At 34.0% G+C, this 65,570-nt stretch overlaps 4 protein-coding genes across 5 annotated transcripts in view; 3 read left to right on the forward strand and 1 right to left on the reverse strand.

Annotated features, from left to right (window-relative positions):
* LOC134249126 (uncharacterized) overlaps window positions 1-11,411 on the reverse strand; it is a 17,459-nt gene extending 6,048 nt beyond the window's left edge. Inside the window, exons 1-6 of the mRNA XM_062731477.1 lie at window positions 11,339-11,411; window positions 10,950-11,057; window positions 6,255-6,435; window positions 6,033-6,137; window positions 3,766-3,835; window positions 2,889-3,133 (exon numbers count right to left, since the gene is read on the reverse strand). Coding sequence (XP_062587461.1) covers window positions 2,889-3,133; window positions 3,766-3,835; window positions 6,033-6,137; window positions 6,255-6,435; window positions 10,950-11,030 — 682 coding nt within the window. The 5' untranslated portion in view covers window positions 11,031-11,057; window positions 11,339-11,411. The remainder of the gene's footprint in view (window positions 1-2,888; window positions 3,134-3,765; window positions 3,836-6,032; window positions 6,138-6,254; window positions 6,436-10,949; window positions 11,058-11,338) is intronic.
* A 4,230-nt stretch (window positions 11,412-15,641) lies between these two features.
* LOC134249125 (acanthoscurrin-2-like) lies at window positions 15,642-16,126 on the forward strand. The gene has a single exon (XM_062731476.1). It carries the CDS (start codon window positions 15,645-15,647, stop codon window positions 16,122-16,124), a length of 480 nt encoding a protein of 159 aa, XP_062587460.1. The 5' UTR covers window positions 15,642-15,644; the 3' UTR covers window positions 16,125-16,126.
* An 18,856-nt stretch (window positions 16,127-34,982) lies between these two features.
* LOC134249123 (uncharacterized) lies at window positions 34,983-45,421 on the forward strand. Of its 2 annotated transcripts, none has more exons than XM_062731473.1 (8): window positions 34,983-35,240; window positions 35,386-35,841; window positions 36,531-36,628; window positions 40,678-41,874; window positions 42,302-42,365; window positions 42,572-42,769; window positions 44,528-44,766; window positions 45,031-45,421. In XM_062731473.1, the coding sequence occupies exons 1-8, from the start codon at window positions 35,045-35,047 to the stop codon at window positions 45,094-45,096; spliced, it is 2,514 nt and encodes an 837-aa protein (XP_062587457.1). In that variant the 5' UTR covers window positions 34,983-35,044; the 3' UTR covers window positions 45,097-45,421. The 2 variants fall into 2 exon arrangements, with proteins under 2 accessions (XP_062587457.1, XP_062587458.1); XM_062731474.1 differs by having other exon boundaries at window positions 40,684-41,874.
* A 3,950-nt stretch (window positions 45,422-49,371) lies between these two features.
* Window positions 49,372-56,420, forward strand: LOC134249124 (uncharacterized). The gene is made up of 2 exons (XM_062731475.1): window positions 49,372-49,423; window positions 51,577-56,420. The coding sequence occupies exons 1-2, from the start codon at window positions 49,372-49,374 to the stop codon at window positions 56,139-56,141; spliced, it is 4,617 nt and encodes a 1,538-aa protein (XP_062587459.1). The 3' UTR covers window positions 56,142-56,420.
* Window positions 56,421-65,570: the final 9,150 nt, after the last annotated feature.

The following is a 65,570-nucleotide window of genomic DNA, read 5'->3' on the forward strand; positions in this document are numbered from 1 at the left end:
GTATCCGAAGAGATAGAATATGATGAAAAACATGTCGACGGCTGGGAAATATGAAGTTTTATGGCTCGATCAAGTGATAACTTAGACCCAATCAAATTACACGTGGTTTAGAATATTTATAATGAGGTTTAATAATATTTACTATCATACCCGTCTTATTCACATTAGAAAACATAATTAAGTATTTCATTGTTAATCAAAGTGTCACATTGTTTATTAAAATGCATAAGTCTATACGCGTAATCTTTCCAATATTGTTCTTCAAATCATTTTTTTTGTGAAAATAAGTAATTGATTATAAAGATTCTGCATCTGAAATTTCTGAAAATAAATTAAAGACCTATCTGCTAAAAGATAGACACAATTTTGAAAGCTCAAAGAAAGTGAGAATATATATTTTAAGCTTCATTAATACTTTCAATATAAATTAGAAAATAAATATAACGCTTTAGAGCCAAAGACTAAATTGTCGCCAGACTTATACATTATTTTCTAACCATGACAAAGAGCACGCAATGGGTTTGACCAGGGGATGTTCACTCCTCCATGATAGCTGATCCCATCTCAGATGTTTTAGAGGTCCGTGTTTGTTCTGCTAGTTTGTGTTGTTTAATGGACTTTGAGTTTGAATTCTGTTCATTATCTCAGTTTATTTTATTATTAGTTTGTTTTGGATGAACGATGAAGGGAAATATGAAAATAACAAACAGTAATTAAATTCAATAGTTCATTTCAATTCATATTTGTAGCAGAGCCAATAGAGACCTCTAAAACACCGTAGAAGATAGAATAGAAGAATAAGAAGCTCAGCACTGAGGCTAGAAAAATATATTGAAAAGCTTAAATGCATATTTAGTAGTCCTGAAGTATCCCTAAAAAGAGAGAGGGTATGATTTCAAAGAAATTTAATCTACGTACTAAGTAAGGATGCATATATATTTATTTGTCCAATTTTGACATTAGTCCTAAAAGTTTGAACTTCACTCTGGCCTCCACCCTACCACTGGAGATTAGACTTTAAAGAAACGTGATTAATCACTATCTGAGGATGTTTCCATATATAAATGACAAAACATGACTTTGCTATTCTGGAAAAAAAAATTTTTAAACAATATTCATATATTATACTCCTATATAAAAATTTCATCGTTCATTTAAGAAATAAAATATCATTTTGAGAGTTTCATTTGGGTATGACATGAAGTCGGTCATGTGATCAAATTCGATTTTACTTTTTCAGTCGTGTTACAAAGAAATATAGGCAAATTTAGACTTTGCTTCGGAAACGCAACTTAACGTTTCTACGGCGTCATATGACGTCACAATTGAAACTTTGCAAATGGCTTGTGCAGTTTGCTTTCCATAATCAATTATTTCTGATTATGTGACCAACTTCATGTCATTGAAATTTGAATTTCAATTTTATCAGCATTGTTATTTAAGGAACGACATCAACAAATTATAACTACGAGTATATCAACAGAGAGATATTCAATATAAATATGACCTTCCATAACTCTGCTGGTCTAAGATGTTTACTATATACACCTAAATAAAACTTTGATCATCAATTGGGATCCCACCCTACCCCCGGGGGTCATTATTTGAACAAATTTGAATCAACACCATCTGTGAATGTTTTCATATTATATAATAGATATTACCAATCGAAAGTTTGCTGCTTTTGAGATGAAGTTTTTTGAAGATTTTCCTTTATATTCATTAATTAAGATTTTAACGTCCATGTTATGGCTCCAATGAGTCAAATGCTGACTTTCATTCTAATTGTTAGTCCATTATTTATACACTGACTTGAGGAGGGATTTTTCCGTTAATTCCCGATCATGACAAGGAGCACACGGCAGATGTGGATGCTCAATCCTCCATGGCACTTGATCCCACCTCTGATGTTTCGGAGGTCCGCGTTTGCTCTTTTCCTTTTTTGAATTGTTTTATAGAATTTAGATTGAATACTGTTTGTTAGCTCCGTATATATCCTTCTATTTTAACAAAATTTGAACAACACCACTTGATGATGCTTCCATATAAATATTTTCATTCATTGCTTTGCTGCTCCTGAAGATTTATGAAGATTTTTCATATATATGCTATATGTATGTATGTTAAATTAAATTAAGCAGCATTTTGGCTCGAGTCAGAAACCAGACAAGTATTCCTCCATAAACTGATCTCTTCTTTCGATTTAAGTAATACTTCCTAAACTCATACAATGTACTATTTGTCATCATAGACTGATCCTCGAGAAATTAATTATGAAATTTAAATCTGACAATTGGAAGAAAAAATAATTCGGCATTGGGAATAGTACCGTTATTCTGTACCGCCTTTTCTAGAGAAAGAAATTTTCAAACGTTATGGACTAAGATTTACAAATGAAGTTCAAACTCAAAGGCCAAAGTCAATACCGTAAATCTGGAAATTTTTGAGTAGATTTTATTTAGCGAATTCGGGCCAAAATGCTGCTTAATTTAATTTTTACGATTCAAAACTTTGCGAAAGACCACTGCTTTGTTTACATTTTCTTATTGGTAATTTATTTTTAAGAAAAAGTGTTTTTGAATGCAATGAATTTTTAAAAAAATTTGCTAAATATTAATCTACAGCAAAAATTTCCAGATTTACGGTATTACCAAAATTACTCAAGAGACGGTCTTGTCAAAAGAAATGTGAAAGTCAAATTTAATATTTTCTGAAGTATGACTAGATATAAGGTCAAAGTCAAATCGTCAATTTTTTTTTTTACAAAAGGAAAGGTCTTGTACATGTAGAAGAGAATATTCATATGTAATACAGGATTTTTTTCTTCAACCATTCAAAATTTATGGCCCAGGTTAGACTCATTGGAACCAATTAAGCTTCTAAATTACCTTTTCCTGTTCGTTTATCCATCCGACAACTCAGCAAAATAACTAAAACAACCGCAAGCAGAGGTAATAAAACACCAAGCAAAACTGGAATTAAATGTAACAGCCTGTGATTATTATTTCCACTGAGTGCGGGAATAGACGTTGCCTCAACATAAAGACTTTTATTATCAACTGCAGTATATGTAGGCATAGTCGTTGTTTTTTCCGTCGAAGTAACTGAAGATATTGTCGTTGTTCCAAAAAACCTAAGAAAACATTTAAATTTTTCAATTAAGTTGTAAAAGATTTTTTGTACAAAATTGTGTAGGTGCAAGATGACCCTTATATATTCTATATCTGAATTAAAAACTAAAATTAGTTTCTGTATGTACAAGAGAATAACAAATATGAAATTATTTCTTCAAAAATTAGCAAATATTGATTGATTGTATATTGTTTAACGTCCCTCTCGAGAATTTTTCACTCATATGGAGACGTCACCGTATGCCGGTGAAGGGCTTCAAATTTTGACCTTTACTCGGCACTCAGGGCCATTGAGCAGTGAGGGATCTTTATCGTGCCAGCGCCTGCCGCTGACACGGGGCCTCGGTTTTTAAGGTCTCATCCGAAGGACCCGCAACTTTCACTTCAAAGTGCCGAGCGCATGGCGAAGGAACAGTTGCTACCCATTTTAACGACTAGGTCGGTCGCGGCCGAGATGCGAACTCACGACCTCCCGATCACGGAGCGAGCGCTCTACCGACTGAGCTACCGTGAACGGTAGCAAATATTGATGTAGAGAATATAATTTGCTGTGATAATAATTCTTATTATTCTCATATTTGTTCGTAATTCATATCAAAATACCTCATTTATACTTATATAATTATCATATTACCTTATATTAGGACAACTTGGATCCGCAATATAACAGTTGTTCTGTGTGTTTATCTTTAAGCAGGCTGGGTCTGTGGAAAAGAAGTTTGTGATAAAGATGGGGAAATCTTGTAAAGGCTGCAGATAATGAAAGGTTATTTGTTAACATGACGTAAAAAACGGATCTCTGAAAATCTGCAGGCTTTAGAGGAGTAAGTATTCTCTGTTGACACCCGAAAGCTTAAACACGGCGTAAGCTCCTTTTTGAAACATGGCAGTCAAAATCCTATGTACATGTAGCTAGGGTGTTTTTAACAAAGGTATGGGGGAAGAACGCGAAACGGATGGGTTATAATTAGGATTTGTTTTCACAAAACGTACATATTTCTCCCAATCAAAGGCTACCCTTTTTCATTAGCAACATTACTGACAGCAAAATTATGATTTGGTGCATATCATGGACAAGTCTTTTGTTATCCCTTTTGCAAAACATGGAATGTTATACAGTAAATATATTTTGTCAAAAGTTTCAATTTTAAAGCTGCACGACTTTTATTAGTAAAATGATAGCGTGTTAATTTTTTTTTTATAAATTGTAACCTAGGTTTTCAATGTGGGTCAAGGTCAAAATGTTAATGTGATACTTTCACGTACCGAGTTAAGGGGATGAAGGACCTTTAGCTGAAAAAATACCTGTCGTTCAGTTTTTTTCATATTTTGTATATCTCCAATTTAGTATGTCACACATACCTAAAAGCAAATATACAGACCCTGAGACGCGCTACTACCCCAAAAAAAGGGTGTGTCTTTTGTGCGCTTTTCGTTTCGTGCAAACCGTGTAGCGTTTCGTGTAAGCTCCAAAGCGTTTCATGCAAACCGTGTAGCGAGCGTGCAAGAAGCGTGTGAGAAACGTGCAATTTTCAGGTAAGAACCGTGTGAGAAACTATACATTGTACATACAATGTAGATCGATCTTTACGCCGGCGTTTGGGTATATTACAAGAAAACTGAAATATTTTAGATGATCTGAATTAAAAAATACGTGATTTATGAAACAAATAATATACAATTATTCATGATTCACTCCTAAACTTTTCTTACATGATTTTCATGAAAAGACTACCAAATAAGTTCTGTTTATTTTTACTGTTTAAAGAAATTCGGATTTACAAATAAAAGATGAAATCCGCTGATACATAAGTTGTACTTATTAACTATTCAAAGAACCATTTACATCGTTTTGAAACTTTCTTTCACATACTTTAAATTTAGAGACAAGAGCGGAGTCATGATATATTTTTGCTTTAAATTAAAAGAAAAATAATTCCGGAATTTTTCTTTCTTTCTTTGAGAAAAAATATTTAGAAAGCAATGATCGCGTTGATACGTAGTATATTGAATTCAATGCCTTTAAAATTGTATATAGTTGATTAATTTGAAGTTCTTTGCAATTATATATATTTTATAACTATTAAATATATATGAAGAGTATACATCCAAGATATAATGATATTTTTGGTTGAAAATTTAAAAGATTATTTAGCATGTTCCAGATTTATTGATCGTCTTACCAAAGTCTAAACTAATAACTCCTACAAATTCAAACCAAACAGTGCAATTATCTAACAGAGAGAAATTAAAAGCAATTACTTTTTGCTAATTGATTTCCTGATATTGAATTTAATGATATTTTCATAAACAAGGGATGTATGTGTATAAAATGGCCATAAAGGTATACCATTTGATTGATTAACACTTGATGTTCTGTTTGAAGCATAAAAATAAAATAGAGACTTGGTGGTTTCATTTCCTATTTAAAAGTGTTTCCTACAAGTCCAGATCTTGGAGAACAGCTGGATTTATGAATTTCAAATGTTCTTAAATTTCAAGGTTAACATTTATATGTGGGTACTTTCAGTGAAGAAAAAATATATGAGCGCATTCTTTAATCTTAAAAATAAAACATGTTTTTAATCCCCAGGAACATTTTCATCATATACTTGTTGCATATTTTAGATCAGAGCTTGCGCGCTATATTAATTATCGAAAAATAGCTTTAAAAACTGACCGTTTTTGTAGACTTTTTCAGATAAGAGGAAATTGACGCATTTCATGACGTCATAATGCATAGACTTACCAGAAAATTACGTCATATTTGATAGATATGTAATCACCAAAGATCTAAGTGATATTCAATGGATTGTTAACTAAAGTATACAGTGTGTATATTCATTTCACAAAACATTAGGAATAAACGTCTTTAAGGCGTCTTAGAACATAGTTACTTACACTTGTACATATTTTTTGGAAAATAATATGCATTTGGACAGCCATTTTTGAAGTGACCACATTGGTAGTTGTTCAAAGTTTCCCTGTACAGTACCATACAGTTACCTGTGAAAATTGCAGTATCGATGAGCATAAATTCTATTACTTTATTAAGCGGTTTGTAAGACTTTTTTATCATTGAAATGTACTTTTATCAGAACAAATAGGTTTTAATTGATTTACCCGCTTCAACCAAACCACTTCTTCCATCGTAACAGAACTCTACCAAATCAGACAGATTGGATAGAGGTAGACAGTGATACACGTTGATCGACTCCCTCACATCAGAACAGTTCAGTCTGAGTGTGGCAGCCTCGACTTCAGATTGATTTCCGGGACAGCTGTCTACAGGCCATAAGGTCAACTGAATAAATGAAGATTGAAATGCTTTTGAGTTAACTATTTATTATAACGAAAAGTTGTACCAGATCAATCCTACGTAGCAGGAATATAATCAAGGTACTGACACAGTATTGAAAGATGGAGTCAAAATTAACTTCATGCCAAATTTCAAAAATTTCATTGTACTGAATTGTGAAAACGTTTTCATAAGTTATTTATAGGGTTTCAGTACTAACTTCATATTTGTATTAACATAAAAAAAATTGAAAAAAATTATCTTTAGGTTTTTCATTAACTTTGCAGTAAGAAATTCAGTAATTAGTAGGTCAAGAAAACTTTTCGAGATGTCAAAATTTCACCAAGTCCGAATCAATATATTTCCTGAAGTAAACAATCGATGATACATTTGCAGTCGTAATCGCACGATCTTGAGTTTACTAGTCAAGTGTGATTTTATAATTATTGATTTAATCACATTTCAAATTTAAAGCGCTTCAATAATCTAAGCAAGAAAAAATTTTATACAATGTACATTTTATACAATTTATTGAAAGAAAATCAAACTGGTTTCAGGAAATACTATTCTACACTAGATCATATCTTAACATTACAGTTTCTATCAAATATTTTAATGCAAAGAAAGAAAAAATTATTCTGTGCTTTCGTTGATTTTAAACAAGCCTTTGATACTGTATGGCGGAATGGCCTTTGGGCCAAATTACAAATTAATGGAATAAAAGGCAAATGTTTTCAATATATTCAAAATATGTATAAAGGTATTAAGTCTATGGTGAAAATGAATGGCATGTCCACAGAATTTTTTAGTTCGATGTAGGAGTAAGACAGGGAGAAAACCTCTCGCCATTTCTATTTTCCATGTATATTAATGATCTTGAAGATTTTTTACTTAACAAGAATGTTGCAGGCTTGCAAAGTATTTCAAGTACTATTGAGAATGAATTACTAATGTATTTTAAACTGTTAGTACTTTTATATGCAGATGATACTGTTATTATGGCTGAATCAGCCGATGAATTACAACATGCAATTAACGAATTTCAAAAATATTGTTTACAATGGAAGTTGAAAGTTAATGTCGAAAAGACGAAGATCATGGTATTTTCAAAGGGTCCAATGTTAAAAAGAAAATTTTATTACGATAACTTAGTTATTGAAAACATTAAAGAATTTAAATATCTAGGCGTTGTATTTTCACGCTCTGGTTCCTTTTGTAAAACAAAAAAACACTTATATGAACAAGCTCAAAAAGCGATGTATGGTATTATAAGAAAAATCAGACAATTCAAATTACCAGTTGACTGTCAATTTGATCTTTTTGATAGAGTTGTAGTACCAGTCTTACTATATGGCTCTGAAGTATGGGGCTACGAAAACCTTGATATTGTAGAACGTTTACACTTGAAGTTTTTAAAGCATGTATTTAATTTGAAAAGTTCCACGCCATCGTACATGGTCTATGGTGAAACAGGTCGCTTTCCTCTGTACATCTCGGTATACTGTAGAATGATTGCATTTTGGGCAAAGCTTTTTTCAGGCCCACAAACTAAAATTGTAAATGTTTTATACAAACATATGTTTAAATTGTACTGTGATGGAAATTTAACAAACCCATGGTTAGATTGTATACAGAAAATATGTAATATATGTGGTTTACCAAATGTATGGTACGAACAGAATGCCAATATGAATTATAAATGGATAACTGCTACCGTAAAACAAATATTACAAGATCAATTTATTCAAAAATGGTTTAGTGACGTTAATAATTCCTCAAAAGGACAAACTTACAGAATCTTTAAACAAAATTTTGGATTTGAAAATTATATTAATAAGTTATCTCCTAAATTTAGAGCAATATTTATGAAATTTCGTACTACAAATCACCGTTTACCAATAGAGACAGGAAGATGGCAAGGTTTACCACTGTGCGATAGAATATGTACACTTTGTAAAACTAATCAAATTGCAGATGAATTTCATTATATTTTAGAATGTAAAACGTTATCTAATGTGAGAAAGAATTACCTAGGTAATTATTATTCTTCTAGACCGAATGTTATAAAATTCATGGAAATTATGTCAACCTCAAACGAAAAAGTAATGAAAAAACTTTGTATATTTATCCAAAAAATTTATGCTGCTGTCTGTCCTCCTTGATATGTTTCCCCACTCCTTTTTTCTACCATTGATCTTTTGTTATGTTTTTTATATTGTGTATGTGTATGTACCTCTGACCAGACTGTTTATATTGTATATAATGTATATATGTTATTTATGCACAATACCCCATGTACCAATAGATTGGTCTGGGTGAATAAACTGAACTTGAACTTGAACTTGTATTTTGATCAAAACAATTTTTGCACATTCATTAAGCGTAGATTTAATTTATGTTGACTTTTGATGCCTCGATTGCCATTAAACTAAACAAGTTGCCTACGGGCCTTGTAGGTCACATCAGTATCCCGTAACAAGTTAACAACAATTGAATTTCATTCAAGAGGCCGTGAAATTTTGAAAGAAGCACTATTGCTTATCATAATTATACAATAAGCATGATTACTTTAGTAACTTAATACCCAGAAATAAATCAGAGTAACAAAGAGAAAATGCATTTCCACTTTGCAACCAGTTGTGCACCCAATCCCACAGGAACCACTAACCCTGGAGTCACATATTTCAAATTCTGTAAATTTTATCATGAATTTTATTTCTTCATAAATTGTTGAATACCAAAGTGCAAATTTCAAAGCATTAATTACCGGTCACGGTAGCCTAGTGGTAGAGCGTTCGTTTCATGATCGGGAGGCCCGGGTTCGATTCTCATTCGCGGCGCCGCGTCATACCTAAGACGTAAACAAAGGTACTGACTGTTCCCTCGCCAAGCGCTCGGCACTAGAAGTGAAAGTCACGGGTCTTTCGGATATGACCTTAAAAACGTAGGTCCTGTGTCAAGGTAGGCGCTGGCACGATAAAGAACCCTCACTATGGCCCTGAGTGCCGAGTATAGGTCAAAATTTGAAGCCCTTCACCGGCATACAGTGACGTCTCCATGTGAGTGAAAAATTCTCAAGAGGGACGTTAAACAATATACAATCAATCAAAGCATTAATTTATCTTAAAACTATGTATCACCTCCCCCGTCCTTCAAATACCTCTGACCCAGGGGCCTGGAAATTAACAATTATAGAAGAGGCAGTTTTTTTATCACACATATGTCTTTAGATCATTGGCATAATACCCAGGAGCAAAGGAAAAGATTTTTAAATAATTCATCTATTTTCATTAAATAAACATAAGAACCCCGCCCTACACAAGAAGCCCTGGCCCAGGGGCCATGAAATTCAAAAATCTCAAAATGGCATCCTTCCACTTAATAACTATGTACAAAGTTCATTGGTTTAAAACCCAGGTGCAGATAGATTTTCAAAGAAATAATTCATATTACTTCATAATCTTTATAGCCCCGCCCTAGCAATCGGACCCTTAACCCTGGGGCCATGAAGTTTACAATTTTGGAAGAGGTGGCCTTATTCAACATAACTGTCACTTAGTTAATTTATTTAATGCCAATGAGTAGAGAAAAAGAATTTCAAAAAAATTATGCATTTTTACAATATAACCTATAGAGCCACGCCCTAGCATTAGAATCCCTGACCATGGGTAACCATAAAATTTAGATTGTTGAAGAGGCAACATAAATTAATTCAACATAATTATGCACATGGTTAGTTTATTTAATATCAAGGAGCAAAGGAGAAGAATTTCAAAGAATTCATGCATTTTCACTATGTCATCTATACAGCCCCGCCCTAACACTAGAACCCCTGACCTTGGGGCCATGAGATTCACAATTTTAGAAGAGGCAGTCATATTTAATTTAGTATGCACTTGGTTAGTTTATTTAATGCCAAGGAAGAGAAAAGAAGAACTTCAAAGAAATAATGCATTTTTACTTTATAATCTAGTTAGAACCCCTGACCCTGGGGCGATGAATTTCACAATTTTGGTAGAGGACTCAATGCTGATTACTATCATGCCAACAGTTTGACTGCTTGATTTCCAGGAGTATACAAGATTTTCAAAGAGTGCACTAATTTAAGTAGTTTTATCCCGACCCTCCAGGCCCCAGGGGCAGGGGCCATAAATTCAATTTTTGTTCCCCATCACCAATAAATGCTATATGCCAAATTTGGTTGAAATTGTTTCAGCAGTTTCAGAGAAGAAGATGACAAAGTTCAAATGTTATCGGGCGACGGACGACCAATGACGTATGACAACGAACGAAAATGGATAGCATTAGGTCATCTCAGTTCAGGTTACTTGAAAACATGGTCAAGTGACCCCATGTAGAAATGAATAAATGAGTTCAATGAATTTATATTAAAAAAAAGTATAAGCAGCAGTTTAATGAAACCTTGTATTGCTCAATTTGTTAAATACCCAAAAGTTTTTTCTGCATATTCAAGAAACACACTCATTGATATGAAAAACTAGTTGGAGTGCTCTACTTACACTTTCGTATTGAAGGATCTGTACAAAAAATAGTGTCCAGAAAAATACTAGCGATAAATCTTTCCGTTCTCCTGAAGCCATACTGTCTTTTCATTACTAAATCCAAATCTACAGTAAAGAGGAGAATATGGAACACTAAAAATAACAGTGATTACTATCAGTATTATACCTATTTAAAAAAAATTAAAGAAAGAAAATGCTTGCAAATTGTAATTGATTGTTTCTTGAAAAACGTTATATTTTGAGTTCCGATAAACTATAGAATTCTTGTAATCAAAATTTGCTTTATCTTTAAAACAATCAAAAATTACACAAACATCATACGTTAATTTCATTTTTAAAAAATGTTTCATTTTAGCAATGCGTTGTCTGTTCTCAAATATACTTACCCCTATTCCTTCATTATGACACACATAAGCACTTGACAAACACGCCTAAAAATGGCGTCCGTAGTTCAAAACGAAAGTAGAATTTTACAAAAAAAATCTTTATATTGTTTTCCCATGTTATACTTTCGTTTCTATAAAAAATTTGTTCAATCTTTGATCCAAATATATCTAGAAAACATTTATAAGTAAGTTCTAGGACTGCAATAAGGGAACTTCCTGGTTAAAATCGCAGTACTGGAAGTACTAAAAGTTGGCGGTAACTAATATCAGTATAATTATGGCTTCATTCTTTATATCTCAAGAATCGTGCATTGTGTAATTTATTAAACCCCGCTTGAAAAGCGGAAGGGTATATAGTAATCGGTATGCCCGTCTGTTAAGCTTTGGGGTAACTATCTCTTATCCGCAACTCTTCCCCATGAATGAAATTTGCTGAAGATATCACAGAATCTTTATTACATATTGTGAACCTCCTTTTTTACTTTTTGATCCAACACATATTTTAGGTTTCCAATAGCAGAACATGGACACTGCATTTTTATTCATATGGAAAGCAGGGATATCACTTCGTGATCTCATTACTCACAGTACCCCTAGTTTATCTGATTTTCTCTTTATAGGGAGCGGGCGGGGGGGGGGGGGGGGCGAAAGGAAACCTTTTTATGTACATTTATAATTACAGACTTTATATTAGAGTTATTATTATGCCATATATTTTTAGACAGCATATAGGCTGGTCATAGTACATATACAATGTACGAGGGCTGTCCGTGAAGTTCGTGGACAAGCTAAATTTAGATAAAAATGGTGTCGTTGATATTTATTATTAACATATTTATAATACTTTACTAAAAGTAAATTACAAAATGTAAAATTAAACTCAATTTTAATAATTTTTTTCCAGATATACACTTAGTATATAGACATTGAAAATTGCTTCGTAGGTTTAGCCCGACGCCCCACCCCAATCCCCCCTTTCCGCAGTAGAGGTGAAAAAGTGGGAAAGTGGTGGTGTTTGAAAGAATTTTTTTTTGTACTAAAGTTCGAACCTTCCTTTCGTGTTTGGGAAATGAATTTTCCCTTTTTTTTACACTTACCCCCCCCCCCCCCCCCACTTTCAATTTGCTTCCGATGTCAATGCCCATCTCTTATCTGCAACTCCTCTTATTCCCCTGAATTATAAAAAATAGAAATTTAAAATAAATCAATATAAAAGATAGATTTTAAAAAATAGTTGTCTAATATAATATGTATGGACATGAAGAATCTCGAAGGTGGGATAGCCCTCTTTTCTTCCAATACATTACAGAAAAAATAAGTTGAGTTTTTAACAGTTTTTTATTTGAATAACAAAGTAATGTGTGAAAAGTGAACAAATTATAGAAATGAATTTATCTGACTTTTGAGTTTTTTATTTCAATTCCAATCATATAAGTATATGCTATATGATCTTTCTATTTGTAAAGTTTGAAGTTGATGTCAGTTTGCATCTGACGTTTTATCCTCAAACGCAAGGTAATTAATTCAAATAATGAAAAAAAGACCTAAAACAGGAAATGCTTGTCAATATCCATAAAGAAAGAACATATCAGATTAATTTTATCTTTAAAAGTTGTAGATCACTTATGAGAAAAGTCCAGATAGATTACTGAAGATTGATTAAATCTTGGTTTTATTTTTACCTGTTGACCAGATAATTAATTCAAGAAGATTTACGGCCTTCCGTGTTGTTCAAACAGTTTAAAGACAGAGAATTTAGGCCACACAAAGAAAAATCTCTGTTTAAGTTCCTTTTCGTCTTCTGATTAATCTGCTAAAAGACACATGTCTACTTCAATCTATAATGTTTGCAATGTGAATTATTTTGCTAATTTCCTAAATATAAAATCCTTAAAAGTGTCATCTCTTTTTCTGAATTCCAGCTTTATGACAAGTTTAGAATAAATTTGTTGCAAGATTAACATAAAAATACATACTAGTACACTGTACATATTAAGTGTATTTTGCATTAAATTTAGACTTAGACAGCCCATCCCACCTATACCTCCACACACTTATATTTATACAACATTTTTAATTTGACAAACTTGTTTGTGATGTGAGTTTTTATCTTTCAAATTTTAAAATCTAAGAGAATTTGTAATTCTATAATTTGTTATTTGTTCATTAATTTATTTATTCTTATTTCTTAATTCTATAAACTGATTTTTTAAATCCTTTATTTATTCAATCTTAAGGAGGCTGGTGGTCGATAAATTAACCATCAGTTATAACTTTTTTTGATATGATATCTTAAGCTGTCAATAAGAATTTGACAAAGAACAATTTCATACGTTTTAGTTTTAAATTTTGATTATTAATTTTCATACTAGTATATCTTTCCATGGAGCTTTTTTCTAAAGGAGATCAATATACCGTGTAAGTGGAAATATTAGCGAGACGCAAATTTAGCGAGTTGTCCTTAAAATTGTTATTTTTATTGTTAGCAAGATGCAATTAAAGCGATTTAAAAAGCTGACTTTAGAAGCTTTCACAAATAAAGCGCAATTTATTTTTTATCGATATTCAATTTAACCGATCTTGGCAACCTCGCTGATAATGCCAAAATTAAATTCTCGTTAAATTCGGCGTATACGGTAGTCAGAAAAAATAGCAACAACCCCCAGACAGAACTTTTAAAACATTATAATAGAGGCTCTTGTGTATTCGAAGATACAGGAGCGGATCTAACCCCCCAAAATAAGCATATTTTTTCTCTGTTACTTTGTTCAATTTTGTTTGTGTTTTTTTTTCTTCTTTTGTACATTCTTTTATATCACTATTTGTTTTGTACCTTGACCTAAATGTAGGGAGAGGGCTAAAATAGGCCGCGCCTGCTGCCCAATCCTATTCACAAAAACATCTGTGAATAAAATATTGTTTAAATTAAATAAGTATATTATTGAAACAAAACAAAACCTAAGTTTGTCCTACATCGTCCGGGTCAGAGGTCACGTGACTCACTCGATCTCCAATGACCGCGTGTAGACGTGGTCAGTGTGTATGTAAGGTCTCTGTTAATTACCGATCGTGATTAATTAGAACATGGAGTTAATTAGAGAAAACTTTCCCTGGACTACAAGAGAACCCTCTCTTACGAGATATATAAGGAAGGAGGGTTTCTTATAGCCGGTACGGAAAGGAATCTACAATTTATACAGGTAAGGCGAGGAAAATAAGAATGGAAATAAATGGACTATAATTTAATTTGATAAAGATTGTACCAATAGAAAAAAAATATGCTTGAAATTGTCTAGATATTTTTTATGATTATACGGCGCTCAAAATTCTATATTTATCTAAACGAAATTATTTTTACTTTAAATTCCACTGCTACCCTATAAAATCTTGAATGAAAAATGCGGTGTACTTATTCATTGTACATATCTTAATTTATACAAGCTTCCTTTTTTGAAGATTTTTCAAACAGACCATGTCATTAACTGTTTCCGATATTAATAAATATCCATTTTAGATGAAATCAATATATGTAAATATTAAAAGGCGTGAGAAGGCCAAATGTTACATTAATAGTTTATAATAAGACTTTATAAAGTTAAGTTTATCCTATCTATATCAGTAGTTGAAGACTATTTTGTAAAATGTATTTATATTTCTTTTAAACAAAAAAGCTATACATCAAGTATATTTTTTATGTTTCAGAATCAAACTTAATTTGCAAAAATAAAAAAAAAAATTCTGTCTTTGTTTTGCTCTCTTATCTTTTGTCTTTTCTATTAAATGTGAAAATAAATATTTTTATCTAACTTATACCTGTTTTTCACTCTTGGTCTATATCTTTTGTCAAATATGTATCTAAATTTGCTAATCCTAGCTTAGATTTCAGTTTTACAAAATAGGTAAATAAGTAAGTGAATAAATATATATGTTTTACTTGTGCATTCCATAAATTGAAGATTAAACAAGTTAATGATTGCATGTGAATATTGTCACCTGTCTCTAAGCTTAAGACTTATGAATAGTTCAGGTTACCTCGGTACTTAAAATGTCAGCATGTTTCCCTCTTTGAATATTAAAAATAATAAATAAATGTTTGGACTACAACAGCCTGTTAATCAATGTTGTTATTTCAAAAGCATAAATAACATATGTATACATTTTACTAGTAACATATGTATACATTTTGCTAGAACTTATACTTTGCTTTTAATTCTAAATTTTTAAATTAAATAATAAATTATACAGCAAATAGCTAAAAAATCATAGTGTGATATTTTTTTTTCTCCTTTCAATTTCCAGAAGCACAATGAAGATCCTGATTTCGATCGTCTGTGTAGCCCTGACGCTTACCTGTATAACCTGTACCTATCCGGGATATGGAGGAGGCGGTATCCAATATGGCGGGATCCAGGGAGGCTATATTTCCGGACCTCGGGGCGGCGTCATTGGGGGCTACCGCTACGGAATGGGCGGCGGGGGCTACGGTTACCCCAGTCCTTACGGTGGAGGCATGTACGGCGGGGGGATAGGAGGATATCCGGGATACGGAGGCGGGATGTATGGGGGCGGATTATACGGGCGTGGAATGTATGGGGGCGGATATCCGGGATACGGAGGAGGGGTGTACGGGGGCGGATTATACGGGCGTGGAATGTACGGGGGCGGATATCCTTATGGAGGAGGGATGTACGGGGGCGGGATGATCGGGGGCGGAATAGGAGGTTATCCGTCGTACGGGGGCGGAATGTACGGGCGTGGCCTGGGCTACAAGAAAAATTACTACTAAACAAGGTAAGTGTCACTAGGAAGTTCGGCCGATTCCGGTAATTTCTGGCATTCGGATGTAGATAACGTCCGGAGTAATGAAATTTTCTGAGAGAAATATGCTTTTATATATTTTAAATTATAATTTCCGTCTTTAATTGTTTATAAATCGGATATTGAGGAGCATTTATCCATTTCTTGATATTGAGAATTACAGTTAATATATTTCTCTCCACTCTTGTTTCAACATATCTAAGAAATAAACTAGGTATAATTTTGAGCCATTTACCGGGTTATTTGTACGGTTTGGTCATGAATAGACCGAAGGTTGAGAACGCTGATTTACAATATATTGCAACAAATTTTTTTAAAATAAAAACGCTGGCTTTAAATTACTTGGATTGTTTACACCAAATCCGTACAATATTACATATATCTGAAAGCAACTAATTATTTATTTTTAAAATCATGTATGTATTATGAAATATTGTAACAAGGTTTTTTACCTTTCAGACATAGACCGGACTGGATTGCCTCCCTTGATTATGATTTTTTTATATTTAGTTACTTATTTATTTGTCTGTTTTAATTAATAAAGCAAATCCAAAATGACGTTTTTTCTCAATCTTATTGACGTATCCTTGTAAGAAATGATTCAATGCTTAAGTACATGTATGATGAATGCATTAAAAACTTTCTAAAAGATTTAGCATTCAGGCCCGGGGATCATGACACATCTTAAACAAAATTTGTATAAAGTGTATTTAAAATTTGAAGAAGTCAGCACCCTTAATTCAAAATATTTCTACACAATGTTTTCCAAAAAAGTTTTATCTTCAAATTTAGAGATTGATTTAATAATTTATCATGTATATAAACATTTTACAGCCGATTTAAAATCTGACTTAATTCTAAGTCCGTTGCCTAAGCCTGGGACCTGATCAGAAATCTGATCCCGGCTCGTTGATAACCATAAAAGCGTTTTTTGGACCGTCCTCGTTCAGTCAGATTTAATATTATTGAGTACAGATGTCCTTATTTTTTTTTTAAAGATCACACCTTGAGAAGTCATTTAAATCTTAACAATCAGGTCACAGGGATTACACGTATAGCGTCTTCAACATACAAGGGCGAAGGAACATGATATAGGCCTATGAAATTCAAAGTGAAAAGAATATGGCAAAAATCTCGTATACATGTGTAATTTGATAAAATGGAAAACCTTTTCTTATATTTTATAATTGTAAGAGTGGCTTGCTTGGTTGAAATAATCTGTTATCCTTTCTTCATATGCATGTAATAGTTCCTGTTTATGTACATGCATATCTTCTTATCACCGTTTTGTCAGTTGATGTTCAAGTTCTTTATAAACAAGCCATAACAATGTATCCCTATTATTGCTTCTCAGCTTTGCTTGCACTTAAATGAAAAAAGAGTTTTACCTGTCTTGAAAATTAGATGCAGCGGTTTTTAAATGACCGTTTTTAATACACTGAGGAACATATTTAAATGCTATTGAACAAAACACTTAGATCCTACTGAATAAACATCCCTATCACTTACGACTTAAATTAATATTCTAATTGCAAGGAAAAGAAAAGAAAACGGTCTACTTTTTTTAATATATTGTTTATGTTTATCCATTCAAGTAATTTAAATGAAGGTTTATTAATTAATTGTTTCGTGACTTATTAAACATATCTGTATTTTAGCAGATTTATTTGCCTTATGCAGTAAAGATTATTCTTCCTCTGTAACGGAACAGTTAACATTACAAAAATGGATCAAGAAAGTATTTAAATTTGTGACGTCATGCTCTTAAAATAGACATGCCCGATGCAAAGAAGTGCAGGTTACCGCCCGGCTAATTCCACATCTGAGATTTCCATTTAAACTTCACAATTGAATATTATTGGAAAATAAAATAAGAACGATAAAAAAGCAATATGTATACACGGGCATTCAATTTCTATTAAATTCATTTAAAATCCACCTGTCCTTCCAGGTGGTTATCCCAATTGCATCATCTCGGGTCTTTCTGTCAGAGGTCGGAAAAACAACCTCGAATGTATTAACATCACCGGATGTTAAAATTTTATACATTTCCTGTTTACTCAAATAAAGGATAGACTGAGTTAGAATTCCCTTCAATAGTATATTTTAGATAATATCAGTACATTGAATAAAGTTAAACTCCATATTCCACAGACAAAAGGTCTCCATGCATTTATTTCAAAGATCGTGAAAAAGGAGGGTTGTCATGGCGTCTACCACATACTTTCGAGGTCGTTTTTCCGCTAGTCGGAAAGGCCCGAGAAGTTGCGATTGGTGGTTATCCTTCAATACATTTTAACAAAAAGCTAAAACGAAAGTAGCATTAAGATTATTTCCCTTGAATCAATGTATTATTAGTACAAATGACAATCCTCGGCTGAGTCCGCTACGCTCTCATATGTGCGAGGTACGAGCCATCCGAGGAACTCCGAGTGTTATTATGATACGGAAGACATGTTTGTTTACCAGTATGGGCCCATGATCTGAAGGTATGTACCAAGTGAAGCGATATGGGATAAGGTGTCATTGTTGATCATATACTTGATTTTTTGATAGTCCTTCACCTTCCTTTTCCAGACTGTTTTAAAATCGTACACTATTGTGAAACTTTCATACATTATGTATGCAGGTCTATGTTGAAACCAAGCAGTTTCTAAAATTTCAAGTAGTTCCTGTTATCACCACTATATTGCCTCAAAATTCATTATAATCAATCAAATTGAAGCGAAATTCTTACAACGAGACCTTTTATACACGTATTACTTGAAGAAAGTATTAAATAAAAAATATAAAGAAAATAAGATCATGTTATAACACAGGGGAATCTTATCCACTCTGTTCTCTACTTCACATATAAAATTGTGTATTTTTATATGTGAAGTAGAGATCAGAGTGGATAAGATGCCCCTGTGGTTATAACAAGAGAAATAAGAATATGAATCAGTCTCAACATTGTGTATTTTTAAACACTATCTCGGCCTCTTTGAAAAATTATATATTATTATTCATATTCATAAATATCTCAATGTAAAAGGAAATTATTTTTTCGTCATTTTCATTAATTGTTTTTATTTCGTATGGTGTACACTTCCTTTAAGAAAACCCCGACCATGATTAATCCGGAATCAACTGCTAAACTCCCAATATTCAAATTGATCAGTTAAGTAACTTTTAAATAGCATTTTTTCAGTGGTGCTTACAAGTTCTAGAGATGTTTTTAATCAGGCTAAAATAAGTCACAATATAAATGTTTAAAAATAAGTATGTCCAATACATTTTCTAAACTCTTCTTCTTTGTTTGAACAATTTTGCGATTCAAAGATATTTCGATTTTTTCTAAACGCATTTTGGATTTTCTGCTTCCTATTATGCTGAAACGTTGAAAAAACAAGAAAGAGTGAAACATGTGGAGATAACGACAAGTATTCAAGATCAAAACTCTTTAAAACAATACAAAATAGAAACAACCGGTCAGCAGGGGATGTTTTCTCCTCTAATGTTTTAGTTGTTCGTGTTTGTTGTTTCTATTTTGTCTCTAGTTGAGCCGTCAAACTAATCTAAAATTCATTTTCTTTACAAACTGAAGAGAAGTAAGAAGGATATGAAAATAACGAACAGTATTCAATCTCTACGTCCATTTAACAATATACAAAATAAGAGCAGAGCAAACACGGACCTCCGAAACATTAGAGGTGGGATCAGGTGCCATGGAGGAGTGAGCATCCCCTGCTGACCGGTCACACCCGCCGTGTGCTCATTGTCATGTTTTCACCATTGTATGTTCAACAACCTAACATGAATAACAGTAAAAGTAAGAAATATGAAACAGACAATTTATTTGCTATAAAAAGTTTTAGTCTCCGTTTCAATTACTTGCATTTATGTTTTCTTCATGTTTTCACTGTTTATCAGATTGAAATTTCCCTAAAATTGTTACGACGTACGAAAAATAGATCATCCTTGCTTTTTGCCCTAAACAGCATTTTAACCAATAAAATTATTGAAAAATGTCACATTATGCAATTTCTACCGATCAAAACTGAGGAAATTAAAAGAAAAGTCCGAAGACTGTTTAAGTACTTCAGCTCTGTATACCATCTTCCAATTCTAATCCAAAAGACACATAACAAAAATAATTCTGTGCCATAGAGTAAAACAGGAGGTCGATTTTTTTTGCTGCCCTCCCATAAAATGACAGGGGCATTAGGGTTTACCATGTCCGTCTTACGATCTTCTGTCCTCTGTCCTTCCGTTTTAAAGAAAGTATTAAAGATATTTTATCAATAGACCGATATATATATATATTGATGAGAGCTATTCAACTGTATAAACATTTTTTGACATTAACTTTTCTTTTGCCCTTGACATCTTTTTATTAAATTAGTTTTTAGCTCAGCTTTTAAATAACCATTATTGATAGTTTTATCAACCTTCATACTAATGTAAATTATAATGCTTCTTTTTTTTTAACCTGGACCATTCCTCTGGGATTTCTTTTCCTTAATTAGTGTTTAGTTCATTAAAAAACATTTCAAGATGGTCTAATCGAACTTCATATGCGGATACATGTTTCAACTACCCGGGTACTCTTGTTTTGCCTTGAACTTCATAAGACAATGACCTCTCTTTTCCTAAATTAGTGTATAGCTCAGTTTTAATGTTATCATTCATAATCTTTTAAGTGAACTTCATTTTACATGCATATATATATGCAAATAACTCAGTTGCATTAGAATTTTTTTTCCTTTTATATGACATGGACCTTGCTTTAGTAAACAATTTAGGTTTAAAGAAACCATAGAATGTAATTTTATCAAACTTTATATCATGTCATGTACATGGATGAGTGAGAGCTAGTCATCAATATCAAAACTCTCGATCTTGAACTTTCCTGTGACTTGGCCTAACTTGTGTTTTATTCATTTTGTTTAAGTTAAAGAAACTATGGATTATTCTTAGAATTATTTTAAAACAAGTTGTGAGCAGAGCAAATATGTGACTATAAAGAGAATCACAGACCATGTGTGACCGAAGTTAAACATTTAAAATCATATCCAATGGTAGAGAAAAATTTACCTAAACCGAACCACTAATATATAAACAAAATTATTTTTAGAGCAAGCAAGCAAATTAGTATATTTGACATGATTATATCAAGTATTATTAAAGAAATCAGTAAAACACTTTTTATAAAAAGAAAAAATGCAAGCAAAATGTGCCTTCATTTTTAACTAATTCTTATTTATTTGCTTTTATTAGATATCGTGGCTGGAATTGATGATTTTCAAACAAGTAAAATGGAAAAAGACTCCAAGTCGAAGAGTTTGTATGAACGTAATCCAAAGACAGAAACAGACAATGTCCAAGTAAACATCGACACTGAGGACCTCTCTCATTCTGGTCTTCCTCCTGATAAATCATATCATACGTTTATCTCTTACTCCTCCGATAATAGGGATCAAGCCATCAAAATTTGTAAGGAACTTGAAAGCAGATTTTCAATCATTATTGATAATATCCTACATTTCATGGAAAGAAGTGATACGGTACTATTTATCTTAGTCAAAACTTCCCGAGAAGCTCTTGGTGTAACACGGAGGTTCAACTAGCTCTTGAAATGTCATTGAGAATATTACCTTTGATATTAAGGTCACACGCAACGTAGTTTGTACTTTTTGGAAATCTTCCCTGGAGTTAAAGAGTTCCACTAAATGAATGACCTGTGAGCAATAGTTTTAATGTGTATATATTGATTTGTACACCTCTTCTAAAACAATTTTTGATGAATTAAAATCGGGAATTTGTGTTTTAAAGTTTTTGTAAATTTTTATTTGATTTATGCAAAAATTTTCAATATTCGATATCTTTTCAAAACCTCTGGTAAGGCATGCTGATTTTTTGTCTATGAACATGTAATTATATTATAAGTTTAAATTTGGAATATCTGTGAAATCTATCAGTAGGTAAGGTACGTTGCGTATGTCCTTAAACAGGTTGGGGGAAACGTAAATTCCGCTATAATAGTGGTATTTCACTATTATAGTGAAATTACGCTATATTTCCAGTCGTGGATACCTTCAATTTCACCCGATACCATAAAAGGCGTTTGAACCGCACGTCATGGTGGGTACTACATTGAACAAAAACTGTCATGCTTACTTGTTTTGAATTTTAATACATTTTTTACCGGTGCGTTTGAAAATGCAAGCACTCTTTTTTTAAACGGAACTTGCATTTTTAACATGTTTAAAGCTGAACACGACTCGTAAATAGGCATACGCCATTTTTGACAGCATAATCTACGATACATCAATACTAGGGTATACTCGTCGCTTTCGTTACACCTGACTGCTTTATTGTCACAGGTATCGGCGTGGAATGGCGACCCGTGTTCGTGCTGGTTATCTTGCATATTACCTCTGTTTATATTTTATTGCAGTTACGTTTATCTATGTTGTTTTATACTTCACTGACTTATGTACCTATAATTGTAAATTTATTTGGTATCTTACTTTCCTGCATTAGACGAAGTATTACGTTATTATTCCCGTGACCAAGCCCTGTATAGCATACGTCCGTCTACACCGATGTCCACTGATTAAACTGAACAGTCTCTAATTCTTGCCCTATTTATAATTGGTCTGCAGGGTAGCGAGTCTCGGGAACTAAAATGGCGGATACATTTCTTTTACGAATCGTGTTCAGTTTTAACGTAGCAACCGATGATTGCGGGGATATATAAGCCTGTTAGAATCTCACTTATTGCTCACTTATTGCTCATTAATGTGCACAAATTAATGTTTGTTACAATCGCCAGAGGCATGTGTGTCAAAGTTGTCTTTCAATTTTTCAAGCTCAGAAATAAGAGATGCATTTTTTTGATTTTAAGGTAGACACAGTTTTGCTGAGATTTTGCATTTTTTTAGTGTCGTCTATGTGTGTCTCTTCGAGCTTGTTAACTCTTTGGAGGAGATTCTGTACAAGAGAGTGTAATTGCAACTTAAACTGAAAAGGGTTAATTGAATTAAACAAGAAAAAGATTATTTCTGTCTGCATGGTTACGGGTATGGAGGCCCGTTATGGTAAACTGAAAGACCCGTTATAGCAAACATGAGAGTGTATTGATAAACTCGCTGTCTTTTCTCTTAACAAAATCAATTTATAACAAGCATTCTAAGAGTATTGCATAAGCAATACATGTCCCCTACCGGGTTCCCATTTTTCTTCAGGATGTCATTTTTTAATGTGCAAAAGTTATGTCCAAGGTTAGACTGAAAAATTTTCAAGTTGTAAATGCCTTAAATCTAATAAAATACTAAACATCAAGACGACAATTAAACTCATTTATCCATCGTCTTTTCCTCACTTCATATTTTTTGTCGACAATCGGAAGTTAGCGCAGTTCAAACCCGATCTTAATTAAGCGATTATGAAAAATATTCAAACTGCCATAATTCTGTCAAAAATCAATGAAGCGAAACGAAATTCAAACTTGATCTGTAACTCATTAAGATACACTCACATACCAAAATTCAGATCAATATCTGCAAGCGTTTAGAAAAAAAGTGCGGAAAACCAAGTGGGACAGACTGACGGGACGGACGGACTGACAGACGGACGGACAGACGCAGAGGAAACCTATAGCCCCCTCCGGTTTCACCGGTAGGGGACTAATAAATAATCCAAAAATTACATATAAACGATCCCAAAAATGTATCTTCTTTTCAATATCGGCTGGTAAATTGTTCATTTCAGAAAAAAAAAATCAATTTATTTCGGTGTCGGTAATATTTAACAAGAGTGTCTGTAACCTTATTTTAATTAACACATGTTCAAAAAATTATAATTCAACAATCTTTTTAACTCCGCAAAAATGTATCTTATTTAACATTTTATGGTTATGCACTTAGGCAAAATTGATTTAACTTTAAAATCTGAGAAAAATACCTATAATTTTTCTGTTATTTAAAAAAAATATTCATATCTAAAAAAATTCATTTGAAATCTAATTATATAGCAATAAATCACACTAATAGTATGAATTTTTCAGATTTTTAGATTTATGCCATTGTATTATTGTTTAAACTACAAGGAATCTTCAAATAACAAATCACTGCTTAGCATAAGAAGTGTCTAAAATATCTTCGTCTCAATTCCACAATTATAAATTGATGTAAAACATCAAATTAGCCGCAAACAATTTAGCACTTGAAAAAGTACTTTCACAATTCTGAAAGCATATCCATGCAATGGAAGTGCAAGATATTCAAAGCTGAGGTATTATCTTGAAAAACGTATATGTTCATTAACAATCAATTCAACGAGTACATCCAAATATTACGTTTGGAAACACAATGAATTTAATTGCACAATATCAAAGTCACTGTCACCTTGGACTGACACTTCAGTATAATGGGGGCTGGTCGGAACATATCGCAACAATTTATGAAAAAGCTTGCCTAAGACTAAACATACTACGCACACTAAAATATAAATTAAAGAGAGACTCCTTAATCAAAATATACCTATCATTTATTCGACCAGTTGTAGAATATGGGGATGTGGTATGGGATTATTGTACTGAAGAACAATCTAAATTATTGGAGAGTGTGCAGGTGGAAGCTGCCAGAATAATTACAGGCATTAGGTATAATACATCAAAAAGTACCTTATACAAAGAGTTGGGATTTGACACTTTAAGTTCAAGGAGGGAAAATCATAAGCTTACATTGATGTTTAAAATACTTAATAATCTTACCCCTGATTACATGAATAAAATGCTTGAAGGATGTATGCCAATCCAGCATAATTATAATTTGCGAAACCCTAATTCATATCGAATCCCAATCATTAGAGCAGTGTCATACTACAACAGCTTTGTACCATCTACAATATCCTTGTGGAAAAAATTATCAGATGATTGCAAAAACTCCCCTACATTACAAACCTTTAAAAATAAATTAAACTCTACCACTCCTATTCAGAAAAATAAATATAAACTTTACAATTATGGTTATAGAATTGAAAACATAATACACTGCCAGTTAAGGAATAAATGTAACAACCTTAATGCTGATCTTTTTAAAGATCACAAAAATGAATCACCAATATGAACAAATTGTGGATATCACAATGAAAACTCACTTCATTTCTTCTTGTATTGTCAACAATATGCCTTACAACGACAATCACTGATTAAATACATGAATGAAAATAACATTCAAATTAATATAGAAAACATATTATATGGTGTAGACTCACTAAGCCTGGATAATAATTTTTCATATTTTGATAAGGTACATACCTTTATAAGAACCACTAAGAGGTTTTCATTGAAATTTTAGTTTATTATATTCTATCGGAAATATATTATTTTACTATATGTTAATAACTGCTCTGTTATGGAATTCTTCCTACTCTGGGTCAACAACAATTGTTCAAACATATGTTCTTGTTTTTTTGTTTTTTTTTTGTTTGGTTTGGTTTTTTTCTCCTTTTTGTTGATTATTCTTGATTTATTACATAATTATTAATTTTCTTATTCATTTGTTAAATTATTTTTTTTCTCATCTCTCTCTCTCTCTCTCTCTCTCTCTCTCTCTCTCTCTCTCTCTCTCTCTGAATAAATTCCAAATATGTACCATTTTATAATCTTCTTTTTATACATTTTCCTATGTTTTCATGTAATTGTGATTGTACCTTGACCCATGGAGAGAACGATTATAGGCATTTATGCCTGTTGTTCAATCCATTTCATTATTGAATAAATATATTTTAAACTAATCAATTCTTTTGACAAAGACTTCATAGGCGCCTAGCCCCCCCCCCCCCCCCCCCCCCCCCCACACACACGCACACATTTTCTTGCAAGGATAGACATTTTCTTTGTATTTGTGTTTTATCTTTTTTGCTGTTTAAACCGCCCCCCCCCCCCCAACACACACTTTCAATTTTCCACCCTTTCAATTTGCTTCACACTCCTATTGGCTTAATTACATCGATGAATATATTATAACCAGGTCAACCTCATCCTGGACTCCGGCCTATATGAAGCTTTTTTGCTAAACCTCAACCAACAAAGTTTGAGGAGGAAGAGTCCCGAATGACGTTGGGCCGATTATAAGTTTGTTCATTTACAGCCGGGATCTTGGCTATTTCTGTGAGAGGAGACGCCAAGTGAAATAATTCAATTAATCCTTGAGCTGGGTCAGACCGACTCAATTCAGCTTTTTATTTTATCTTATCTTCACTATCCTGTTCCTTTCTACCAGAGGACCTTTCTGGACCAGAGCGTCTCACAGGCTTTAATTCTCAACCTGTATAAACAGAGACAGATACAATCCAGCTCTAGTCTTTTATTAAATAAAAAATCCGACTACATGAAATAGATAGTTTTACACACAATACTAAAACCAGGGTTCTCCATCATTTGAGAATTTACTGTGTTGCAGAGTTTAAGCGAAGCACCAATATTTCGTGGTATTTTAGCGAACAAATTCGTGACTGAATCAAAATTCATTATAATTACAAAAGATTATAAGCACACACTTATTTAAATATCGCCAATTCGTTACACAAATGGTATATATGGTCGTACGTACTGATAAAAAGAAAAAAACGTTCGGAAAAGCAGAGGGAATAAAATTATTCTGACTAATATTCGAACTACTTAACATTTTTGTGAAAGTAGATTTGCTGCGTTTATTTATCAGGTTTCTTGATCGAGTTACTGCATTACTATTAAAAAGGAACCTCAGTACAGTAAACATGCTGAATTTCAAAATTTTCGGCAATTTATTTACATCAATAAAATGACTTCGGAACGATGTCATGTTTCACTTACAGTGCTTACATAATTCTAGAGCCGTGACTCTACAGGAAAGACATATTTAAATATTTTTCATAAGTAATACAATATATTTTATTGCAGCTACCAATTAACTGGTACATTGAGTTGTGAAAACAATTTATTTGTCTTTGTTCCGTCATGCGTAAAGTCCGGCGAGGGTCTACGAGATAATTGATTCTCTTAAGGTGAAGCCCTAGTAATTAAGTGTTAGTACTTTTTGAATTGAAAAACGGTAGAATTGTTTGATTAAAGTTTCAGTTAGACAGAATTTGTGTGTTTAGATTTTCTAATTATCACAACTCTTACTGTGTCGGCAGAATTTTTACTGTGTTGCATGCATGAAATTTGAATCGTCACTGTGTCGGAGAAAATTTTACTGTGTCGGGAGCAACACAGTAAAACAGCTCATGGAGAACCCTGCTAAAACTTATAATAAAGATTACTGTGTTACAATAAAAACAATTTAAATATGTAAATAAACTAAAGTAGATAAACTAAACCGTCTGAAAAAATAATTTTACAAAAATGTGCAAGTCTACAAAATAATCTTTCCTGTATAAAATGAAACAGAGACATACGCAATCCAGCTCTTGTCTGGCGGATGTCCGTCATCCGCTCATTTTATACCAGATTAACTGTCCCAGGTTTCAAAGCTCAATTCCCAGTAGTCAGCGTCTTTAATTAATCCTAACCAAATCCATCTTTTCACCAACAAATTTATAACTACTTTCCCAATGATTTATTCCTTGGACTTATCTGAGTAAAAAGTTAAACTTATAGTGGTCAGCATTTTTAATTACTTTTAACCAAATACATCTTCATAAACAAGAAAGACCCATTTGCATTCCCATGATATATTTCGTGGGACCGTCCGTGATAAAATCTTAAGTTCTATTGGTAAACCTCTGTAATTACTCCCAACCACATACTTGTGGATCTTGAGAACACAAGTAAATTTTATTGATTCTAATGATTTATTTTTAACTTCAGATCTCGCATCTGCTATCTCTTTATGCCAAATAGTGCAAACTCATAAAATATGTTTCATTTTTATATTTACTGCAATTTTTGTTATGATAAATATATATCCGAGGAGCAAATGCATTGAAATATGTACATCCGTACTTATTTAAAAATTATTTGTATTGCTTTGAGGGCAGTCTGAAATAAAAATGACCGAACCACGTTCACCCTGGATCTTGATCATGCAGAAGATAATTCCTATGTTTTCTGCAAAAAAGGCTATGCTGCAAGGCACTGTGCAAAATGTGGAAACGAAATTATTCTTGTATCATTGGCAGCATTCGCAGCTATTACATATTCAAAACAATTTTTACGAGTTGGAAGAGTTTTTGATTTTTTATTAACCATGCACTTTATGCACCACGACATTATGATGCGACCGAGAAAATCTATATATGTAATAACTTTTGTAAACTCTTTTAACGAGTATACAAAAATTATCAAATAACTTGATGAGAAATGACCATGAAATTGAAACATTATAACAATAATATTTTAAATTTTTCTGATGATTTTCTACATTTTATCAACGAAGAATTATAATACTGAACTTTTACAAAAATAACTTCTCATTTCCCTTGTTCACTATTTTTAAAACAACCATGTACAAAAAGATCGGCTGCAGCAGCGGTAAAAATAATGGGTCTTTCCGTTTACCATAATGAGCCTCCATACCCGTAACCATGCAGACAGAAATAATCTTTTTCTTGTTTAATTCAATAATCCCTTTCCAGTTTAAGTTAACAAATGTTACAAACATTAATTTGTGCACATTAATGAGCAATAAGTGAGATTCTAACAGGTTAATATATCCCCGCAATCATCGGTTGCTATGTTAAAAATGCAACTTCCGTTAAAAAAAAAAGTGCTCGCATTTTCAAACGCACCGGTAGGAAATTTATAAAAATTCAAAACATGCAAGAATGACAGTTTTTGTTCATTGTAATATCAACGATGACGTGCGGTTCAAACGCCTTTTATGGTATCGGGTGAAATTGAAGGTATCCACGACTGGAAATATAGCGTAATTTCACTATAATAGTGAAATACCACTATTATAGCGGAATTTACGTTTCCTCCCAACCTATTACATGTAAATGGCTTAAAAACTCATGATTTGCCAACAGCTTTGAAGCCCTTCCCATCCATTGATGCTTGGGGAAAGCGCGACAGAGTTGCAGAAACCCACAAAACATTATATCATTTGGGTAAGGATATTTTTTTGGTTGCAATTTAAGTATAGAATGATTTTGGTTTTGAACATTCATCTTATGAAAGCTTGTGAACAATACCTACTGTTTTTGTATAATTAAAAGAAAAGATGTTGTTCAACCTGAGCTCGGGTTTGCTCTTGAATTTCTTGCATCATCAACATAATGTAACATTTTTATCCTCCTAACTGTTTTATAATTTATCTATGCAAAATCTTTCATGATTAAATGATAATTATCAAGAATATTAAAAAATGCTCAATTGATTATCTTTTTAATATTTAATTTAAATCGATTCAGCGGCGCAGTGTTTGGGGCTAATTTTGTCTGTTTTATACAAGCAAAACTATTTTTTTTTTCAAAATAATGAAAAACTATTTGTCGAATTTTGGAAATCTGAAATATTTCGTAATAATTTGAAAATGAATACAAAAATGTTTACAGATTTTTAAGGGTGAAAATACACGAAAACATGCAATGATATCCATTTTTTTTTTTTGGTAATTGTTATTTAGGACATTCCCATTCAAAGTCAATCAAGTTTATTGATCAAGTTTGATTTTTAGAATGCATTGTTTTTATTCAATGCATTTATTTCTATCTTTTAAAACATTATTTTTAATGTACATTGTAGGAGTGGTAGATGCTAATAATCAGGCTGAATTAGGTGAGTAGTTTTATCACAAGGAAAACGAAATAAAGAGACCTTCTCCTTATTACGTGGCTTATGTATGTTATATTAAATCACAGTAATTTTAAACAGAAAAAACACAATTATGCGTTACATGTACATGTAGCGGGAGCAGCAATAATGAAAACATTCTGACTCACTGTTGATGATGTTTATTACAGTTGTATAAAATAAATCATCATATACCAGATTCTGCAAAATAACATAAAATACATTTACTCAAGTTGATATAACATATAATAGCAGAATCTATTGTCATCATAAATCAAATAATTACTATATATTTAATTAGATTATAAAATATGAAATATTGACACATATCAATGAGTTATACCTCTTGACTTTAAATATACAAATGAAATTACTCTTATTAAAATCATAATAGTGGATATAATGACTATTTACAATTATATACTTGCTTTATGTACATATAGCAACATACCAGACTATGGGTATGAATCCCTCTCTAATACATAATTGTGTGTATGGCTTATGGATTATCAATATCTACAATTTATAAATAACATCCGTTCACTATATATTATATTCTTTGTGTCATAAAATAAATTTATTACAAAGTTTAAAATCAACTAGTTTATCAGCTTTTGACAAACTTAAATAATTTAATAAATCTCTCATATGCCTCTTTCATTCAGTAATTAATAGGAAAATATTAATATGAAATAGGAATGTCAAAAAGTCAACTTACTGTCAGTGGTCTAAAGATTTCTACAAAAAATACAAAACACAACTATACACATTGACTGCTCCTTGGCTTGTAATTAGCTGGACACACTGGACAAACGGGGTCAAAGGTTTTGGCGGGAAATATTGACCAATGGCTATTTTTACTTATGTTTTTATTCAAGGTTAAAAGTTAATTTTTAAGTTTAGGGCTCTAGAGATTTCTAGACTTTAATCAGAGTAATTTGTTACAAGTTTATTTACATGTTTATTGTTTAAATAAAACATATTTATTTTAAATCAAGTTTATTGTTGAAAGTTATTTTATAACTTTCAATGGCATCTGAAAGAAAAATACTATAAATTAAAATCAATATAAAGTCAATACTATCACACACTTCCCCTCCTTTTAAATGACGTCCTCGTCATCTTATCTCTATAGAAGTGTGAACGAATACCGGGGTAATCTAAAATTAAAAATAAAATCAGGGTGAATTATCAGTCATAAAAAATCATTTCTGCAACAGGATTTCGAGGAAAGTAAAGGACAGCTGCTTCTGGTCTACACCAGAGAGATGGTTATCTGAAACAAGAGATTTTAAATAATTACATTTTAATATTTAATCTGGATCTTTAACTGGTTGTACGGACATAGAGTATTCTCCTGTCTTCACCCAATCAAGTTTAGTCCTCGATCTTAATGGTCTTGTTCGCTTTTTCAGGTTTTTTGGGCAAATCTGCTTTCTGGATACCTGCAGCTTGATTTTCAGTTTCAGTTTCTTCTTGATTGTCAGCTTCTACATTTTCATCATCAGCCTGTTGTTCTGCAACAACTTCAGCTTCTTCAACATTTGAATCCTCATCTTGCAGAGAAAGACTTTCAGTCCCTGGCTCACAATTCTGGGGAGCATCAGATATGTTGCTCTTTTCTTCAAGAGTGAGAGCGTCCTCTCCCACATCTGTGTCTTCATCAGCTGGGACCTGACCGTCGTCAGTCTGATCTGCACCAACACTTAAAGGAGTACGGTTTCTTTCAACAACACGGTTTGGTGGACGTGGTCCGGTCCATATAACTTCTTCTTCACTGCTGTCACTAAATTTTGTTTTCTGTATCCGGGGTGTTTCTCTTCGTCTTTCTTAGTAATCTCTTTCTGGGTCTAGGAGTAGGTCTTATAACTCGTGGTTCTGTTGGTTGGAAATCCAAATTTCCAATAGGCAAGAGAAGGTTTCTATGTACTGTTCTCTGTCTTACAGAACCTTCTTCTTTTACGACATAAACTGGAATGGGGAAATTTGGTTGATCTTTAATAGTGTATTGTGTTGATTCCCACTTGTCAGATAGTTTATGCTTTCCATCAAAGCTTGTAATCTTTACCAAAACTCTGTCACCTTTTTCAGGAATAGATGATCTAACTTTCAAATCGTAGTTACGCTTCTGTCTTTCTTGAGCTCTTTGGTTTGCTGCTGTGGCTAATTGATAAGCTTCTTTTAATCTGGAATTTAATGATTCAACATATTTTGGAATTGGCATTTCTGAAGAAGATGTTGGTATGTTGAAAGCAATATCTATTGGAAGTCTTGGTTGTCTGCCAAAAATTAAGAAAAATGGTGAATGTTGAGTTGATTCTTGCTTCATACAATTGTAGGCATGAACTAATGGTCCAATATGGGATTTCCAATCTTTCTTCTGGTCAATGTTCAAAGTTCCTAACATCTGATGAACTGATTAAATAATACATCTGCGGTGGTCTTAGCAGTTTGGTTCTTGGTTGGAATTGCTTGGGCATACTTGGTGAAGTGATCTGTAATTACTAGAATGTTTTGAAAATTGCCCTTGGAAGATTCTAAAGTCAAATAATCTATACACAGTAGCTCAAGGGGTTGAGAAATTGTAATATTTATCAATGGAGCTTTCTCTGTTTGAGCTTTTCGTAGAACGCATCTGTTGCATGACTTGATGTAACGTTCGATGTCCCTAGTCATTCCTATCTTGAATAATGGCTGTTGATTTCTCTCTACCAGGATGTCCCATATCTGTATGTAAAAATTTGAAAACTGCTTTCCTACAAGAGAGTGGTAAAACAAGTTGATGTCTCATGGATTCGCCATTTCTTGTTTTTCTGAAAAGAATTCCATCATTAATATAAAATTTAACAAAATTTCTGAGCATAGCTTAATGAAATGGAATGTTGCTGCTGGGGAGGTTCTCTTTCCTGGGAGGTATTCCTGTTTTGACCTGGAAAAACCAAAAACGAATATCTTGGTCTTTGCACTGTTCTCTTTTGATGTTGAAATCTGAAAATTTTGAAAGTTCTGATTGAATTTACTTATCAGTAACATCTGGTGAAATAGACAAACATTCAATAAATAGAATGTTGGCATGATGAACATTACAAATACTTTTAATTGTTTCAACAGAAATCTGTTCTCTGTCACGAACATCTGAAATTTCAGGCAATCATGAAAGTCCATCTGCATCTTCGTTGCTTTTACCAGGGCGGTAAAAAATATTAAAGTCATAGGTGGCTAAAGAAGCAATCCATCGTTGAGAAGTAGCATTTAACTTTGCAGTAGATAAGACGTATGTCAATGGGTTGTTGTCAGTTATTACATCAAAAGTTGTTCCATACAAGTAATCTGAAAATTTTTCTGAAATTGACCATTTAAGAGCTAAAAATTCAAGTTTATGGATAGGATAATTTTTTTTCAGATTTGGAATGACCTCTGCTTGCGCAAGCAATGACACGTTTCTGTCCGTTCTGCAGCTGGTATAAGATGGCTCCTAATCCTTTCTGGGATGCATCTGTGTGGATCTCATATGGTTGACCATACATGGGAAAACCTAAAATTGGAAAATGAATTAAACTTTTTTTTTAATTTCTGAAAGGAAATATCTTGTTCTTTTCCCAGTGCCAGTTTGGTGGTGATGTATTTGCAGCCTTGGAATTTCTCCTGATCTTCTTTGAGGAATCTGGAATTAAATTGGTGAGAGGTTTAGCTATCTTTGAAAAATCTTTAATAAATTTCCTATAATACCCAACAAAGCCTAAAAATTGTCGAACTTGATCTGGATTGATAGGTGTTGGCCAGTCTTTGACTTTCTGGATCTTTTCTTGGTCAGGTTCAATTCCATTTTCTGAGACGATATGTCCTACATACTTGACCTTTTTCTTGCAGAATTCACATTTCTTAGGAGGTAATTTCAAGTTGATTTGTCGTAACCTCTGAAATATCTGTTCTAGTCTTTCAAGATGTTCTTCAAATGTGTTGGAAAAAATAATGATGTCATCCAGATAGATGTAGCAAATCTTGAGATGTAATCAGTCAAATGCTTCCTCCATGAGTCTTTGGTAAGTTGCCGGAGCATTGCATAGACCAAATGGCATCCGGTTAAACTCGTAAGGGCCAAGGGGACCAACGGTGAACGCTGTCCGCTCCTTGTGTTTCTCAAAGAACTTTATCTGGTGATAGCCATTCTTCATATATAGTATTATGAAGAACTTGTTATTAGAGAGAGCTTCTAAGATTTCATCAGTCCTTGGTAAGGCATAGGAATCCTTTTTAGTTCTATTATTTAGTTCTCTGTAGTCAATGCACATTCTTAGAGTCTTATCTTTCTTTCTACACAGTATGACATTACTTGACCAAGGTGATTTTGATTTCCTTATAAGTCATGCATCAATCAGACCTTGAAGATGGTTTTTGACTTCCATGTACATATTTGGTGGAATTTTTCTGGATTTTTGTTTGAAAGGTGTTTCGTCGATTAGCTCTATTTTATGTTGGACTAGCGTGGTATGTCCGATGTCTGTGTCTGATGATGAAAATACATCATGATACTTCTGGAGAAGATCAGTCAGGACTTGTCTCTCAGATGTTGTTGAGCTCTCATCTATGTGAAGTAAATTCAAGTTGTCGTTAGAGTTGTCTCCCTTAGATTGTGTGATTTCTTCTATGTTGACGGGATGTATTTCACACAATATGGCCTTTGGAGATATGGTGACTGTCCTTGTTGTAATATTGTCAATTTGTACGGGAATCAGTTTGTCACATGGATATTGGTTGTTAACTACAGATGGTACTATGTCTAAGTCCACAGGAATTCTAGACCTCGGTGTTGCTTGTAAAAGTGCACAAGTTGCATGATAAGGTACTGCTTTGTCAAAATAACCTTGTATTTTGGGTGTCCACAATGTGGCTCGAACCTACGACCATATTTTAACTGAATATTAGTAGTATAAAAACGGTATTTTGACTTTATTTTTATAAAAGTATAAACCAAATAATTAGAAAAATGTCCCTATACAGTGCCCTTTTTTATAGAAAAAAAATTATACATAGACTTTATACTTTATGAAAATCTTTAATTGTAATTGTTGCGTTAATAATTTGTATTTTAAGTTGCTGAAACAATCCCAATTCAAAGATTTATGGCATACATGAAAAATGGGAAAACAACAGTTCGTCATGCACGTGGGATCGTGGTTGGATGTGCTGGAGCAGGAAAGACGACACTACTGTACAGACTAATGGGGAAAAGTCTTGACGAAATTAAAGAAATAAAATCCACTAGGGGGCTTCATGTCTACGAACATTTATTTTTGGTGAAAAATGAAGATTTAATTGGTAAAATATATTTGATATCTATTTATACATGTATCACCTGCAGATGTCTTGATCTGACATTGTATTTATTTAGCCTTTAATATGTGTCCACTTTTCGTTCAAAGTTGCTTTCTTTTTTAAGTTATATTCTTAAGTTTTATTGTAGCAAGTGAAGACTATGTCTTAAAGAAGCGACTGATTAGAGTTCCAATTTCTGCACTTAAACAGAATATTAATGTTGATTTATTACATGCATTCAATGAGAGAAAAATTCAAATCAGTGCCAGTTTGCGAAGTGCTCAAAATGATACGTTGGCTGGAAATGAATTTGGCAAAAACCCATCGACTTTGCACAATTTGTCATTGGATAATGATGCAAATTATACACAACTGACACAGGACTTGATGAAAGAAGTTTTAGATGCCAGGGAAAATGAAATAAGTGTCAGCATAATGGATTTCGCCGGACAATTTGCTTATTATGCTTGTCATCAGATCTACATGAGGTCTGAAGCATTCTACGTCCTGGTGATGGATATGAGTAAAGCTTTCCATGATGTTATTAACAGTACAACAGATCAGCACCAAGAGAGATCTATCTTCAATACATGGTCCTACAAAGGTATTAAATACGTATATATTTCACTTCACTTATAAACTGTTCTTTTGAGTTAAACAATATTGAATATATTAAAGGCTTTTAAACATGATTTTTAAAAGTTGCATAACTTTATTTGATGGAATTCTGCTATTGAAGATAATTTCGTTGAATATGATGTTGGTCAATAACACACAAGAAAAATCATCATACCGACAAGGCTAAGTGCTTTGTAAGATCAAAATATGAGGATTCAAAGTACACTATTGTTTTATAAAAAAAAAAGACAATTATATTATGCCCAAAGACCTTACAATTGCATTCTTCTGTTTTAGTGCGAGTTTTGATGATTAAGAAAATACAAACCCTAGCTTCGTTGCTCACGATAGCCACTATGATTAAGCAACGATTTGTCATACGGTTTTCATAAAAGTTGATAGGAATGAAATGCAAATATGAAATGTCGACATTTTATTCTGTTATTTTCAAACACGAAAAGGAGTTGTGATACTAATGAAACACGGTGAGTGTGACTGGTCAGCAGGGGATTCTCACTCCTAAATGACATCGGACCCTACCTCTGAAGTTAAGAGGTCTGCATTTGCTCTGCTTTTAAATTGTTTTGTTAAATTAAATTGTCCGATGATGAAACAATTGAGCACCATCTGTTTAACATACAGTATATAATATAAATGATTTTATTCCATCACTAGATTATTTACACTTCTGGCTTGACTCCATAAAATCCTTTGGCGGAACTTCTGCTCAGGTTTTTGCTGTAGCTACGCATGCAGAAGGCAAGAATGAAAAGGTATTTTAGTACATTTAATTGGTATGTGGCTGTTGTTGCACTCCGTTACATTATATAAGAAAAAACAAGACCTGTATCCCAACTCTGATGTTTCGGTTTTCCGTGTTTGCTCTGCTCTTATTTTGTATTGTTTAATGTACTTCGAGATTAAATAATGTTCGTTGTCTCTATATCTTTCTTTGTTTTGTTGAACGAAGCAATGTAATTTTGAATAACTCTTGTCCGATTAATATGTTAGTATGATGAAGAAGGATATGGAGATTACGAACAATATTCAATCTCAAAGTCTATAAAACAATACAAAATACGAATCACACTAGTATTGCTTGAGAACTTTAAAACTAAGATTTATTTCATTCTAAAACATGCATAACGCCATTATTTTTTTTTGTCGATTCCACTCTTTACTCTTACCTATCGAAATTACAATTTTTACATTAAGTGCTGCCAGGTGACCAAACTGCTAATCTCTTCCACAGCTTAAGGGGGGTGTACGCCACCTTTAGTGCAGTGAGAACAAAATGTAAACATTTCTTCAAATGGCTAAAATACATTGTATTTTGTTCAAATTTTAAGGCCTTATGATAAAGATACGATAAATATGCATAACTGAATGTATGTTGTGCATATGCAATCTATACTTTTGCAGAAAAATGCTATTGATATGCTCCTTAGAACTGCGCAGCTACAGAATTCAGCAGAGGCTTAAAAAATCCAAAAAAATATGCAAACTGTGCATTCATGTTCTCTCTACAACCATTTGTTGAGAAAATGTCTACATTTTGCACTTTTAAATGATAATTTCAAGTTCAAAACAAGGAACCGTTGTCTTCAAAAAGAGTGTAAAGAACCATGAAAGTAGTTCATGGATAGCAGTACGAGGTCTATTTTTAGCACAGAATTTTTTGTTTCCAGACCTCTTCTTAATATGGAGGGACAAAACAGTCTTAAGATGAAGAAAAGAATTACAGTTGCCAAATATTTCAAATAATATGAACACGTTTAAAAGAGGAAGTGTGCTAAAGTGTGGCTTAAAGTAATTTATTTAGTGTTATTATCGAACAGTTGTTAAAAAGCTTACATATCTATATAAAAAAAAATCTTTAACTCTTTGATTCCAGGTAAGGAAAAATGAGCATCGAAGTTAGAAATTAAGATTTTGTAAGTTTGCCACAGATAACTAATATTATCTATCAAAATTTTAATAATCACCAATGAAACACAAAGAAATTAGACAAATAGAATTGATACAAATGACCTTGTTTTAGTACCTACTACGAAGGGTGATCAAAAAGTTTGCGAACTATCTCTTTATCTACAAAACCACAATTCAGATTAGAAACAAATTTTGTGCACACAAAGCCAAACACAAGATCTATAAATAGCATATGCTGAATTAAGTTTTGCTCCTTGTCCGTGACGTTACAATGTGAAAATTACGTCATTATGCAGGTACTTGTGACGAAAAATGGTTGTTCAACAACTCGTTCAACAAACAACTATAATATTTATGGTACATGTATATCTTTGAAATGCATTTGAAGTAGCATATAAGAATTTGTTTAAAGTTTATTAAGACTAATGTCTTCCTGTCATTTCAATCAATGATTGGATAGATCGTTTTAGTGAAGGAAATCAGATTGTTATGATGCCCGGTGAAAGCAAGTTTGAAAAGGGATGTGTTTTTAATTAATCAATATGCTGTCAAAGACCTCCAACTTACACTTTGAAAAATATTTGAATATTTCAACAATAATATAACTATCAAATACCTAAGATATCGTTTACTTTTTGATCACCCCTCGTATACTGTGTCAAATAAACATTTACAATTTTCATTACAGCGGAGCAATATTTAAAAAGGAATGAAATCATTTAAAGTGAGTTAGGAGATTTAATGAATAAAAAAACCTTTTTTATTTGCCCATATTGTCAGAATTACAATTTTACAAAGTAAAGAAATAAATCAACATAATTAAATATTTTATACTTTCTTTAAAGTGACGTTTGGTGGTCCCCAAATACTCAGGGAAAAATTATTTGGTCCGTATTCATAGGTGAGAAAAAAAATTCTTAAAATTTTAAAATATTTGTTGATGGAGGAAAAAGAAAAAAAATATTGTGTAATGGGATGTAAAAAAAATGAATCGTTATCCCCGTAGATCGGGAGTGAGGGCAACCAAATACTTTTATAACAACAATAGTTGTAGCCATATCATCAATGAATCGAACTAACACCATTTTCAATGCATTTTACATCTCGTGAATGCTGTAGCTGTGCAGTTCTATCATGATTAATTTCCTTCTAATTAAAACAAAATAAACTTAATTATTTACTAATCTTGGATTCTAACAGTAGGTAATAAGTGCATTAGCATTTTGAGTAACTTTTGGCTCGTTTAGAGGAGTATTAACGAGGCTAGGGGGTCGCAGCCATTTTTAGACTATTTCAATCTCCTTTAAAAGGAGAGCTCCATATAAAGATATACAAAAATGATGAAATTTTAAAACTAAAATCTTTGATTTTTTTCTTTTTCAAATGATAGTTGACAGCTAAAGATACCATATCTAAAAAAAATGCGTTAAATCTGGTGGTTAATTTGGGATTTATTTGTTGACCCTCCAGCCTCCTTAAAGCTGAACACTACTCGTAAATAGGCATAGTCCGCCATATTTCCCGTTCTTCAACGCTCTCCCTACAACTCGTATATAAGGAGCAGATCGCTAGTCAGTTTAATGAATTTCACTATAGAGATCCGACGAGTGTAGACGTACATCGTACAAAGCGTGCTACTCAATATTGATGAAATTATCAAATTTTACGCATTTTTTCCGAAATAGGACAAAAGTATCGTGGAAAATGCAGGTCAAAACATTATTTACAAACAGAAAATGCACATAAAAAACAAGAAATTTACTCAAAAAATCTAAGACCACGATAGGAGTACTACATGTCAGCCATGAGTTTTGAGTGTGTAATCGGGTGTAACGAAAGCGAACGATTTATATACCCGTCTGACGGTGCCTATTTATGAGAAGTGTTCAGCTTTAAGGAGGCTGGAGGGTCAACAAATAAATCCCAAATTAACCACCAGATTTAACGCATTTTTTTAGATATGGTATCTTTAGCTGTCAACAATCATTTGACAAAAAAAATTAAAGATTTTAGTTTTAAAATTTCATCATTTTTGTATATCTTTATATGGAGCTCTCCTTTTAAAGGAGATTGAAATAGTCTAAAAATGGCTGCGACCCCCTAGCCTCGTTAAGTCATATCTGATAAATTTGTAAGTTTTGGAAGTAACTTACACATTCAGAAAAATTTAAAACAATATTTATTTTAATAATATGAAAACTTTGGGGAAAATCTAGGCAATTTTGAAAAAAAAATTTTAGGCCAAAGTAAGCTACTTTATTCTCAAGTCAATGTACGTTTCTACTTCTCGGTATTCTCGGCTAATTGCTTCGTGATTGGGAGGCCCGAGTTGAGTCTAATTCGTTGCGCTGCGTCAAAGCTAGGACGCAGGTATGGGTAGTGACAGTTCCTGGCACTAGATGTTTAACGAGGCCAGTGGGTTGCAGCCATTTTTGGACTATTTCAATCTCCTTTAAAAGGAGAGCTCCATATAAAGATATACAAAAATGATGAAATTTTAAAACTAAAATCTTTGAATTTTTCTTTGTCAAATGATAGTTGACAGCTAAAGATACCATATCTAAAAAAATGCGTTAAATCTGGTGGTTAATTTGGGATTTATTTGTTGACCCTCCAGCCTCCTTAATTGAACTGTCATGTTAACAGAATACCCGCTTTCGATTCTTCGCAAGTGGTACAAAATCTTGTCTATGATATATTAAAAAGAATGGTTCCACAATGCGTTGAAAATATTGATTTAAAAGAAAGCAATAATAAGATTTCCAATGAATTTTTCTTGATCATAGTTAACTAAATATAACATGCAGAAGATAAAAAAAATTAACATAAAGATATGGTATAAATAAATATTATTATTTTAACTCCTTTTAATACATGTAAGTTTTTATTGTAGAAACAGGATTGTTTTTGGGAGAGTCTTTGGACATTAGTATCTGAGAACGACAAGACTTGGCTCCAAAAATGCATTGGCGAAAAGGAATTTGCATTAGGACTCATAGAAATGAATGAACAAGGAACATTTTCACTGCAGAGTCTTAAAAATGCAATCGTTGAGGTTGTATCGAAATATATGGACACAAAGATAGAAGTCCCATCGGCATGGGCTCTTCTTGAACATCTCTTGAAAAAAACAGAAAAGCCAATCTTGTCAGTTAGTGACATCAACAGAGAGAATGAGAAACTTCCGGAAGAATACCAGTTGAAGAGTCAGGAAGAAATTCTCGATTTCCTATCTTTTTTCCATGGGCATGGATTGTTACTCTTTTTTAAGGAAGATGAACTGAGTTCACATGCGATTCTTGGGATACAATGGTTTTCTAATGCGTTTAGTAAACTTATTGCCGACAAGGAACACATCAACAGGGACTGCAAACGAAGATACATCAAAGAATGGAACAATTTCAATGCCACAGGAAACCTGCCTAATTCACTTGTTGATGCTCTATGGAAAGAAGAACCGACGTATGCTCAATACAAGACAGAACTTATGTCATATATGGAAAGACTGCGAATGTTAGTCAGAATTGACAGAACAGAAGACGATATCTCTTGGTATGTGCCCTGTATGAATAAAAAGTGTTTCACACACGACGTCTTTGAAAGGAAACTAGAAAAATCATCTGTTTTGTGTTTTCGATTCACGTCTTTTGCGATGTTTATGTATTACAGGCTTATTGCATATTGCATGAGTTTTCTTAAGTGGGGTGTACCATCAGATAAAAAGGGAAGCCAATGTTTGTATCACACAGCTGCGATATTTGAAACCCTGAATCATACTGTTGTTGTTGGCATTTCTGACAATGACATCCAAGTGCAAGTCTTGCGAAGCAATAATCTGCATCCAGAAGTTTCCTGTGAAATTGGACAAGCTATTGAAATCACCTTATCACAATTGACGAAGACATTTGATGAGAAGAAAAATTTTCAAAAGGGCTATAAATGCCTTAATATTTTCTGCAGTAAAGGTGATACGACATTCATTCCAGAAAATAACGTATATGAAATAAAGGACTCTGTGATTCAATGCAACTGTCCGATAGGGAAGAGACATGACATAGATGTTCCATGGACATTAGGATTTTGGAAAAAGGTACATATAATGATTTAGTTTGATTAAGGATATGTTGAGTTTACATCCAGATCTTTTGATCTATGCCAATTTGCGATATAATAACTTTTAGTGTTATGTAGTGTCAATTTTTTCACTTTTTATTTTGGCATATTTTTAAATAAAGACGTCATAATATTTCGGCATGATGAAGCGAGTATTTACTTCTAGTGTTTTTTCAGTCGATAACATATTTTATGAATAAATTACGGGTTTCAAGAAATGTAAAATTTCAAAATACTGATGTTCGTGCTTCCTTAACATACCAGCGTAAAGCAAATTATTCGTATGTATTTTCTATATGCCCACAATACCCTTAGACTTGCTTTCTTGACACATTTCTTTGGGTCAATATGAATTCATATCATTATCAATTTTGCTAAACTGCAAAATTCATCATTTATTTCAGGCAAAAGAAAATGATATGGAATTATCCCAAAATCTGAATGCGAATCACGTAGTTGAAAGTACATGTAAGTCTTCGCTAAATAAAAACTCTTTACATTTTACATTCTTTACATTTCGTTACATCTTTAAAATAAGAATGAAATTAAGAGTAGTTTTTCATATTATTTTTATGTCTGAAGAGTTTTTTTGACTTAAACTTGTATTTTGATTATTCCAATTGAATTACATAGATTAAAAAATGTCTCAATATTTCAAATCTTTAACATTGAAGTGTCTGCCAAGGAGTCAAAAAAGCGGAACTGGGAGATGTTTGAAAAACTGACAGAAATTTCTCGAGATGTGTTGCAAATCTATTTCGACAACAATATACCTCCACAAGATCTAGAAAAAGTATTGACAACATACAAGGACGATATGAAGAAAGGTCCTTACAGATTTGGGGAAGAACAGCTGAGGGTTCTATTTCCAGGTTTGTTTATATGTCTAGAGACTTTGACATAGTTTGCTACATCAGATCTTTTGTTTGTTGTTCTGTAAACAGAAAAGAAGAGTTTCTTTAATGAAGGTACTCAACTGTCTTTAACCACAAAATAGTTAAACAAAAGGCCCAGGGGCCACAGCGCTCACCTGGGCACATCGGGCTAGAATTTACCCCCCCCCCTTCCAGGTATTCATCATTTGAACAAACTAGAACCTACACTACCTGAGGATGATTCCATATAAATATCAATAATCATAGCTTTGAATTACACTGTACTTGAAAAGAAGATATTAAAAGGTTTCCCTATATATCCCTATGTAAAACTTGGGTCGGCCATTTTGGCCCCGCCCTAGCCCCGGGGGTCATGATGTGAACAAAATTGAATCTACACTACCTGAGGATGATTCCACATGAGTTTCATCTTTATTGGCCCAGTGGTTCTTGAGAAGAAGATTTTAAAAGATTTTTCCTATATATTCCTATGTAAAACTAGAGTCGGCCATTTTGGCCCCACCCTTGCCCCGGGGGTCATGATTTGAACAAACTTGAATCTACACTACCTGATGATGATTCCACATGAGTTTCATCTTTCCTGTCCCAGTGGGTCTGGAGAAGAAGATTTTTTAAGATTTTTCCTATATATTCCTATGTAAAACTTGGGTCGGCCATTTTGGCCCCACCTTTGCCCCGGGGGTCATGATTTGAACAAACTTGAATCTACACTATCTGAGGATGATTCCACATGAGTTTCATTCTTCCTGGTCCAGTGGTTCTGGAGAAGAAGATTTTTAAAGATTTTTTCCTATATATTCCTATGTAAAACTAGGGTCGGTCATTTTGGCCCCACCCTAGCCCCGGGGGTCATGATTTGAACAAACTTGAATCTACACTACCTGAGGATGATTCCACACGAGTTTCATCTTTCCTGACCCAGCCGTTCTGGAGAAGAAGATTTTTTAAAAATGCCATTAATTTTTAACAAATTCATGATTATCTCCCCTTGGAAAAGGGCGTGGCCCTTCATTTGAACAAACGTAAATCCCCTTCACCCAAGGATACTTTGTACCAAGTTTGGTTGAAATTGGCCCAGTGGTTCTTGAGAAGAAGATGAAAATGTGAAAAGTTTACGACTACAACAACGACAACGACGACGACAACAACGACGACAGACAACGGACGAATTTTGATCAGAAAAGCTCACTTGAGCCTTCGGCTCAGGTGAGCTAATAACACATTTCTAATGAAAACTAAATTTGAATCACTAAATTTAGATGCCAAGTCTGTAAAAATGTGTAACTTGTGCAAATATTTAGTAAATAGCTGACTCGAATAAAAAAAACTGTATTTTATTACATATGAGTGATGAGTGTGATTTTATATAAATATTGCGTGTAGTTAAGTGTAATATTGATAATTATCACCCCAAGAAAACCATTGTAAACCGAAGCACAGCCGAAGTTGACAATGGTGAAAATTTTCAATGTTACACTAAACTACATGCAATATTTATTATTTTATACTGAATGTTTAATACAAATACATTTAACAGTGAACCGTGCGCGCATAAATTCTGCGCAGTCGCTATTTTTTGGAATATCACCCGTCGTCAAGCCATGTTTACTGTGCTACGCTGAAAGGCGTGGCTTCATTTTTCTATGGATAATAGTGTTTTTTAACAAATGTTTCTTGTCCTATCAGATTTAACCAATTTACAAAAATATTGTTAAAGAAACTTTAAATTAAAAGGTGACGGAAGTTGTGTAACATCTTCTTCATTCGACATTACGATGATGTACAAGTTATTGAGAAACTATCAAGGGAAAGATCTGCCAGGTTGGGGAAAGAAACCAGAAACTGAAGACATAAATGAAGTCAACGACGTAGAGCGAATCCGATGGTACAGAAACAAAATTTATCATGCAGTGTCAGAAACAAAGGTCCTAGAAAAGGATGTATTTGAAAAATACTGGTTAGACCTATCTCAGGTGAGAACTAATTTTGATTTTAAACAGTCCATCCCCAATTTGGTAAATCCTATCAGACGATTTACATGAATTACATTTTATTTTGTAAAATAAAATGCAACAGTGAAAACAATTAGGTATCTTTAAAAAAGCATACAGTTTTAGGAAATATTTACCTGAAAAGAATATTAAGATATCACAAAACGGTATAACTATATCATTTTTCAATGCCTATCACTGTTTAACATGTTTAAAGGAATCTTTTATTTTCTTTCCAACTCTTAGGCTATAGAGAGACTTAGCAAGGGGGAATATAGAGCAGCTATAGAAGAACTAAAATTACAGATTTAAGGATTAAGTTACTTAATAGAAAATCTTGCTGTGATGAAATAAATATGTGGATGGCTGATGTTTCAAAAAATTTGCCGTCAAAGTTGTGGTTTCTTTGAACAACATAATTATTTGAAATGAACAGGAAACCTTCTTCTATTTACGACCGATAATATAATAACTGCAATAAAATAGTTTACTACAATTATTCTTTAAAGAGTTACTTTGTCAGTTACGCATTGATAGCCATTGAAACTCTGTTATACAAACATTCATTTTTTGTTAGATTTATGATCTTGTACATGTATATGCAGTGTATGTGTACATATTTTAGTGAATATAACTCTGCATCTTTTATTTGAGTTTTAATTGTTTCAACTAAAGTTGATCAATTGTTGAAAAAAAATTCATTAGATGCGTGCATGGAAGGAAACTATCACAATAATTAAAACAAGAATATCAACAGTCTCGTTGAAAGTCATAATTTCTATGTTCTATGGATGATATAATGACCTCGTCAGCAAATACATTGAAATATTGGAAGATAACAAACGGGATTCAAGATAAAAAATCCACAAACCAATACCAAAATAGAAGCAGATCAAATACGGACTCCAAACATCAGAGATGGGATCATGTGTCATGGTGGAGTGAGCATCCCCTGCTGACCAGTAACACACGCCGTGTGCTACTTGTTAAGATCGGGAAATAACGGGAAAATCCTTCGTCAATTTAGTGTATACCATGGACTAACAATTGGTATGGAAAACTTCAGTCGACATTTGAATGATAAATGGTATTTGCTGACAAGGTCATTGTATCTACCAAAGAACTTACGAAATGATGACTTTAAACGAGACTGTTAATATTCTTAACTTATCAAGTTGTTTGTCAATAATTTACCTCGTTTAAGAAACTGTTCTTTGGTTCATACGTAGAGCTTGTTCTGGCGTATTGAATCAACTTAGATATGACGGTAAGGTGATGAACAGGATATTGTTACTGCATAAGTAAGAGAAGTGATACATGTATGTAAGATTCTATTATCTTTTTTCTCAAGCTCAGCAAACAAAAATTTAGATTAAAAAATCCATAAAACAAATAGGAACAGAGCAAAAACGGACCTAAAAATTATCAGAGGTGGGATCAGGTGCCATGGAGGAGTGAACATCCCCTGCTGACCAGTCACACCCGCCGTGTGCTCCTTGTCATGATCTGGAGAAAGCGGGAAAATCCGTCCTCAATTCAGTGTATGAATAATGGACTGACAATTGGTATGAAAAACGTCCGTCAACATTTTACTCAACAATAAATTGTATTTGCTGACAAGGTCATTGTATCGAACATAGAACTTTCAAAATGATTGATGTTCTTTCAATACAATTGATATTCTTGCTTTATCAGCTTATTTGTCAATAAATTACCTCGTTTTAAAAAATATTCATACGAAGTGCGTTTTTTGCATATCGAATCAACCGGAATATATTAATTCTGTTGGCAGGTGATGAAGGTATATCCCTGCAAAGTGTAAATGAAATTGATGATTCAAACGTTTAAGTCATTCACGTTTATCATACAGCTTAGTTGGTAGATTAGATTACTGTTAATATCTATTTCAATTGAAATATTCAAATATGAAACAGATGTGTCAAACTCTGTGTTATCTATTATCTTAAGCGCACCAGCATAAAGCATATTGATATATGAACAGAAAAAACAATTTTAAATTGAAATGAAAAAAATTTGTACTTTATTCCTTATATTTACATGTTCTTGATTCTGCAAAGATACGTGCTTTAGCCACGCGCCTGTCTCTACTTATCGATGAACTAGTAGATTTGATTTGGTTTGAACATATATTTTATTGTATAAATACTAAACGAATGGTTTGAACACAAGTTCTAAACATTTACTATATTCTCACAATACAACTGTCAATGTCTATACATAGGTAGAAATAAAGCACATAACCTATTTGTAATTATTTTTCAGACAAATACATTTGGAATGGAGATATTTTTCTATATACTACATGTATATAAACTGCATGACAGACATGGACAAACTGTGATCAAAATAGCTCAATTTAGCGATAACTTAACAAACATATTGCAATATAAAGAAATCCGATTACTGTTGACATTATCATCGAATAAATCAAATTAAATTTAAAAAATAATGATAATAAAACAAGATAATTAAATACATGTAGAAAATACATCTTATGGATTATTTTTAGCTCACCTGAGCCGAAGGCTCAAGTGAGCTTTTCTGATCACATTTTGTCCGTCGTCCGTCCGTCTGTTGGTCCGTCCGTCCGTCCGTCCGTCTGTCTGTCCGTCTGTAAACTTTTCACATTTTCGACTTCTCCTCAAGAACCACTGGGCCAATTTTGACCAAACTTGGTACAAAGCATCCTTGGGTGAAGGGAATTTAAAATTATAAAAATGAAGGGACATATCCCCTCGCAAGGGGTGATAATCAAGAAAAGACAAAAATAGGGTTGGGTCAGTAAAAAATCTTCTTCTCAAGAACCACTGGGCCAGTAAAGCTGAAACTTATGTGGAAGCATCCTAGGGTAGTGTAGATTCTAAATTGTACAAATCATGACCCCCGGGGGAAGGGCGGGGCCACAATAGGGAATCAAAGTTTTATAAAGAAATATATAGGAAAAATCTTTGAAAATCTTCTTCTCAAGAACCTCTGGGCCAGAAAAGCTGAAACTTATGTGAAAGCATCCTGGTGTAGTATAGATTCTAAATTGTTCACATCATGACCCCGGGAGAAGGGCGGAGCCACAATGGGGAATCAAAGTTTTACATAGAAATATATAGGAAAAATCTTTGAAAATCTTCTTCTCAAGAACCATTGGGCCAGAAAAAGTGAAGCTTATGTGGAAGCATTCTGGGGTAGTGTAAATTCTAAATTGTAGGAATCATGACCCCCGGGGGAAGGGCGGGGCCACAATGGGGAATCAAAGTTTTATATAGAAATATATAGGAAAAATCTTTGAAAATCTTCCTCTCAAGAACCACTGGGCATGAAAAGCTGAAACTTATGTGAAAGCATCCTGGTATAGTAAAGATTCTAAATTGTTCACATCATGACCCCCGGGAGAAGGGCGGAGCCACAATGGGGAATCAAAGTTTTACATAGAAATATATAGGAAAAATCTTTGAAAATCTTCTTCTCAAGAACCACAGGGCCAGAAAAGCTGAAACTTATGTGAAAGCATCCTGGTATAATGTAGATTCTAAATTATACAAATAGTGACCCCCGGGGGAAGGGCGGAGCCACAATGGGGAATCAAAGTTTTACACAGAAATATATAGGAAAAATCTTTGAAAATCTTCTCAAGAACCACTGAGCCAGAAAAGCTGAAACTTATGTGGAAGCATCCTGGTATAATGTAGATTCTAAATTGTTCAAATAATGACCCCCGGGGGAAGGGCGGAGCCACAATGGGGAATCAAAGTTTTATATAGAAATATTTAGGAAAAATCTTTGAAAATCTTCTTCTCAAGAACCACTGGGCCAGAAAAAAGTGAAGCTTATGTGGAAGCATTCTGGGGTAGTGTAAATTCTAAATTGTGGGAATCATGACCCCCGGGGGAAGGGCGGGGCCATTATAGGGGAATCAAAGTTTTACTTTGAAATATATATGAAAAATCTTTGAAAATCTTCTTCTCAGGAACCACTGGGCCAAAAAAGCTGAAACATATGTGCCCATGGAAGGATCATGGGGTAGTGTAGATTTCAAAATGTATAAATTGTGATCGGTGTGATAGGTCGGGAATGCATTATGTATAACAAGCGGGAAATCTGGTAAAGAACAGAATGGTCAAAGCTTCTCAGGAGAGCGATGTGGTCCATGGGCCTCTTGTTTTTTCTTGACATTACCTGTGCTAGTTAGAATATGGAAAAAAAGAAAAGAAAATATGAAAACGCAACGAAGCGTGAAGAATATATAAATAGAAAACTCCCTGTCAGAGCGGAGTATGCATTCACCTCTCACCAGGCCGGAGTGAAGGTAAATATATCTATATATCTACCTATATTGCTATATAACTATCTCATAATTTATAGTCTCTGTTTTGATTTAAATCATATAATTTAATCTGTGCTAAAAAAAAATAATAAACTTGTCTGTTTGTTTGCTTACAGGCTTCAATTTTTTTTTTAATTTTCTTCTAAAGTGCATCATGTTTTAACTTAAATATATGAGTACAATAATATATAAAAAGCATATATTATTTTAAGAACTTAAATTTATTTTTTTTTTCCCTCCATAGTAAGATGGGTGTATCAGACAATCAGTATATATTTTGGAGATTTTGTGTCCTTACTGGTGAGTCCTCTCTCTCTCTCTCTCTCTCTCTCTCTCTCTCTCTCTCTAGATCTCAAATGCTATTTAACTTTCTTTACTACAAATGCTTCAGGGAAATTTTCCTCAATTATAAACATTTCATAACACTTTGTTTATATCTAATCTCTTAAACTTTGTTGCGTTTATATTCTTTTACTCAGTCTTTGGATAAAGTTATAGTTCACTTTTTCGAACGGCCTTGACTTATGGTGCTTTTCATGTTTTATCAACGTTTCTTATTTTTTTTTTAAGAAATGAACTTTTATTCCCCATTCTTTAACACTTAATGACTTGCATTTATTTTCTCCTATTTTTTCATCACTTATGAACTTATTCTCATGGTATTGTTTCCTAAAATGTATTTATAAATCATGCATTGTAGCAAATAAAAAAATTAAATTTATTTTAACCTCAAATGATGTATTTTAAAATAAGTACAACGCATGGAATGTAACACAAACATCATATATTTTAATAAATAACAATGCATAAAGTTTTTCATGTGATCGAAACTCTCATAAATTAAAACGTCTTGACAAATTAGCAAATCAAAACTTAATGAAAAATTATGATTTCAATTTTTCCCGAATTTCTGAAAAAGATAATCTTAATGACTACGGTAGAGTGATAAGCAATGCTATCTCGCTTATTCTGAATTTTGCATGTAGAGTTTTTGATAAATTGATTTGAAATCTAAGTTGTTTGTTTCCCTTTGCTACTTAAGACTCACGTACTTAGCTGATATTTATGATGACGTAGGTCGGGTCGTGTCAGGACATTAAGGAACCCAGGAGATGTAACATTAAGTTTTCGTTTCAAAAATTAAAATCCAATTAGTAAAAGCACGTTGCTACAAGTTGTTAAGCCATTAAAACTCGGAAATATATCCATCTATGACAGATTTTAGAGCGTGGCTTGGCATATATTGTGACTGAGGACTGGAATCAGAGACTTGTGCCATCTTCTATATAGGGATTCAATGAATATGACGAATGTTTGGATTTAATATTTTCACTCACGATAAAAAAATAAGTTCTTTAGATTATTTGACCTCTAAAATTATTGTTACAAAATCACAAAAAAAGATTTTTTTTTCAGTACTTTGTAATATTTAAATCTATGTCACTAAGCTTGACCTTCTTAAATAATGAAAACAAATATAGAACACTTTCGGATCCTTGCAGATTTTATATGCATTTAAGCAGCATAAAATAAGTTTATTTGAAAAGCAAATGAGATGTATGTTGCAATTAGATAAAGACTCCATATCTTGCAGTTTGAAAATTTTAAACATAAATATTCATATGTCGGCAATAACAGCTGGCTGACATAACAAAAAAACAGGTGAAAATGTACAATTTAATGAACTTCTGTATTGTCTATAAATGATAGCTTTCTTCATCAAATATCTAAATGTTAAAAATTAAGGTGATGTCAAAGAGAATAAAAAGAAAAACAAAGAAATAAATAAACAAAAACGAAACAAAAAAACATAATTATCTTAACATCAAAGAATGTGTCAATTTTTTACATGGAATTTATATAGTGTCGGATTTAGAAATTTACTACATAACCAGTAAGTTACAAGGAAGAATAAAACCACGGAATTAGAATTTGTTCATTAAGGAACGCTTACTGTAATGGCTGTACGGTTATCCCGTAAGAGGAAATCTGTGACAGCCTCATCACTTAACTCAAAATTTACATAATTAAAACATTGCGATATATAAAATTTATTTCTCAAGCTGAAACATTTATACAGGTTTAAAGACAGTTTTATATATTATTTTTTCTAAATATTATTTTTCTTTCATCTAAAAAAAAGCCACATTAAAGGACGTGAAAGAGAGTGAAATCTAAGATTTTTTAAATATCCTTTTTTCGGTTATAAGACAATTTTTGTGGTAATCTTGCCTTTACATCTTTCATAAATATATATCACGAAAGTAATATAACAAAATATTATCCTGATATTTGTTGATTATACCTACAGAAATTATGGCATCAAGATCTGGGAATTTACAGCTTACTCTTATAAAAGCCATATCACATAGCTTTGCATATTTTGTATCATTTGCAAATTTTAAAATAACCACACAAACAGAAGCCTATATCACGCTTTTCTCTTGTTTTAGTGGCTTCCTGGTTCGTACTTCCGGTTTACAGCCAGGGTTTCCATGGAGCCGGTACGCAGTCACACATGCACGTGTCTCCCTCGAGGTACGGCGCCGTAAATCCTTCCGCGCCTTCCGGCCAAATTATTCAGAATTCAGCTTTTCCAAAACAAAACAGTGTAAAGTACTCGGCAAAACGAAACGCGACAAAACCCGGTCTTTGTCCGTCTGTTGTTTTGATGACGTCAAAGAAATGCCCGGATGCTTGTGGAGATGATAATGACTGCGCAGGAATGACAAAATGTTGCCGTAATGGCTGCGGTAAAAAATGCACAGAGCCGGAAATACCAGCAATCAGTCCTGTGAGCTCGGCGCCAACTGAGCAGATCTCAAATAAATCTGAAATAGCTCCAGTAGTCGCCTCGTCTCAAATGAACAGTTCACATGTTTACTCCAATAATACTCAAAGTACTGAAGCGCCACCTAACAGTGGACCCAATAATCAACAGAATCAATCAACTAATGGACATCAAAATATTAATCCGGTTGGGGGACCTAGTTTTAATAATCACAACACGAACAGAGCAGACTTTAGGAATGGACCCATTCCATTTAGCTTCCGCCAAGTTTCGAAGGGCGGATCTAATTCAAACGGTCCGGGAGGAGAATATAACAATCAATACCCTGCGTCAAGCAATCTACCTCCAAACCCCATTAACAGGGAAATTCCAAACAACAATTTCAGAGGGGGACCTAGGAATCAACCGTCTCCTGAATTAGGAAATTCCGCAAGAAATTTTAACAATTATCCACCTGGTTCTGATGGAATGCCATACAATAGCAATTATAATGGCGGATTTCACAACCAACAACAAGGATTCCAGAACTTTGTTCCAACGGACGTGTCAAGCACCATATCACCTAGAGTTATGGGAGGTCAAAATCATAATATGAATATATATAATGGACAGCCTCAATACAACAATCCAAACGAGGCTCAACAGGGATATCAATACAATAACTCTCCGATGGACGCTTACAATCCAGTGGGCGGATATGACCCTACAAACACACACATTAATCAACAGGGCACACCGAGTCCTCAGTTTGACTCTTACAATAACCCACCACAAGGGCAGGGAGGACCTAATCAGTATTCTAATTCTTATCCTGTTGGTGCCTCTTCTGTTCAATCAGGTCACCAGTATAGCGACCCTCTCGGCGCAACAAATACTCACCCAGGTCCTCAAAATAACCAGCATGTTAACTCATTAGGAGAAACAAATTTCCAGCCAAATTCTCCATATAATCAGTATCCACACCATGTAGGCGGATCAAATGTCCAGCCAGGTCCTCAAAATAATCATTATTTTAGTCCTGTTGGTGGATCCAATACTCAGCCAGGTCCTCAATATAACCAGCCCTCTAACGTTGTCGGCGGATCAAATCCTTCAAACAACCAACATTCTTTTCCTGTGGGCGGATCATACAATGTGCCTCATGATACTCCTGGTAATTATCCCGGCTTTGATACATCTGTTGTAGGATCAAATCATCAACCAGGCCCAAGGAGCGGATCTAATGCTGCTACATATAATCAGCCGCATAATCAGGCTCCAGAATTTATTCAAAAGAGTCAACAGAATCTCGCATCTAATTACGAACCAGAAAGCGGATCCAACCAAAACGTAGCATCTCATTTTCAACAGGGACCTCCGCGTGTTGAGTATAACAATCAGTACGACCCTGAGATAGCTAGAATGAACCACCACGGAAGTCAACCAGGAATTCCATATGACAGCCCGTCACAGTCACAAAATACGTACAAAGGTCAAAGTCCACATCAACAACACCAAGTTGGCGGATCTAATATCCGATATGATAATGCTCCCAGTAGACAACACCTTCAAAGCCACCAAGGAGTCGGACCCAATAGTAATAATCGTGGATCTTACAGTGTTCCTCTGTATCAGACAACTCCTTTATACGACGCTCGCGATGTTTTTTGCCCCAAGCCCCGAGGCGGCGGTGTCTGTCAAGATGATTGTTATTCAGACAGTGAGTGCATGACCGGAAGGAAGTGCTGTTCTAACGGATGTGGGAGAATGTGTATGGTGCCTGTGTTCGTAAGATCACAGCCAATTCGTACTGCCCCCGAAGCGATCCAAATACCATTGAAACAGGAACACCAAGTTCAGGGTAATGCTATAAATAGCATTGATCCCCACTCATTAAATCTAATTGAAATCCGCCCCTACAGCGTTGGAGAGTCACACAGCGCTGTACAGATTCTTCCGTACGATCACAGTGGCGGCCATTACGATGTAGGTCACGAGAATACTATATATAACGAGCTGGTCAATGGGCCGCCTCAGTACAGTGAAGCGTATACAAGTGAACCTCAATATATTAAATCGGGTTTGGGCAGAGGCCATACTCTGGATGGACTTCAATCAGATAAAGCAAACGTCCTTCCGGGAAGCGCCGTGAAGTTGAAGCCAAGCGTCTTCGGAAGTTACAAGATTCTTCCGTTTAACATGGAGAAAATAAGAAGACGAAATTCTGGAATAAGCAATCAATCCGGAGGTATACAAAACTATGGTCCGGAAGTTCATAAGTCTCAATCGTTCGATGTTCGGAAGCCGGAGACCAAACAGAGAACCCCTCACGTAAACTCAGCAAATAAAGGACAAAAAGGCATCGGTTCTGAACCTTGGAACATGGGTCCAAAAGTTCAAGGAGGTCAAAGGACATTTAAACAATCAAGACCTAATGTGCAATCACCAAATGCCAGAATGGAAAGACACGAAAATTTAAAAACTGAGCAACAAAATACAAGAGAGCAAAACGAACCTCAGAGAAAAATTAAACAGTATCCTGAAGTTAAACGTCCCCAGAGAACGCTGCCGAATCGCCTTGGACCGGAAGTGAACAACGAACAGCAAAGAACCACAGCAGGTGTGATACCAATGGTTAATCAGAATAAACCTTCTGTGGTTGGACAAAATGCTGGAGGAGGGAATGTTGTAAGAAAAACGAATCCAAACACATTTAAAATCCGAGAAAGTCGAAATCATAATGGGGCCCTCAAAATTACACCTTTAGAAACTAAAAAATTCGGATCACAAAGTATTCAAGCTTCTAATCTGAAGCCAGTTGAGAAATCAATAATGCAAAATTTTCAACGCGATCATCCTATGGTGGTCAAAAAAGAGGGACCAAAGATCAAATATACGCCGACAAGGGAGACAAAGAGCACTGGCCGGCCAGAGTCTACCTATGCCGGTCCTCAGAAACCCAGTCCGGCTCATACACCAGACATAAACCAGAGCCCGAGTACAGGCCATACGCCAGGTATATACAGGAGCCCGACTCCCGGACTAACACCCAGTATCAACAGGAGTGGTAACCTACGACTGACCGCCACAGAGGCACCCGTCAGGGACCCAGGAGTTAACCAGAAAGGGGAGATGAATCTACAAGGTCCGAAAAAGAGAGATCCAAGTCACACAGATCCTGTCAAGGAAGCCGCGCTAGAAGGACCAAACATGAATCTGAATCCTGTGAATTCCATCGATTACAAAAACGGCTATAGGAAGAATGTTCATGATCCGATGGTTGGTCCGTCTGCTCCTCAGGAATTAAACCCCTCGAATCAGTTTGAGGCAGGAATGATCCGCCCGATGCCAAAATCAGGAGGCTCCTTCAGTCTCACAGGTGGCGGGAAAGATCCAGGAAGTAACATGTACACCGGATCTGAACCACTGCAATACAACGCAGCTAATCTAGGTATTAGTGATTACGGTCATCCAAAAGCAAGTGCTTTTGAGTCTCAGCCAATAAGACGCCAATGGTTAGGTCAAAGTTTATTAGGTCAAAGTCCAATGGGTCAAAGTTCGAGTCATTCCATGCTGAGCATCAGTAAGATCTATCACGACATAGGTCACAGCCGAGCTATCATGGAACCGCCTAAACCATACGAATTCAGCTCGGAATTCAGACTGAGAGTCACTGAAAGGCCGATCCCGACTTATCGTCCACCCGTGAACTCCCTCGGTCAGGTGTATATCGACATCGCAGGATTCTCGGACAATTCATTAAAAGCTCCGCATAATCCCATGAAGCTTAGTTCAGGAGTACCGGGACATATTCCGGAAATAGAAACAACAACAACGCCACCTCCTGAAAAGAGCACTGTAAAGGAATCGCTTATCTCTAACACGACAGATAAAGTTATATCAAACTTACTCCTGAAAAACCCAAAGCCAACAAAGAGCGAAAAGCCCGAAAATCAGCAAAAATATATTCCAGCCGGAATGGTTCTTGCCAGAGGTGCTAATGAATCACTTCCTGTTTCCGATCCAAAACCGTCTCCGTCTGCGCCAAGACTCGGAATCAGCTCAACGTTGATTGGGTCCGCGCCGGTAGCGCCATCAGCGGATATAGACAGCAGAATCGTGAACCGTGAGGGATTTAATCTGTTCACCGGGTACAAGCCTCAGTACCGAGTTCCCGTGAAGGAAATTCGGAACCCGTCCCTGAGAGGAACGCCTGTATTTAGCGCGAGATCCCAAAAGAAGGGCTAAGGCCTTATTACATCATTAACTTTGGAGTTCAAAGTGTCGTGATGGAAGTCTTTTATGCTGAACAAGACATGTTTCGAGTAGGCATTTTTTGAGTGTCGGTTGAGTTATAATGACATTTTTTGTACTTTCTTGGAAAACAAGAGCGTGATGTATGTATTTCACTCTGTGTAAGCTATACTGATGACAAATCCCTTTTAAAGAAGGTTTATGTACTTATTTATTCTAACTTGAAGTTGAATTAGCTTCTATGACTAGGTACTATGACTTTTATTTTCACTTTTTTTTAGCTCAAATGAGCCGAAGGCTCAAGTGAGCTTTTCTGATCAAAATTTGTCCGTCGTCTGTCGTCGTTGGTGTCGTCGGCGTCGTAAACTTTTCACATTTTCATCTTCTTCTCAAGAACCACTGGGCCAATTTCAACCAAACTTGCCACAAAGTATCCTTAGGTAAAGGGGATTCAAGTTTGTTCAAATGAAGGGCCACGCCGTCTTCCAAGGGGAGATAATGATGAATTAGTGAAAAATTAATGGCATTTTAAAAAAATCTTCTTCTCAAGAACCACTCGGCCAGGAAAGATGAAACTCATGTGGAAGCATCCTCAGGTAGTGTAGATTTAAATTTGTTCAAATCATGACCCCCGGGGGTAGGAGGGGGCCACAGTGGCCGACCAAAGTTTTACATAGGAGTATATAGGGAAAATCTTTAAAAATTGTCTTCTCAAGAACCACTGGGCCAGGAAAGATGAAACTCATGTGAAAGCAATCCTCAGGTAGTGTAGATTCAAGTTTGTTCAAATCATGACCCCCCGGGGGTAGGGTGGGGCCACCATGGCCGACCAAAGTTTTACATAGGAGTATATAGGGAAAATCTTAAAAAAAATCTTTTTCCCAAGAACCACTGGGCCAGGAAAGATGAAACTCATGTGGAAGCATCCTCAGGTAGTGTAGATTCAAGTTAGTTCAAATCATGACCCCCTGAGGTAGGGTGGGGCCACAATGGCCGACCAAAGTTTTACATAGGAGTATTAGGGACAATCTTTAAAAATCTTCTTCTCAATAACCACTCGGCCAGGGAAAATGAAACTCATGTGGAAGCATCCTCAGGTAGTGTAGATTCAAATTTGTTCAAATCATGACCCCGGGGGTAGGGTGGGGCCATAATGGCCGACCAAAGTTTTACATAGGAGTATAAAGGGAAAATCTTTAAAAATCATCTTCTGAAGAACCACTAGGCCAGGAAAGATGAAACTCATGTTGAAGCATCCTCAGGTAGTGTATATTCAAGTTTGTTCAAATTAAGACCCCCTGGGGTAGGATGGGGCCAAAATGGCTGATCAAAGTTTTACATAGGACTTGATATGGAAATCTTTTAAGATTGTCTTCTCAGGTACTCCAAAGCCATGATTAGTGATATTTATATGGAATCATTCTCAGGTAATGTTGATTCTAGTTTGTTCAAATTATGACGCCCAGGGGTAGGGTGGGGTCACAATGGGGAATCCAAGTTTAACATTAAATATATTTAAAAAAATCTTATTCTAAAGAAAAGCAAAGCCATGATAAGTGATACTAAATATGGAAGCATTTACTGATAGTGTAGAATTATTATTGTTCAAATCCTGATTTAAATTTATTCAAATCATGGTCCTTTGGGGTAGGGAGGGAAACAATGGGGAATCAAATTCATATTTTTATGAAGTTATATATAGGAAGAAAATGTTTTTAAAATATCTTTTTATCAAGAACAGCAAAGTCATATGCTGTATCAATATGAAAGCATTCCCAAGTAGTATTAAATTCACCCCCCCCCCTTTCTAATTTGTGCTTTTTCCTAGCCGATTTGCTCAGGTGAGCGATGTGGCCCCTGGGCCTCTTGTTTCATTATACAATCAAATTTTCAGCAAACAGAGATTGTCAAGGTTGTTAACGCATGTACAAGTATTCTGTTGGACTATTGGAGTTTTATGAAGAGACTTACTTTTACAGTTGACGACTGACTTTTACAATTTAAAGATAGACAAACTCCAATAACTAAAATGTAAAAGTCAGCTGCCGAATGTAAAAGTAAGTCTCTTCATAAAACTCCTTAACGAGGAGCGCTGACTTTTACAGATGATAGTTTACTTTTAAAATAGGACAATGTACGGTACCTAGCTCTTTTACGATGTACATATTCAGCTAAACATTTAATGAAACGAAACAACGGATAATTTTAATGCACATAAGTTGCCCTTTAAGAAAACGACAACCACCCTACCCTCAACTTCCGACCTTCACATATTAGTGCCCCTAACACCATACCTATGACCACTAGAAAGGTTTTCTTATGTATTATCAATTCTGTACCTCCGTACATGATACAGGTTTAAACTTTCAAATGTAGAACTCAGTGCTTCTCGTAAAAGTCCGTTGAACCTTCAGTACAATGTGGGTTTTTTTTTCTCTGTCTCTGTGTGTTTTAGCTAGAAAATTAAATCATGTAAATAACAACCGTTTGATTGGTTCCTGACATTTGTTTGTTTTTGTTGCTATGGGAACAGTGCAATATTCCTCTGTGATATTTTGTACAATTATAGCCACCCTGTCTCATATTGTGTTGTTCTGTTTACATTAAAACATTCATCAGACTCATTTATCAGGGTGGACTGGAAGCTTTTTTAGATTAAACTTACGAGTCAGTATCTTTCATTTTGAATTTTTCCTTTGTTATCTTCCTTTTCTGATTTTCCACAAAAGAGGATGAGGATATGACTGACATATAGTGTGACCGTCGAGGCCAGCGCAGTTTTTTTTCTTCATATAGTCTATAAATTCAGTATCTAATTGGCTGATTCAATAAAATAATTTGAAGGCATACAAACGCTGTCATTAAACTATCAGTCACTCTAGAGAACATTTGCAAAATTTAAAAAAAATGTTAGCATTAGTTTGTAAACATTGTTTGTGTCAGCCATTACTTCAACATGTTATGGAATCCTTTACGTACGCACTAATTCCGCAGAAAGAGTCAAGCTACTGAATAAAGGGGCATGAAACAATATTTTCTCGATTGAAGTCAACATTTTGCAAATTCAATCGTCGATACAATGACCTTGCCAGCAAGTAAGGAGTCTATTTATTCGTTTCGGTTTGCAATACACGTGGGCACAGGTCCTTTGGGTAAGATAGCTTTTCCATATGAGTGGAGGGTTTTCTGAAAGGGAATAAACAATGTCTTGAATCACAAGCTCACATTTTTTGCAAGACATAAAACTCAAATTTATATTTAACTTATTCCATTGAAATTTTATCTTTATAATGATCTAATTTGTCTTATAATCATTTCTTTCGCCCATGTATATATCTGTTAATATTAAACGTACATCATTGTAGCTTAAAACACGCAATTGTATTTTAATTGACCTTTACTTAATATCTTATTCACCAAACATGTTTTTTTTTTTTAGAAAAAATGGTTGATATTTACGCAGTTCATATTACTCCATAATGTTTATGGATCTCTATTTCATTGTATTTTAAATCATTTACACGAACCTTCAAATAAATTTTAAAAACACGTACGAAAGTCCAGGATCCATCCCCCTGCAATGCATATTTGTCATAAAGCATGGAGTTAAAAGGAAAGTGTGATATATTTTTTTTCTTTAAAAAAATTGAAGCTGTTGAATTAAGAGACAATGTCTCTAACGGACTTATAAATCACGCGGACTTAGGGCGTTGTTAGGTCAATAAAAACAATGTATTCATACAGCTGTCCAATTGTTACTAAAATTAACTCATGTATAATGCATTTTATATTATATTATATAAACACGTGTAAATGCCATGTTTCTTTCCTTCTCCCTTTGACAGATTTCTGCAGTACACTAATTAAAGTGGACTGAACAGCGAGAACCTACTTCTTCTAATTAAAGAGATTTTTAATAAGACAGTGACTGATTAGAAATTCGTTTTTTATGCACGCCGTCTCGAATTCCTGTCTTCATCAAAGGTAACACCTGTAAGGCATAGTAAGATGTATTTATTGTATACCTGTGAAGACCCTTACTCCCCCCGCCCCCGCCCCATGCACCACTACCACCTTCAACACCACCGATAACTAATTAGCTAACATCCATTTCCCTTAAAAATATAATTCATAAAAATGAAATTACAAAACATAAAATCCAAAACTATATATAAGACCGACGAGCTTGAACTTGCGAACAGTGTATATATTTTGTTCATAAATTAGTTTTATATTTATTGTATACCTGTAAACAACCCCCCCCCCCCCCCCGTGCACCACCACCACAACCAGCAACAACCAACGATAATTACATCATCGAACATCTCTATCCCCTAAAAATGAAATTTATAGAAATTAAATTCTAAAAAATGAACCCCAAAACTACATGTATGAGACCGACGAACTGAATTTGATCTTGTATATTTAATGTGCATTAACAGACCCAAAAATTTGTGTGAACCTCATTTTTAAATTATACAATTCTCAAAAGAACAAAAAAGTACTTTGTACATTAAATAGCTCTGTCGTCAATAAGAATTCTTTCAAGCTTTTCTTTCTGAAAAGAGAACGTTAAGCATAAAGTCAACAGGTTTTGTTTTTTTTTAATATTTGGTTTATGTCCTTTTTTGGTTTTTTCATTTTTTTTTTTTTTTTTTTAGAAAAATTCAATTTCATGCAGATAAATATTTTTCTTTAAAAATTTAGCGATATTTTACGGCAAGTTTCAATCTATGGTACAACAACTAACACTCCGATTCGTTTTTATTTTAAGAAACTCTTTACATTGTAGTGTCATGAAACAAGCAATTTGACAGGACAGATTTTTCCTCCATTTAAAACACCACTACATAAATATCCATTGAGATTCTTTTAAAAGCAGTTAAAGAAGAGACCAGATTCTCTATAATTAATCTTCCCTAGACAGACCTGTGTGTAAAACATATGTCCATTAGTCCGTTTGTCAAACAAGAATATGTCTTCATTAGTGGCGGCATTAATCATGCCACTTCACAATGCTAAAGAACTATTAGTTAATATTTGAAATTTAAATTTTCATTCTGTGCTTAAATCGGTAAATTGCAAAATAATATTTTGTTTATGTTATATTTTAAGAAATGAAATTGAGAATATATTGTACTTTAATAAAATAATAAAAGTAAAAAAAATAGCATTGCATCTAATTGTCGTTCAAAGTGAGGCTGATGGGTACCATAAGAATTGTCAAAATATCAACAACAACAAAATTTCGTACTCATCCCCTTGACAAAAAAGAAGACAAATTGTTAACTGGGGGTGGGATGTTCAGTTTTATTGCAAGATGACCTACCAAAGAAACTTCTCATAAGAAAATATCTACTTTAGTAATTTTTTTACACTAAATAAATAATTAATAGCAAAACAGCGGGAAAAAAAGAACCCCGATAATATTTCGGATTATCTCGGATTTCGTCATAAATTTCTTACAAAGCATTAACCTTGTGCTAATATATAAATTAAGAAACCCAACTGGTAATTTTAATTTCAATGTTAGTTAGAGACTTTTGTCAGCTGCAGTCATAACGCGCAGTGATTGTCAGTCGTAGAAATAAAAGGAGACAATTAAACTGCTTACATCAAAAGAGATTTTATAGAAGGATGACAAAAAAAATCCAAGCGAACTTTCTAAAATAAAATATGCTTCATTTTTGTACACAAAATTTAACCGTTTTCATGGTCTCCAATATAAATATGGCTATGAATTTTTCATGAGTCATAAATTTCTCGTTTTATAATTAATCTGCGTCGTTCTTGAAATACTTCATGATAAAAATGTCTTCATGAAAATATAGTTATCCTCGAACTCAAGTAAATATAAACCTAATTCAAACGATTCAAATTGTAGGCAATAAAGTTAATAAGCTGTGGATCTTTCAATTTGATTTTGATTAGACTGGAGAGGATCAAAGATCTAATTTTAATTAGATTGTGGATCTTTACACAAATTTTAAAAATCTTACGATTAAGACTAATATATCAAAACCCCGTACTTTATTATTCAATACGGATATTTTCAGAGTAATTACTTACAATTCAATAAAAAAATTATTAATGAAATGTAATATAAAAATAAGCTAAGATATTTGTTATTGAGGGGGGGGGGGGGGGGTTTTGTCTTAGAAAAGGAACATTGATTTGTAAACTACTTCACTTGTATCAAAATTAGTATGCTCGACTTTTAAACCCCACGCGTCAATAAATTTAAAAGAACCTATATATAGATTGTCTTTATTTATAAACCAAATTAAAACATCAAATACATTAATGTCTTAAGGTTTTCAATCCCTAATGGTACCAAATTCTGTACCCTTAAATGTCCGTCGAGTACACAATACTCTGATATTATATTAAAGCATTTTATAGTGTAAAAGGATTGCCCACGAGAAATTTTCAAAAAGTTCATTAATTAAGCAGTAGTTAATTAGCAAAGATTGCATTGAAGTCTATGGGGAAAAGCGTTTTTTCAAAATAAAAATTCAAATAATTTGAATATCAATAAATCCTGTGGTGGAAAGATGCATTGAAATATTAAAAACAAAATGATCATTGAAAACAATTTTTTTACCAGCTAAATTTTTTTTATTGATTTTTTTTAATTAATTAAAAAAGGGGAGAAAACTCTTACCAAAATTCAAGGTCATGAATTAGGACACATCCCACTAAACATAATGATAGTAATAAATGGGAAGTATGTCTAAATAAACTGAGTATTCACTGCCTTTATATCTGTTATGTCTTCAATTTCATTGAATTTCTTCCTATTAGGGATTGAAGACCTTAAACAGCTGTAAACTAACCCGTTCAAATATATGCATAACGAAAAACATTTAAATTGGGTTAAATACATTTTAATAATAATTTGCATGTGTTATATTAAACCATAAATTTGAATACAAAACCAAAGCAATTTAATTTCTAAAAAGATAATAAAGAATAAACGTTTCTATAATAAAATCACATTGAGGCTATAATTTAATTTCCATGAATACGCAAGATACCGAAATTGGCGAATTCTCTGTTCACATTTGTGTTGACTGTAAGAAAGATAACTCTGTACTTCTTTTGACGATGAAATATCATGACGGAGTTACGCTTCTTTACTCACATAACCTATAACACTACAAAACAGTGGAATGTGGAATAATTTTACCTTCCACTAAAATTTATGTTCTCTTAGAAAGTTACATATGAGCAACGTTTTGTGTAACGCTTATAATCTTCTATTGAGCAGGAGTTTAACATACAAGAAAAGCAGACTTAACAAACACTTTAAAGTAAATCATCACCCCTACACTTACAGCCGTCACACTATTTAACACAGATACGGCTGTCAGCAATGACTATTTCAAAACTCATCTGTCCCTTTAATAATCCATTTTGAACATTTTATTTAGCACATTTTCTCTTCAAGCGAACTGTTACTTTGAAGCAGCAATCACTTTTAAACTTTGATTTTTTTAAAATTCGGACGATACACAATGACCTCTCACCGAGTTTTATGACGTCATTATTACTCCCCCGCGTTGTTTGTTTTCTCCTCCTCCGGTTTCTGGGTTTTTAGCTCCACCACACAGTCAGTTCCGGGATACGGCGGAAGTTGGAGATCGTACTTCAGTTCGAGAGTCCTCGGGACGAATCGTCCGCCCAGATAGTGGTAGCGGCCCTTGAAGAGTTTGGCGCATTTCTTGGGAGCGGTAAGTGAGATCAGAAGATCGGACTGTAGTCCTTCCGGGTCACCCTCCTCCACGTTCCAACCTTAAATAAAAAGCTGGAAAGTTTTAACTCTTAATCAGTCACAACAAACTACTGAAAAATTATCATCTGAAAAGCACTAGTAAACTTAGCTGCATATCTGTAGCGTTATGGTTTTATATTTTTCCCGATAAGCACTAGAAAACTATATCATTTATAAAGTACAGTTTTTCAAAAGTATTAACAAACTTCATTACGAGCTTAGTCCTGTTTTTTAAATTGTAATTTTAAAATGTGCTTCTGACTTTTTAGAGATATAAACAAAACACTTCCCTGATCAGAAATGCATACAAGAATTGAACAGCGAACATTAACATTGATGCAGCACACTCACAGCAAAACATCAGAAACAAGAGGCCCATGGGCCACATCGCTCACCTGAGTAACTTGGGTGATGCAGATCTTGACCAGATTCCCCCTCTTGCTATACCAATCATGCCCAACAACCCCCTTCCCTTTTTTATTTAAAAAAACTTTAGAATCTACATAACCCAAGGATGCTTCCACATAAGTTTCAGCTTTCCTGGCCCAGTGGTTCTTGAAAAGAAGATTTTTAAAGATTTGTTCTATATATTTCTCGGTAAAACTTGGATTCCCTATTGTGGCCCCGCCCTACCCCCGGGGGTCATGTTTTCACAATTTAATATCTACACTACCCAAGGATGATCCCACATAATGTTCAGCTTTCCTGGCCCAGTGGGTCTTGAGAAGAAGATTTCTAAAGATTTGTTCTATATATTTCTATGTAAAACTTGGATTCCCTATTGTGGCCCCGCCCTACCCCCCGGGGTCATGATTTTAACAATTTAATATCTACACTACCCAAGGATGCTTCCACATAAGTTTCAGCTTTCCTGGCCCAGTGGTTCTTGAGAAGAAGATTTTTAAAGATTTGTTCTATATATTTCTATGTAAAACTTGGATTCCCTATTGTGGCCCCGCCCTACCCCCGGGGGTCATGATTTTAACAATTTAATATCTACACTACCCAAGGATGCTTCCACATAAGTTTCAGCTTTCCTGGCCCAGTGGTTCTTGAGAAGAAGATTTTTAAAGATTTGTTCTATATATTTCTATGTAAAACTTGGATTCCCTATTGTGGCCCCGCCCTACCCCCGGGCGTCATGATTTTAACAATTTAATATCTACACTACCCAAGGATGCTTCCACATAAGTTTCAGCTTTCCTGGCCCAGTGGTTCTTGAGAAGAAGATTTTTAAAGATTTGTTCTATATATTTCTATGTAAAACTTGGATTCCCTATTGTGGCCCCGCCCTACCCCTGGGGGGTCATGATTTTAACAATTTGATATCTACACTACCCAAGGATGCTTCCACATAAGTTTTAGCTTTCCTGGCCCAGTGGTTCTTGAGAAGAAGATTTTTAAAGATTTGTTCTGTATATTTCTATGTAAAACTTGGATTCCCTATTGTGGCCCCGCCCTACCCCCGGGGGTCATGATTTTAACAATTTAATATCTACACTACCCAAGGATGCTTCCACATAAGTTTCAGCTTTCCTGGCCCAGTGGTTCTTGAGAAGAAGATTTTTAAAGATTTGTTCTACATATTTCTATGTAAAACTTAGATTCCCTATTGTGGCCCCGCCCTACCCCCGGGCGTCATGATTTTA

Source organism: Saccostrea cucullata, unplaced genomic scaffold (assembly GCF_032062105.1).
Source record: "Saccostrea cucullata isolate Sc308-1 unplaced genomic scaffold, CSIRO_AGI_Scuc_v1 ctg4671, whole genome shotgun sequence".
In the NCBI taxonomy this organism is placed as follows: domain Eukaryota; kingdom Metazoa; phylum Mollusca; class Bivalvia; order Ostreida; family Ostreidae; genus Saccostrea; species Saccostrea cuccullata.

Bases quoted from the DNA above. Each gene is read 5' to 3' on its own strand.
- LOC134249125 (XM_062731476.1), top strand. From the start codon at position 15,645: ATGAAGATCCTGATTTCGATCGTCTGTGTAGCCCTGACGCTTACCTGT.
- LOC134249123 (XM_062731473.1), top strand. From the start codon at position 35,045: ATGGCATACATGAAAAATGGGAAAACAACAGTTCGTCATGCACGTGGG. The intron at 36,629-40,677 runs GTATTTTAGTAC...TTTTTATTGTAG, and splicing joins CAGAAGGCAAGAATGAAAAG to AAACAGGATTGTTTTTGGGA. The intron at 44,767-45,030 runs GTGAGAACTAAT...TCCAACTCTTAG, and splicing joins ACTGGTTAGACCTATCTCAG to GCTATAGAGAGACTTAGCAA.
- LOC134249124 (XM_062731475.1), top strand. From the start codon at position 49,372: ATGGGTGTATCAGACAATCAGTATATATTTTGGAGATTTTGTGTCCTT. The intron at 49,424-51,576 runs GTGAGTCCTCTC...CTCTTGTTTTAG, and splicing joins GAGATTTTGTGTCCTTACTG to TGGCTTCCTGGTTCGTACTT.